The 65,644-nt window shown below is 52.4% G+C and overlaps 3 protein-coding genes and 1 non-coding gene across 33 annotated transcripts; all 4 read right to left on the bottom strand.

The window, feature by feature from the left end:
- Positions 1–5,837: 5,837 nt before the first annotated feature.
- On the bottom strand, positions 5,838–17,395 carry IFFO1 (intermediate filament family orphan 1). Of its 3 annotated transcripts, XM_074593031.1 has the most exons (10): positions 16,056–17,395; positions 10,645–10,705; positions 10,460–10,555; positions 10,070–10,210; positions 9,556–9,618; positions 8,965–9,149; positions 8,370–8,490; positions 7,566–7,658; positions 7,239–7,369; positions 5,840–6,613 (listed from the first exon to the last, which is right to left on the bottom strand). In XM_074593031.1, exons 1-10 carry the CDS (start codon positions 17,267–17,269, stop codon positions 6,511–6,513), a joined length of 2,208 nt encoding a protein of 735 aa, XP_074449132.1. In that variant the 5' UTR covers positions 17,270–17,395; the 3' UTR covers positions 5,840–6,510. The 3 variants fall into 3 exon arrangements, with proteins under 3 accessions (XP_074449117.1, XP_074449124.1, XP_074449132.1); XM_074593016.1 differs by lacking the exon at positions 9,556–9,618 and having other exon boundaries at positions 5,838–6,613; positions 16,056–17,394; XM_074593023.1 differs by lacking the exon at positions 9,556–9,618 and having other exon boundaries at positions 5,838–6,613; positions 8,965–9,125; positions 16,056–17,393.
- An 8,501-nt stretch (positions 17,396–25,896) lies between these two features.
- NOP2 (NOP2 nucleolar protein) lies at positions 25,897–31,653 on the bottom strand. Its single transcript, XM_074592728.1, has 16 exons — positions 31,424–31,653; positions 31,287–31,332; positions 31,121–31,206; positions 30,209–30,474; positions 29,864–29,907; positions 29,526–29,701; positions 28,541–28,740; positions 28,349–28,438; positions 28,181–28,268; positions 27,944–28,084; positions 27,657–27,796; positions 27,288–27,377; positions 26,872–26,994; positions 26,693–26,790; positions 26,465–26,595; positions 25,897–26,354 (listed from the first exon to the last, which is right to left on the bottom strand). Exons 1-16 carry the CDS (start codon positions 31,527–31,529, stop codon positions 26,101–26,103), a joined length of 2,079 nt encoding a protein of 692 aa, XP_074448829.1. The 5' UTR covers positions 31,530–31,653; the 3' UTR covers positions 25,897–26,100.
- Positions 31,654–32,031: 378 nt separating this feature from the next.
- Positions 32,032–54,087, bottom strand: CHD4 (chromodomain helicase DNA binding protein 4). Of its 28 annotated transcripts, none has more exons than XM_074592492.1 (40): positions 53,966–54,087; positions 52,752–52,918; positions 50,597–50,724; positions 50,212–50,403; positions 49,690–49,808; positions 49,007–49,248; positions 48,793–48,920; positions 48,526–48,661; positions 47,913–48,094; positions 47,539–47,778; positions 46,354–46,557; positions 46,043–46,248; positions 45,680–45,811; positions 45,279–45,375; positions 44,699–44,890; positions 44,411–44,611; positions 43,295–43,432; positions 41,093–41,214; positions 40,822–40,995; positions 40,360–40,501; positions 39,751–39,882; positions 39,510–39,627; positions 39,175–39,299; positions 38,645–38,882; positions 38,303–38,475; positions 37,964–38,144; positions 37,777–37,887; positions 37,518–37,624; positions 37,297–37,430; positions 36,655–36,799; positions 36,300–36,465; positions 35,802–35,908; positions 35,435–35,570; positions 35,098–35,175; positions 34,848–34,985; positions 34,644–34,752; positions 34,183–34,315; positions 33,038–33,233; positions 32,738–32,929; positions 32,032–32,626 (listed from the first exon to the last, which is right to left on the bottom strand). In XM_074592492.1, the coding sequence occupies exons 2-40, from the start codon at positions 52,846–52,848 to the stop codon at positions 32,565–32,567; spliced, it is 5,853 nt and encodes a 1,950-aa protein (XP_074448593.1). In that variant the 5' UTR covers positions 52,849–52,918; positions 53,966–54,087; the 3' UTR covers positions 32,032–32,564. The 28 variants fall into 28 exon arrangements, with proteins under 28 accessions (XP_074448593.1, XP_074448610.1, XP_074448694.1 ...); XM_074592509.1 differs by having other exon boundaries at positions 35,802–35,911; positions 37,518–37,603; XM_074592593.1 differs by having other exon boundaries at positions 37,518–37,603; positions 37,777–37,863.
- On the bottom strand, positions 36,133–36,272 carry LOC141738153 (small Cajal body-specific RNA 11). Its single transcript, XR_012585330.1, has one exon.
- Positions 54,088–65,644: the final 11,557 nt, after the last annotated feature.

Genomic DNA, 65,644 nt, shown 5'->3' with positions numbered 1-65,644 from the left:
TTGTTGGGTGGGTTTTTTTTGGTTTTTTTTTTGTTTGTTTGTTTGTTTTTCCCCAGCATCACTTACTCCGTCTCCCCAAGCAGCCTCAGGCTTTGCCCGGTGGCTTGTTCACGGCTACGGCCCCCCGTGCACCCCTCCACATTAGCGCGCTCTAGGTCATCTGTGCCTGGAAATGTAGAAGTGTTTATTCTGAGAAGATCCTGTCAAGGATCCTCCTTAATTGTTAATGGCCCGAAAAGTGCTTCATCATTCCACTCTGACCACGTTCTGCTCTTTCCAAATACAGAACAGACATAGCTGGTGAGTACTTCTCTTTTTTTTGCCTCGTTTTGATTTATTTTTTCAACTTCAGCCAAGAAAAAAAGGTTTCTATTACTGCTAGGATTGATTTTTCTTTAAATATAACTAGAACAACTTGTTAGTGTCCTTAGACATCCAGCTATTGTTATTTTTTTTCCTTGCAGTGATATGAGTAGCTGAAGACCTTTTTTATACAGCTGGATTATTTTGTTGCCCCTCTATTCCTTTTCCTCCGCCCACAGCTGCTATAGTTGTTACAAGGTTTATTTTTATTAATTAAGGTCAGGCTTTATTTTCATTTCTATTAGTTATTCTTATTTTTAAGTACTATTGTCACACGGCCACTCATTCAAGGAAGTAGTTTACTGAAAGCTATCTTCTCATGTGTACTAAATCACAGCTTTTTGGATAACTGGAAAACTCTCTTCTTTCCAAAGATCTCCCACTCAATCATACTTTCTTAATACTTCCCCTAAACAATTTCACCGTAAGAAAAAGCTACGTAAACCATGCAGTTCTCTGTTACGGCATTTTTGTCCTGGGTGATGTCTTGATTTGTTTCTTAGTTGATCCCTTGGCAACCATCAATCCTAACACAGTCTTCATCTGTCCTAAGGACATCTAAAAATCATTGCCTTACTTGGGCATGCCATCACTTGTAAGTTGATGAGAAACTCTCCACGGCACGGCATATTCTTCGGTATCCCCAGACAAAGTCTCCGATGACGACATCATTTTCCTTTTCACACAAAGCAGAGAGGTACTTACGAAATAAATCACCGCTGCGAAATAAATCCCCGTTTTTTTGGGGATTCAGGAGCATGTAAAAGGCCCTTCAAAGCATCGATGAAACTGTGTGTCAGAGCAGGTTGTTTGGCTCTAGAGTCAATGTGATTTTTAGCACAGCTTGCAACTCCAATTCACAATCGCTCGTGCCTATTCCACCTTTACCCAACAGGCTAGACTGCTGAGCTAGCAGTTCTACGATGTGTCCGTGAACATTAAAAATATCAATTACCCACATTGCTTCCTACCCTGAGAATTTCTATTTCCTCTTGCACCTTACTTAGATACAGTCTGCTGTCGAAGCTGAAAATGCTGTGTATTCCCATCTGCTGTGATACTAGTTCAGCTTCATCATGACGCCTTTTGGTGGCCACTTGAGCTCCCTTTCCATAGCGTTACCTTAGTACCTTCCCAGCCCTCACAGCTGCTCTCCAAGCTATGAAATCTATACTCCCCTAGGGAAGAGGACCTACAGCATCCTCTCCTTGTTCCCGTCCCAAGAGAAAGCGGCCCAAGCATTTAGAAAATTCACATCTAAAACACCTCTCACAATCTCATACATCCACTGGAAGATTTTCAATGGTGACTGGTCTTTCCTAAAGCTGTTTGTAGCCCATCCTGTTCTCCATGCTGTCTTACTATCGCTCCCAGCATTAATTACCACGCGTAGGGGCTTGCAAGATGTTTTCAGGAATCTGTCTAAGCATCGTCCAGGTTCATCTCCAAGGAGACAGCACACTCCACTGTGTCAATTCTTACCTCTCCCCTCAAAAGGGGGTTTCTTGCCCGTAAGTATTTGACATGCTTGTAAGTTCTGGGACACTCTGTGCCATAGGTATCTGAGACAGCATAAACATATAAAGAGTATGGCCTTCTCGAGAACATATGAAGCTTAGGAAAGCCAGTCTCCTAGCTTAAATCTAGTAACGAGAACAACTTTCTATGCAGCTTTGATCTCTCCTATCTCTTGGCTAAGAAACAACATAAACAGAATAATAAAGAGGATACCAGGGAATCAAAAGTTGCTCCAGCGAAGGCTGTCAGCATCACATTTAGGTCCATCTAAGGAATCCTGAAATGGGGAAAATCTAGCTCACACAAAACAGAGTCACACATGGCAGGTGACAAAGCATCTTCAGCGTAAGGGTGCTGGGTGGAAAATATGTGACTTTAACTGAACAGACAGACAAGTCAGACTCTTTCAGTTCTGATATGATCTAAAATAGCTGGGATCCAGATATGAGTGAAGGGAGGGAGCGGGTTTGCTTAATGCAGGGAAGATGATCTGGGCTACTTAGTGGTTAGGCTGACTCAACCCTCTCTAGAGCCAGTAAGAACATCCCACATCCACGTGGTGAGGTGCAAGGAGGCCAATGCTCTCTGCCCTCTCTGTGGGAAAAGCTGGTAGTCTTCATCAAGAAAATCAGTAGGCCTGGTCTCAGCTATCTTGCTAGACAGGGTCTCTGAGGATCAGAGCTCACTTTTCAGATGAGTCCTAGGGAACATCACCATGGAAGGGGCAGGGGAGGCCGCTCTGCATGTCACAGTATCAGAAAAACATGCAGGAGGGAGCCAGGGTTCACTTTTGCAAAATACCTGTCACCGTCTGTCGAAGTCACTTGCCAAGAGGCTGATCACAACCACAGGGGAGCACAGAGAACTGTGTCACTCACACCAGCTCAAAGGCTGATCGTGTCCCTCAGCGCCTCATGGAGGCAGGATGCTGACAAGTGGATCTTCCCCAGCCAGGGAACATCTCTTGCCTCAAGGGAGGATTTTTGTGCCTCTGCTGATACAAAAGTTGTGCCTGTCTTTACCTAGACACAACAGCCCAAATGTTGGGGAGTGAGAAGCCAGAGGAATCACTAGCATGCTCTCAGACTGCCCAAGTAAGTCTCCACCAACAGGGGCTCCTGTAGGGTGGGGAAGCTGAACCAGCCTGCCTAAATATCCAATGGGAAGACCTCACTGCCAATCCAGAGAGGCATGATCCTAAAAGGATGGTCTTGGACAGATGTTCACAGAGGTGACCAGAGAGCAGCCACATCTGAAGAGTCACGAGATAGATACTGACAGAGGGACTGCCCAGATGCATCCTGCCATGGGACCCCAGTCAGTAAGACACATCTGCGCTTGGACTGTACTTGGGCAATAAACATTCCCATTAATGCACGGACGCCGAGTGAGACAGGACGTGCCAAGGTATGCTCTAGTGCACTAAGGACCACACCAAGCTCAGCTGCAACATGCTCACAGGTAAGCACGGTCAGATGGAAAGAGTAACTGACCTGTTCCTCCAAAGTTCATTTCATCAACTCATCAGCTGGGTCGAGAATAGGAAAAGGCCCCCTCCATCCATGACCAAGCTGCCCCTGCGACCAAGACTTCGAGAAAGTTTAGGCCAAAGATTTTTCAATAGGCTGGAATCTGAAGGTAAATGAGATACACGAGTATTCCCTGTGAGATGAATACAGACCAGCGTGTGATCAAAAGATCAAGCAGCCAAGACCCGGGTCTTTGCTAGACAATTTCTTCTGATAGCGCTTCCTGAGCAGGCGCTGCCTATTGTCCTGGAAAAGGAATGAGGTTAGGGAAGCGAGAAGCAACACAGCACTGAACAGTTCCTAGACATCACAGTTCCCAGCAGGGTTCATGGTGGAGAAAAGCAGGCTAGATAGATACTCCCCAAAGAACGGAGAGGAGCCCACAGAGGAGGGTCAAATAAATGTAAGGTCCACATCTCCACATATCCAGCATCAAAGATGTGGGGTCACCACTGATGGACAAGGAGATGCAGCAGAGATGGCCCAGCTAACACTGGAAGGCTTGGGCTGTGGTTCCCACACTGAGAAATTGCTGAGGCAAAGGATTAGTGGTGTGTGTCCTGCCAGTGAGATCTCATGGGCTCTTACACTGGTCAGGGAACAGAGCCTACTGCTGGTGATACAATTCACCAGAGGACAGCATCTTGCACACGTGGCAAGGGGGGATCTCAGTTTCACTGCAGATGAAGTTCTGACAAGCAGTGTGGGACCAGGGTCCCCACGTGTCCCCTGGCACACGGGTGTCCGGCAGCACCAGCTGCTCCTCTGGGCAACGACTGCTTGAGGCAGAGATGTCGGTCCTTCTGTGCTTCATGCTTGAAATTTCTCAGCGTACGTGCTCTACGGTCCTCTGGGTTTCTTAAACAGTACCAAAAGGCCAAGATACGAAAGTCATGAATTACGTGTGGGGGAAACCAGACTTAGCCAGCCACTCACAGAGCTCTCTCCAACAGAGAAAGGACGGAAAATGCCGCGAAAAAAAATGTACAGGAAAGGGGATTTACATCAACCAAAAGAGCCTCCGGGCAGGATAGAAAGCGATCCCTGAGCTACAGCGTGTGAGGCAACATCACTAGAAAGAAAAAGCCTGGATTAAAGCCTCTCCTCTGGCTTTGGCTCCTCTAGGAAGAAAAATAAATAGGGAATAAAAATAAATAGGGCAGAGGGAAAGAAATAGAAAGAGTCGTGCAAGGCGGTGCGGAGGCGAGCCCCATGGCGAAGGCCTGGTCTCGGGGCAGGCGCTGAGGCCCACACCTGCTGCCCGGCTGCGCGGCCCCTCGCTGCCAGGGCTGGGGAGGGGGGGAGACGGCACCTCCACTGCTCCCCGTCACCCCGCTCCTCCGGCGAAACGCTCTCCCGGCTTCCCCCTGAGAGGCGAAGATGGCACTCGCCCAGTCATAGCCTGGCCACAGCAGACCGCTGTCTGACGAACCGCCATTTCCCCGTGCCGGCAGCAAATGCCCCGGCGGTGCCCCGGCCGGGAGGTTTCCCCGGCTGCGAACTTCTCCTGCCGTTCGCAAGGCCTCGCCTCCCCCGCCCCCGGCTTAGCCGGCGCTGAAACCCCAAGACATGTCTTAACCCGTCTCGCAGGCGGCGGCAGAGGACCTCACCCTGCCCCAGACGCCGACCCTCGGATGCGCCCATGCCTGCAGCCTGAGTGCGCGGCATTGTGAGCCACCCATGCCAAGCCTACGGAGAGAAGCTGTGGCACCCCCTGGCCCCCCGTTGTATCTACCTTACCTAATCTTAAGAGATGATGCAAAAAACTCTACTGCCATCTACTTTCTCCTCCCTTCAGGAAGGGTTCTTCTCTGGAGCTTCACCTGCCTTGGCTGTGCAGCCTGGGTCCACTGCCCTGCAAAACACTGTCTCTCAGCTGGCTGCTCGCCCCCTCCTGCCACCCTGCTCGGACCCCGTCACCAGAGGAGCACGTCCAGCGGCCACCCAGGCAAATGCCACGAGAAGATAGATGGTGGGACAGGAGAACCCCTGCTGCGCTTACGCCAAGGTTGGACGTGGGACTGGGGGCTGGCAAGAAGACACTCTGGGATGCCCTGGTAAAAAGCTGACACAGCAGAGGAGGCCAGGCTCTGGAAGAGGAAAATCCACAAGACGCGAGCCACGTTCGTCTTTGTTTTCCCCACAGGAGACGAGACCTTTCCAACGCCTTGGCCTCAGCATTGGTGATGCTCCAAGGTTAAGAACAAGGCAGCCCACACAGCACCGGTGCTACACACGGCCTGTCGAGGGCCAGTGGCTCCCAGAACAGGGATCTCATCACCATCCCATCTGGCACATCCAAGGGATAGGAGTGTCCTACAGGAGGTCCCCACTGATGTGGGCTTGGGGGTCTGGCAGAGGACACCCCCCCGCCTCAAGCCATGCGGCGCCTGCGGCAGCAGAGGGAGAGCCCACACCCGGCAAAGCTGTAGAAAAGGAAACTGTCCCATTTAATGTCGCCTTGCCCCCGTAACACAGAGGTGAGCGCGCCGCCAACGCGCGGCAAAGCAAAGTGCACGGTGAGCGGGACTCGGCCCCCACCCCAGAGGAGGCCAGGGGGGGCTCAGGGTGCCCAGCACGGCATAAGGACCAGCTGGGCACCTGGCCAGCAGCAAGGACAGAGAGAGAGCCCCGGGCTCGGTCCAGTTGGCACCAGTGTCAGGTCCAGTTTGCAGGGAGGTACGTCTCTCATTTGGCTCCATGCGGCGCAGGGAGGGCAAGGGGCAGGTCAAGCGTACCAGGACGGAGGGTGGAAGAGGTGGGTCTGGGTGCCCCAGGGACAGGTCCTGGAGAACGCCACCATGGCAGGTTTGGAGCCCCTCTGCCCCAACCACGGTTTAACCAAAGCAGGGGAAGGGAATAGAGAAGGGGCTGGAGGCTGAGTGGCCCGGGTGAGGGCCCTCGGGTCTATCTAGCTATTCCCATTTGCAAGATATCCGGTGGTGGTGGCGGTGCGCGATCTGCCAAGCACCCCAAAACGGGAGTGAGCCTGGGCGACAGATGTTTACCAGCGGCTCCACGTCCCTGACAGTCTCTGCCAGGAGCGGCTCAGGCACCCCCGTGCCAGGAAGGGGGTCCAAGGGAGCGGGGCCTCCCCTCATTATCTGATGGAAGCATCGCTGGGGGGGTCGCGGTCGGACTCCTCGCTCTCCTCATTCGGGGCTGACTCACTGTTGGAGGCCGGGGTGAAGGCAGGAGACTTTCTGCGGAGAAGAGTAAAGGGCAGCAGTCACAGCACCATCAAGGAGGAGGGAAAGGATGCAATTCAGCGTGGGCACGGGACAGCAGAGCAAGGAGGAGAGAAGCTGATGTGCCCCTTTTGCTCTCTGGGAGCATGTGTGGGTCCACAGGAATCCCTGGGTACTGGGAAGGATATCCCAGAGGACACCAGCTGAGAGGTCCAGAGCATGAAGCAAGGCTGGGGGAGATGCCATATACGCCTGCCCAGAGTGGGACCCTGCCAAAGCACGTGAGGCTAGGGGTCAGTGAAAGCCCACCACAAAGGTCCCCAGCTGCAGCCACCCTGGCTCTACACACCTGTAGGGACCTATACAGTGTCCCTGCACAACGGCAGCACCTCTCTCCATCGGGGGTGTCTAGCTTCACCTGTCAAAAATGACTCCTGTGTCCAGCCCACCTTCTGCAGAGGTGGTACCACAACCTGTGTGGAGGCTGGTCACCAGGAGTCCAGCAGCCTCTGGGAACTGCCCTCTCTCCATACCACACCAGGGCAGGGCAGGAGCATTACCCTGTGCTTCAGCTCCCACTCACCACCACCCTGGCTCCAGTCCAGAGCAAGGGTATCCCGCTTCTCCTGCTCAAGCTTACCTGTCCCCAGACTGGGTGATGAGCCGCCGGCAAGTCTCCATCTGCACGTCCAAGCCTCGCTTCATGCTGCACATTTCCATGTACTCGTGCAGGTGCCGGTTCATGTCATTCTTGGCTGTGGCCAGCTCCAGCTGCACAAGGGAAACCGTGCAGAGATGAGCCCAAGGCACGGTGTGGTACTAGGCAGGGGGCACAGCCAGACCCGAGGCTGCTGCCCCCCATTATGAACTACCTGCTCCAGCATGGTGTATCCCTCCCCTGGGGACCCACTCCCCATTTCACCCCCTTCCATGCCATGTCCTCCCCACTTTCTCCTCCTCCTCGCACCTCTATTTGGTCGATGGTTTCCTGGTACTCCTTCTCACGGCTCTTGAACAGCGACTCTGTGTCCTTGATCACCTTCTCCAGGCTGTCATCCTGCTGTTGGGGAGAGGAGATGGCATGTTTAGAAGCAGGGAGATGTCTGACGTGGGGAACCAAAGGCAAGAGAGACAGAAATCAGAGAAAGGACCGCCAACGCTGGGAGAAGAGGAAGAAACTTAAGCAGTGTAGTCTGAGCGATAAATAAGGCACGAGTCAGTCCTTCCAACACAGGGTAGAGAAGACCCAGGACTCGCTCCACTGGGCAGTGAGCACATCAGCCCAGAACAAGCCCAGCAATGCACAGCAGCTTTGGAGAGTGCAGACTGTCCCCAGGGGACTGCTGAGAAGACATGGGATGGCAGGGGCTTTGGCCAGACATTGAGGCCTCCGTTTGGGCAGTGTTGCTGCACAGCAGGCAGGTGGGCTGGAGAGCCCGAGCAAGGGACCACCAGAGCCCAGGCCAGCCAGAGGAGGTCTTCTCTTCTGGGAGGGCTGCAGCTGGAAAAGGCACCTCTCCGCATGTGTGCAGGCTGTGCCCTCATCGTGCCTTTCAGGCTAGAGGACCTTGGTCTGTCTTAACAAGGAGATCTTTGCAAGGATGTAGTAACATATTTACATAGGTGTGGCTGGAGGGAAGCATCTGTACAGGCCTGCAAGGGATGGAGGGGCTGAAGTTTGGTCTTTGAGGAAGCACCTTCCCAGGCTCAGGCAGGACTGAGTATCCCAACCCAGGGCTGGATCCCCAGGGGGACCTGACACCACCTTTACCTCCCCCTGCGCCTCTGCGGCTGCAATGGCGTATCCGGAGAAGTCCTCCCAGAGGAGCAGCGTTTCTTCTGTCTCCTCCCACGTGAGGCTGTCACAGTCATCCTCAAAGTCATATTCCCTCCTGGGGGCAAGGGAACAGCATGTCAGCACCCAGCAGGAAACCCGGCAGGCTGTGCCAGTGCCGAAAGCCTTGCCCTACTCCGCAGCAGGGCTGCCGCTTTTGGAGGTCTGGTCAGGGTGAGCTCAAGTTGCCTAAACCCCGCAGTTGGCGGGGAAGGGGCTAGCTTTACAGTGAGGAGCCCCGGCAAATTCAGACAGTGGCTCCCAAAAAGCGGGAGGTGGGGCAAGAGGAGGGGAGCTGGAGCAGCTCCCACCTATGGCACAGTGGGCTCAGATCTCCCAGTGGGGCAGTCTCCACCGTTCTGCAGAGCACGGGGTGTAAGCGCCCTGTGGCAGCAGGTCCCATCTCGCCCTCCCCCCCGGGAAGGGGAGCCGCAGCCCGCCCCTGCCCTCCCCATCCCGGGCACTGTCAGGAAGCCTGGTGCCGGAGCCTTGCTTGACGCCGGCGGCAGAGGTGCGGAGCAGCCGCACTCACAGCTGGTTCAGCATCCTCTGCATTTCCTCATTGATACTCATGGCCGTGGTCTCGTCCTCCTCTTCCTCTTCAGGTTTTCGGGAGGCATCGCTCTCCGACAGAGAGGTGTCTTCGTCGCTGACCTGCTTCCGCTCCCGCTTCCGCCCCACCGAGGCTGGGACCTTAACGGGAGACAAGTGCAGAGACTACAGAAACGAGGCCGGGTCCGAGGTCGGGAGCAGGTAGTTGGGAGGAGATGGAGGGGGAAAAGGAATGGTGGAGGGACAGAAAGGTGGGGAAAGAGAGAAAGAGAGAAAGAAAGGAAGAAAGGAAGGAAGAAAAGCGAGAGAGAAAGAGAGAGATGGGCTCGTTATGATCAGGTTAAAGATGGTGCAATGGATAAAACATGGTTTTAGCATTTTCTAAAATGAAAACTAAGCAACTAAAGATGGAATCTGTGAATCTGATGAGAAAAAACAATGTGGCTTTACTGCAGAAAAAACTCAAATCGCCCACCACCCCAGTCCAGAGACAGGGAAACACAACGACAGAAACAGGAAAAAAGAGACAGAGTCTGAAAAAGGTGAAATATGTCAATATTTACACTCCGACCTTATTTATAGAAATTTTAAAATTTGTACTCTTTCTCAACTGAATGGAACTAACCAGTTGCTTCTGTGGGGACAAAGAGAGCGAGACAGAAAGGCAGCGACATCCAGAAACAGAAGAGAGACAGAGAGAGAGAAGACAGACAGAGAGAAGATGACGGAGAGGGGAAGGGGAAGGAGAGAGATGGAGTTAGAGACAGACACTCAAGCAACTTGTCTCCCTCCTGCAGCTGCTTCCCTACCACTGTGGGGTCCCCAGGCCCAACACAACAGGTCAGTGAGAGGTTGAGGGGACTCTCGACACCCAAAGCAACATCTGGAGCTTTCCACCTCCTCTCCGTGCCCTTTTGCCTGGTCCTCTCGAGAGAGACAGAGAGCAAGGGACCGCAAGGAGTGAGGCTGAGGGTGACCAAGCGTCTCCCCTAGCAGGGGGCTGGTGGTGTCTCTTCTACCTCCTTCGGGAACTCTCCTCCCCAGAGCTAGCAGCTGAGCCTGGGGCAGCAGCAGGCGCTTCTCACCTGAAACATCTTGATCATGTCCTCGCAGTTCCGCTGCTGCGCCACGTCGCACAGCTTAGCAGTGATGTCGATGCGTCGGCAGATGTCCATGTCCACCTTCATGGCCTTCTCCTGGATCTTGGTGTCCAGCTCCGTGATGTTCTGAACCCATGGCGCCACAGAAGGGGGACAAAGGAGGAGGATTAGGCAAGGCAAACCACAATCAGAGCACCCACGTTCCCCCCTGCGCTGCAGGACTGCATCTGCATCCCCACTTTGCTCACTGCACCCTGGACCAACCCTGCCAGACCACATCTGTGCTGGACAGGCCCTGCAAAGGACCTGCTTCTCTCCACAGCCCCACGCTCAGTAGGACACTGCTGATGGGTTGGGGAGGGGTTAAGGACTCACATTGCTCATCAGTCCCTTGAAGACAACAAGCTCTGCCTTAAGCTGCTCCACCTTCATGGCCAGCTCCTCCTGGCAGGCTTCAGCCTCCTGGGCTTCCTGCCCCAGGGAAGAGGAAGATAGGCAAATCAGTGTCAGCGCAGGGCAGCTGGGGTGCAGGGGAAGCAGGGGGGGACAGAGATGCTCACCTCCTGCAGCTCAGTCACTCGGTCCTGAAGCTGGACACGCACCGTGTACTCCTCTTCCCATCTAGGGAGACAAATGCGCTGGTCAGATCCCACTGGCCTCGCCTCGTTGGCTGCCGGAGAGGAGGGAATGGCAGCTGCTCACCCCAAAGCTATCCAAGAGGGGGTGATGACGGCACTGGGGCGGGAAGGAGAACGTGCTCAGGAATGCATCGCCGCTTGTTTCCAGCCGACGACAGCTGCCAAAGGCTTGTCAGCTCCCCCCCAGTCACGAACCCTGCCCCACCACGCTCCCCGCAGCCCTCGCCATGGGCTGGCTGACGGCTGCCTGCTCCATGACGGGGGGAGCTGGGGACACCAACCACAAGCTCCATGCAGCAGCTGTGCTGCATGCCCTGCCGCACCAGGGCTGGTCCACAGCCTGATGCAGCCCACCAGCCTCCCCATCCACCCCCAACCCCCTTGGCCCTGGGTCAGATTAGGTTCATCTCTGTCCTGATTTGAAGCTCCAACGCTCAATAATGGGCTTGCAGATATTGCAGAGTTGCCCCTGTCTACACCATAACCACGCTACGTGCTGACCATGTCAGGGCATGAGTGGCCATGATGTGCATCAACATGGGACCAGACTCTTCTCAGTGGTGCCCACTGACAGGACAAGGGGCAATGGGCACAAAGTGGAACACAGGAAATTCCATCTCAACATGAGGAAAAACTTTGTTACTTTGAGGGTGGCAGAGCCCTGGAACAGGCTGCCCAGGGAGGGTATGGAGTCTCCTTCTCTGGAGATATTCAAAACCCGCCTGGATGCATTCCCGTCCTGCCTGCTCTAGGTGAACCAGCTTTGGCAGGGGGGTCTCCTAGATTATCTCCAAAGGTCCCTTCCAACCCCTACCATTCTGTGATTCTTCTGCCTGTACCAATGAGAGGGCTGCCCTGCGCCAGGCCACGCTACCCAGGCAGGGGCAAAAGTTTCCTTGGCTGTAGTGCTGTGTAACACATTGGATTAAAAAACATTGTTTTGTCCCACAAAGAAGCAGGATGGATTGTCGCGATTTATGCCAGGTTGGACGGTGGGTACTGTATTAGGCTCTGCAGCTTTGCAAAAGGCTGATCTGCAAGGTGCCCAGCCTTTCTATACAAAGACACGTCGCCTAGCAATTATTATATTATATTTCACCGCCATGAGATCATCATCTCGGGCCACGCTGCGGTGTTGGCCCAGCTCACGGTCTGCTGGGAGGCCACCAGGCTGTAGTGCTCTTTGCTAAATGACTATCCCATATTGCAGATGGGTTGGCACCCAGTGCGGTGCGGCATGGGGCAGGGCTGCTGCATTCCTACCCGGCTCCTGGCTCTTCTGGGAGAGCCAGATTTCTCTGAGAAAGCGGTATTTCTCTGGGAAAGCAATCAGAGCTGGGCCCGGCCTGTTGCTGTGGTCTCCGGTTTCTATTTAATGCTTGCAAGCACCAACGCAGGCACTATGACCCTGCACGAGGACGTGAAAAAAGCTCTCCTCTTGCTTACTCACACCAAGCTTGAAAAATAAATCCCAAAGTCTCAGAGACCAGAAAGCACATGAAAAGCCTTGTTATCGCAGGGTATCAAGACAATCTGACGGCGTAGGAGAGTCCTGGCTTATGAATTTCTAGGCTCTTACGGCTGGCAATGCTTCTCCTTACTCAAAACAAGAAAATGTGCAGTCCTCCTGCTGGTGTTGGCTCCATCCCGCATCTACAGAAGGGGAGTCAAAGGGGGTTCCCATCCCTTTTGGGGGAAGAGGGAAACGAAGAGAGAGGGAAGGAGAAAGTTAAAAGGTAGAATTGCCCTTATATGGGAACCGCTCAAACAAGGCCTCCCTCCCTGGGGAAAAAAAACGCCATAAGAAAAAATTTCCAGCATCTTTCTCAGCATGGTGTGTCCTCTCTTTTTCGGTCCCCGCCTCCCTCTGGGTCTCTACATAGCCCGGACTTACTGGGGAAGTAAAGCATAGCTGCAAATCCTTGGAAGAATTCATCTCACGCCGATGCTATGGAAGACGAGGACAGATCAGACAAACGCCGATTTAAAGGCAGGAGGCCCCAGTGATTCACCCCGCGAGCGATGCATCTGCACGCCCATCCGTTACAAACCTCTCTCCCCCTCGCCTCCTGCCTGGCTCCCTCTTCCCTGCTCCCTCCTGCAATGCACCACTCCTAATAATAACCTGCCTGCAGCACTGCAACCCGCTGCCAGGTCGCTGCCGGCTGGAAGCAAGGCTGCCCCACGCAACCCCATGCACGCCAAGGGGAGAAGCGCTTCCTTCCTGCACACACACACACTCCCCCCCCCGAAGGCTGAAATACAGGAGAAGGCAGAGAGCAAGAGCAGGACGGTGCCAGCAGCAGAGAGACCCGGCCATCTCCTTGCAGCCCTCCCAAAGCTGGGGAGGTGACAAGATGCGCTGCTGTCCCTACGGCACCCCCCTTCCCCCCGGTGTGTCCCCTCAAGAAGTTCACTAAGCGAAATAAACACACACACCCCCCCATATTTAAAAATCCTGTTTACTGCAAAAGGCACTGGGGTGCCTTACCCTGCCAGGCACCCCTTGGGCTGCTTGGGGTTTGAAGCTGCACGTTTCCCCTCTCTTGCCACGTTTGAGCTTCACCTTAATGGCGAATGCCCTGCAGCCTGCTGCGCGGCCTTGGAGGGCAATTACAACAACAAAAGAACTTCTTGCGGCCTTTCAATATATAAAGGAGGCTTATAAGAAAGATGGATAGAGACTTTTTACCAGGGCCTGTAGAGACAGGACAAGTGGCAATGGTTTTAAACTGAAAAAGGGTAGATTTAGATTGCACATCAGAAAGAACTTTTTTTATGATGAGGGTGGTGAGATACCATCCCTAGAGGTATTTAAGAAACGTCTAGATTTGGCACTTCAGGGCATGCTCTAGTGACAGAGATTGTAGTTTTTCTTTTTTGTGTGTGTGTGTATGGTTGGACTTGATGATCTCAAAGGTCCTTTCCAACCATGAAGATTCTATGGTTCCATACTGGGACAGGTTGCCTAGAGAAGTTGTGGATGCCCCATCATCGGAAGTGTTCAAGGTCAGAGCTTTGAGCAACCTGATCTAGTGGAACCCCATGGCAGGGGGTTGGACTACATGATCCTCAAATGTCCCTTCCAGCCCAAACCATCCTGTGACTCTAACGCACTGTGCCATAACACTACTCACCCCACACCTCCATCGTGTCTTTGCAGCAGCCAAGATAAAAACTACTTGGACATACGGATGTAGCAGACAGCACGAACCTGATGAGATTCTCAGATCCTCAGCGCCTGGCGGCTCTGTGTGATACTCACAGGCACCCTTTGCCCCTCTCAGCCTCAGTCTGCTCCTCCCAAGTACAGCTCCTGTGAGACTCTCTTACTGCTGCATCTCTTCTCATCCCTCCCTATTGCCCCTGCAGCCCTCCTAGACCCCCGACTTGAATTTCAGGCCCTGCATATCCAGAGAGAAGCTCCTCCTGCTGCACTGCTCTGAGTGCCGTGGTGGCAACGATGCCCTGAAGAAAGCACAAGCTCAAAGCGCTCAAGCCATGGGTCAGAGAACTGGGAAGTCCTGTGTTAACGCAGTCTCTTCCCTCTGCCCCCAGGCAGGTGGCAAAGGGATGACACTGGCCACACTGTCCCCATGGTAGATCAGAGCCCACCATGGCAGGAAGGTCTCTGCTCCCAGGGGGTGTCAGTCTCAGCCCTCAGCACTGGGGAAGGGTGTGGAAACGGGATCCTCCCGTCCCATTCCCCTGTTTGGGACCTGGCTGCACCCGTCAGAAAGTTCCCGGTGCTGGAAAGGGTCTGGGGGTGGGGTCTGCTTTCCCCCAGCTCCTGGTAACACAGTCCAAAAATAGATCCCACCAACAACATTGGCCCGCAGCAGCCCGTGGTGCCCCCCTGCCTGCCCCTGGCGTCCCTGCTCCCTCCGTCTCCCCCCTGCAGCCTTCCCCAAAGCCTGCTCGCCAGAGCGGGACAACCCTGAAAAGCTCTCCTTTCTCCCAAAGTTTCAGCAGCACCGACAAACCCAACTTGGTCCCTTCTGGCTGACCCACTTCAAGCGGGGGAGGCTCGAGCCCCCCCCGTGCCAAAAAGGTGGCTCCAGCTCCCCGCTATCTGAGCTGAAAACACAAGGCAAGGAGAACTGCCCATCCCTGGAGAAGGAGCCCAACACCCCTGGCTTAATAATAAAAGGTTTTAGGTACGAGCAGCAACCAGTGGGAAAGAAGAGATGACAACTCTCTCTTCCCGCATATCAGGCTCGGTGCCTTCAGAGCATCCGACAGGCAAATCTGCTCAGCCGAAGCCTTATAAAGCCAAAACCATTAAGGTGTCATCTTGGATCCCCAGCCTTGATCTTGACACCAGAGCCCACAGCTGCATAGCACAGGCCAGCGGCATGGCTCCCGTGGGCAGCATGCCCCATTTCGCTCCTTTGGGTACATAATTGTTTACTTTCTCAAGTGCTTCTAAAGCATCACAAAGTGACTTTTCTTCCGCAAAAAAAAAAAATTTAAATCAGTCACTCGGGTGGTGTTAGTGATGGTCTCGCTCTGCCCCGCGCCCCGACCCAGTGACGCCAGCCCCCGCCGCCTGATCTCATCCTACGTGCGGATCCGGCAGCGGCCTCGGAAACTGGCTTGAAACAAAAGTGCCTCCGGCGCAAGGCGAGAGCAGCGGCCGCCCCACACGGGAAAGAAGAAGTGGCCAAGAGATTAGCTTTGCATTCTGCTTCGCCCTTCTCCCAGGCACATGCCAAGCTGCAGCTATTTTGGGTGGGGAGGAAAGCCCCCGAGGAGTGGGGTGCTCCCGCACACCTCCCTGCTGCTGAGGCGCTGGCTGGGAGAGCACTGGAGAAGGAAAGGGCTCGGAGGGAGCCAGACGCCCCGCTGAGGGGCTTCTCGGCACCTTCTTACATATCCAGAGAGTCCTCCTCCTTCCAGCAGCCTTTCCCAACCCAAACCCACTCACTGATGCACCTTCACCTTCCGCACCTACTTTCTGTCCGCTCCTCCTTCCCGAGTGTTTCCAGATGCCCTCCCTCTTTAAAACGCCAGATCCTGGAGTCACGTTATTTCTTCCCTGCTTGGAAAAGCTATCTAGCTATCACGCTGGGTTGGTAAGATGGAAAAAAGGCGCAGGGAGCATCCTGAGAGAGTTCAGGCACCAGGAGGCAAGCGAGGAGACCCAGGCAGTAGACCAACGCTTTCAGGGCTCCACGTTTTTGCCTCAGAACCTCACCTCACGCTGCCTGGACCCAGCGCTCCCAGGAAGCCAGGCCAGGGCTGCCTCTTCCCCCCGGCATCGGAGCCCCGCAGCCTCCCCGGCGATGGCTGTGGTCCATCGGGGGACCCTCGCTCCCGCCGCCCCTTCTCACCTGCGCTTGTACTCGTCCCGCTCCCTCTTCACCTTGGCCAGCACGTTGTAGAGGGCCCGGATCTCCGGGGTGATGGTGTCGATCTGGACCCCTACCCCGTCCGGGTGGACCCAGGAGACCCCCGGTCCTTGCACCAGGGTGGTCTCCGGCCCCGGGCCCAACCGCCGGGCTTGCGAGAAGGACCAGATGGTGCCGGGCATGAAGCGGGAGGCGGCCGGGAAGGGAGGAGGCGGCTGGGGGGGGGCGCCGGGACGGCAGCCGGGGGAACCCAGCGCCCGGGCCGGCCCCAGCCCCAAGCCCAAGCCCAGCCCCAAGCCCAGGGTGCGGATGGGGCCGACGAAGCCGGTCTGCACCGCCTGGTCGCGGCGCGGGGGTCCGCGGCCCCGGCCCCCCCCTCCTTCCTCCAGCGCCTGCTGCAGCTGCTTCTCCAGCTGCCGGTTGCGCCGCTCCAGCTCATGGACCTTGGCCAGGAAGCAGCGGAACCGCAGGTTCAGCGTCTTCAGGACGCTGATGTTGGAGCCCAGGTCGTTGCGGAGGGCCATGGCGGCGGGGGGCGCCGGGAAAGGGCCGGCGGTCGGCGGGGCGGCCAGGTCCCCCCCCAGGGGCTCGGCGGGGCGCGGGGCGGGCGGCGGCGGCGGGTCGGGGCCCGGCAGCCCCTGCTGCTCCTGCGGCAGGAGGAAGAGGTTGGGGCCGAAGAGCGGGTTCATGGCGACGGCGGCGGCGGCGGCGGGACGGGGAGCAGGGGGGAGCCCAGGCCGCCGGCGCCAATCAGGGGCCCGGCGGGGGCGGGATGCGCCGGTGGTGGCGGGGCTGGGGGGGGGGGTGAGGGGGTGGGCTGCGCCCGGGCGGCCCCGGCGGCGGGGGTGCGGCTTCCGCTGCGGCGGGGATGCGGCGGCAGCGGCGGGGAGGGAGAGGCGCTGCCCCCGCCCGGCCCCGCGCCCCGCCGGCCGGCCCCGAGCAGAGGAGGGGACAAGGCGGAAACCTCCCTTCCCTCTCCCGTCCCCCCGCCCCTCCCTCCGGGGGGTGGGGGCTCGACTTCCCCGAGCTCCGCTCCGGCGGGTTTCGGGGCTCCCCCGGGCAAAGGGATGGGGTACGGGCCGTCCAGCGGGACTCCGGCGGGCAGGGGCCGCCCGCCGCCCCGGCAAGGCCCGGGGAGGGGCTCCCCTCTCCCGGCATCGCAAGCTAAAGCCCCGCCGGCCACCGATTCCCGTCATCTCATCAACCCAGCACAGCCTTTAGCGCCTTTTTTTTTTTTTTTTTTTTTTTTTCTGCACAGCCTTTAGCGCTTTCCCCGGCGCTGCCCCCTTTAAAAAACGGCGTAACTTCCCCTCCGCACCCCCCGAAGCCCTTATCCGCCCTTGAGCCCCCCCTCTCCGAAGGCAGCCGTGCCCCTGCTCCATCGGCAGCCCGCCCACGGCGAGCTGCCACCAGACAATGGCGAGCCAGAGGGTAGGGGAGGAGGTTGTGCGGAGGCAGCCGAGCCTCTCAAATGTCGTGCTTGGCTTGCGACTCCTTCATCGTTCACAAAGCACCCTCGAGTCTTGTTTCCTGGCCCCTATTTTAGCCTTCCTTAGGTCTTTTCCTGCAGCCCGACCCCAACCCCAAACCCAGGGCAACGCTGCCAAAAAGCACTGGCGTTGGTCCCTTGCCCCCGTTTATCCCGTGGGATGAGACTGCGCACAAATCGATCGATACATAAACATTTATGGGTGGGGGCACCTGTGCTACCTTGCTGTCTGCGTGCTCATGGCCCGTTCCCCCAGGACTTCCACTTGCACAAACCAGCCTCCCAGATCTCAGCTGAGCCGTTCGCGAGGGCTGAGCGTGCAACAGGGTTGAATTAAAGGAGATGCCCAGCACCACACTACATTGAACTCTGTCTGGGACAGGAGATGGGCAGGCTCCAGGTGGGTGGTGTGCTGCAGCCCTTCCCTTGGGATCTGGGGTATGGCTCAGTCCACACTTCAAGAAACTTCCCCGACCCGCTGAGGATGGCTAGTTTCGCTAGTCTTCACTGGGAGTCTGCCCATCGCATTTTCCCTGCTGCTTCTCCTCCAGGCTCACAGGGCTCCTCCATCCCTCTTACTCTTCTGCCTTCCTTGCCTGGGAGCAGACCTAATCAAATTTGTTCCCCTCTGTTGTCTTGCTGTGTCTAGCGGCAGTTTTTTCCCGTGATCTACCTGTCTCCCCTGTCCTGCCCACGACTCGGCTCCCCACAGCAGCCCCCATTTGCATTTATAACACCTCCTCTCCCATCAGCAAGCCGGCTGCATTCTCCCCGGCACACCCATGACTGCTAGAAGTCATAACTGGATTTCAGACCCTTCCATATGTGCGTAGGGTGGGAAATTAAGTGAGCTTCCGTTCTGTCACTTCCTTTATAGCATTTTCTCTCTTTTTAAGCGGCTGTTCCCTTGCTCTGCCTCTGACCGGAGAGGCTGAGCCACAGCAAGCAGTGATTTTGTCAAGGGAGAGGAAGGTAGGAAGGCTTTCCTCAAGCGTGCAGGAGATCCCTGTCTTCCAAAAACCCTTGGCTGCAACAGCAGGAGCGGCTGGTCAGGAGCCACGCACCCAGCAGCAATACTACCAAATAAACAGGCAGGGAAAAGGCAAGGACAGAGGGACGAGAGGGATGGGATCCCGGTCAAGAAGCTTGTTTTGAAGCAGCAGCCGTAGCTCCTGCTTGGAGACCTCCCAGCACGTGCCCTGGAAACCACCACTGACTCCGAGATCTCAGCTGAGCCTGCTGCCACGTCCCTTCAATGCCGCAGCCTGCCTGCGCACACGGCATCCCATGTTTTCTGCCAGCATCCTCCCCCCCTCGCATACCCCTGATTTTTCCCCCCCTGTACCTGCCAGCCTGTTCCCAATCCCCTCGTGTCGCACCCAGGTGAGCAGCGTCTGGCCGTGGGGAGATCCGCTGCTGCCTGCAGCCAGCGGGGAACGCAGGCACGAGCAACGCCGCAAACCCAGGAGCCAGCGCTTTCCCAAGCTCTGCTTCTGTCCTGCTGGGGAAACCTGGCAAGCGGAGCTGATTAATGAAACGCCAGCAGAGGAAGGCATCGCCATCCATCAGGAAAAGCGTTTTCACCAGGAGGCCAGCGCAGCACTGGAGCAGGTGGCGGGATCTTCCAGCCACGGTGGTTGTCAGGGCTCAGCTACGCAAAGCCACAGCGATGTCACCTAGTGCCAGGACAGTCCTGCTTACAGCAGGGGTCCAGGCTACAGACCTCCAGCGCCTCTTCCCACCAACATGCCTGCCCTCTTCTAGAGAGGACAGGGCAGCGTGGAGCCTCCTTTTTTTCCTAGCTTCCCTTGCTTGGGATACTTGCTGGGATAAAGGATTCCTCCTGACACAGAAGATGGCTGGGACAAAGGGACAACATCTTCTAGTTACTCCTGAGCCTAGGGACAATCCTTGCTGCCCAGGGACCACAACGCTCCTCCTCTAGGCCCTTGGCTTCAACCTCACCCCAGCACAACAGCTCCTCCTCCTCATCTTCCCTTCTTGGGTTCAGCAAAACCCCTGGCACTCCTCCAGACCCTCCGATAGCTCCTGCCATGAGTTTATCAGCTCAGGCTCAGCAGTGGCTCTGCCGGGAGCCCTGACAGGATGAGCTGCTCACTGCACCTCACCGCAGCTTGTAAAATTGTACCTGTAGCCAACGTAAAAACAGACGCTTATTCACAAGCACGCTGATATTTATTTTACTTCCACAGATTTTTTTTTAAGACCGAGAAAGAAGCGCCGCGTTTTCTGACGCCGCGCAAAACACACGGCGCAGATTTCTGTAGCTGGAGTCAGGTACTCGTGTGGGACTGCGTCTCTAGGTGCTGAGAGCACGGTAAAAATAGATTGAGCCTCTGCCATTACCCTTCATAGGCAAATCAAAGGAGATTCCCCAGGTGGCTATCCACCTATTAAAATCACGTGCCTTGCCTCTCGTTTGAATTTACCTAGCTTTAACATCCATTGCCAGTTTGAGACGCTCCCCCCTCTCCCAGATTACAGAACCTCTACCTAGCTAACGCATCCTCCTTGCAAAGGTGCTTTGTAGGTGGAACCTCTTCAAATTAGCTCCGCAGCTGTCCTCGAGGCTCTGTTTTTAAGGCGTAGGTCACTCAGCGTGTGTGTGTGTGTGTACCCCGCCTCCCCGCCCTCCTTCCCTCCGAGTACCCCAGCGCTACCTTCTGCCTTGCACCACCCTGCTGGAACATTTCAGCGTGAACTCCCTCAGTCTTCCAACTTCCAGGATGCTTCACTAAAATTGACCTGCTAAAAAACGACTAAAAACCGACCCCTAAAATTGCTTCTGTCCACGACCAGAGGCAGGTGCTGCAATGAACGCACAACTTTTTGGGCACCTTGCTGCCTAGGGAAAACGGCAGCCTAGAGTTAGCTGCCTAGATTTGGGTGCAAATGGGGAGAAATTGGCACAGCGGAGCTGCTGCCGACAGAAGCTGGGCGATCGCCACCCTAACCAACACACAGATATGTCCCTTTCTAACAGAGAAGGAGAGAATGGATTTTCTTTTAAAAAAACCCAAACACCAGTCCAGGAGGAGAGTTTCGTAGCCAGGTCTTGCATGAGAAGGCAGTTCTAGGTACTATAGCCAAGAGCCGGGGACCTGACTGACCTTACTCCTCTCCGCAGTTCCTCATCAGGCAGGTAGGACTTGCAGACATCCTCTTCGGGGGCTCTGCGCATCCTCGTTATCAGGGATGGACAGCCTAGAGGAGCAAAACCTACCGGCGCAAACTCGGTCATTTGTGGATTCAGTCCCTACGAAAGTGTACGTGTCTAGGGGGTTATGCGCAGCAGAGCGCACGCACTCGAGGATCTAAATTTTATATCCAGGTCCCCGAAACGTGCAGTGCAGGATTTCGGTCCCTTCCTCTGGATGCGGCCTGACACGAGACAAGGCAACCGCAGGCTGCCTGCCCAGCACGGAACAGACATGACAGCGAATGACATCACTGGAATTAGTGGCCGACCCGTATTGCTGCTGGCGTCTCTTCCCTTTCCATTACACGCTATTGTCCCCAGAAGTCCTCGGTTTCCTCCCGCCGCCGCGACAAGGGTGCAGCAGCGCAGCACCTCGCCTCTCCCTCCCGCTTTGCAGAGGTGAGCTGGCAGCGCCCCAGAGCCCGGCAGGCCGGAGCTGCCAGCTCCACGTCCGCATTGTGCCCGGATAAGGTGTTATGGTTTGAGAAACCCACAAGAATTTATTCTATCGCCCCGCTGAGCCCTCCCCACCTGGGAAGGGGAAATTGGGAAAACACAAGGAAACCCAAGGGTTGAAGCAGAAGCAGATTTAATAGAACAAGGCCAGGTAATGAACATTAATAACACTAAAGAGCCAATATTGATCCTAATACCAATATAAGATATACAAGGATTACACTCAGCCAATTCTATCAGCGGGAAGCTGTGCACTCCCAGCCAAGGACAGCAAATGTCGGACACTGCCGAGCACTGTGGCTTTTGGAGGAAGGGAAGGGCGCAGGGGTCCGGCAGCGGGGCAAGGAGTTCTCAGGACAGCTGCCATCAAGGAAGAAAACTTTGCAGGAAATTTTCTGATTTCTATTGAATGTCACATTCATGGTATGATACAATCCTGTTGGCCAGCCTGGGTCAAGTGCCCGCGTCTCACTCCTCCTCATCCCTGCACCCAGCAAGGCTCGAAAACACCGAGACCTTGAATCCCACATACCTGGCTATAAAGTAAATATTTTCACAAATTCAGACACTAGAGTCTTCTAAAAGTGCGGTTTCCCCAAACATTAGAAGATAAATTATTTCTGTTTTGCTCAAATCGGGACATTAGGCTTCTCTGATAGACTCATTCCTCTCCGTTTGGGGAGAAGGGTTTGAAGAATCCCCACCAAATTCAAGATCTTACAACAGAACCTCACCTCTTCCAGGCACCAGGTTTGTTGTGCACCCTTCTGGCCTTGTTTAGCCTAAATAACTTTACAGCACGTGGCAACTCTCTTGCAGAACTGCTTAGACATTATTTTTTTTTCCTCCGAGTCATTAAATGCTGCCCCAGTAACATTTGTGCACAGCCCAGTGCAACAGATACCATGACACATTATGCTGACTTCTCTGAAACAGCTTTTAATTTAGGATGGCGTTTTCACTCCTCAGATCTGCTTTCAACCCCTGTTTTGCCTCAATTCTTGCTTTGTTCTGCCCCCGCTCTTCCAGATCTGTTACCAGCAGCTTTCAGATATTCAAATAAACTGATGGAAGGTACTGAAAGATGACCCAGTAGTCACATTTTCCAAAAATCTCAGCTTTCAGGTAACAAAAGATTCCCAGAGCAAGAAGGCAGCTGCAAACATAAGTCTAGCGTGACCAGCAGCCCTGTACCAGAACGCAGAGGGAAGCCACCAACCTTTGTCCTCAGCTGCCGCATCCCCACTGCTGCCTCCGAAGCTCAATGGCTACTTTTCAACATTACCTCTCTGAGCAGTGACAACCGCAGTGGCTGAAATAAAGAGCAGAAGGGCAACGAACCATCAAAGGGAGCTGAAAGTTTCCTCTGGCTCTCCCCAGCTATAACGAAAGGTTCGCAGGCAAGCAAAGCCAGAGGAACAATGTTCGGTAAGAGAGAGAAGTTTTATTGACGTGGCTAAAGCAGCGCCTATTCCCACCTTTCAGAGGGGGACGTAATTTGGAGGTCCACCAGACACCGGATGGTTACATTGGGATCCCAACCAAGAACTTTCTATCCCTGCCGCTGGGGTTATCAAGACAAACTGATTATCAAGCCAAGATTATACGCCAACGTAGGAGCTTCAACAGGCATCATCAGCAAAGTGGGACAGGTCAGCATCGCTCCCAAAGGAATAGGCTCATGGCTTGCCGGAGGTAGAAGCCCTTCCAGATACAAGTCACCCTAGAGCTGGAAGGTTACCATATGCCTCCAGTTTTGAGATTTATCCTAAAAATCCTGCGTTCCATCACTCCTGAGGAAATCTGCTAGAACTGGAAAAGAAATAAGGCTGGAGGAGCAGCACCAGGGCTCAGCCTACCTGCAAGCTGGTGTTGCCACAAGCGAGGCGAGCCTTGTACAGCCAGGGCCCACAGCTGCGGGAGACAAGGTGCTTGGCAGAGCTCAAGACTCACCTCGGGAGCACTAAGGGGCGGATGCAGCAGTGGGACACCACCTCCCAGGGACCCAAAGCCACTAAGCTGGGTCAGACCCATGGTCCATCCAAGCCCAGGAATGTGTTTCCAGTGCAGGATGAGGACAGAGGGATCTGTGACCAAGGCAAGGGAGCAGCGATCCCTCCTCTCAGCGCTCTCCCAGCCGCTGGCAGTTCATGGCTTGTGGATCTTCTCAGCCAGTTGTGTTTACCAGCCCTTCCAAAAAACATCTGTCCCTTGTGCATAGAGCTGGGTTTTCAACCCGTGTGAGCCCCTAGCATCTACCGTACCCTGCAGAAAGGAGTTCCACAGCTACCTACACCTTTGGGGCATTGGATGGGCCCTGGGGTTGGGGGTTTTTCGGTTTTATTGGAAAAGAGCAAGCAGTTGTTCCCTGTTCATCTTCTCCATGCCTCTAACAATTTTACACACCGTTACATCACTTCTTTCCCCACGGTGTCTTTTCCAAGCTTAAAGAGGCCTACACTCTAGTTGTTCCTCTCATAGAAACCATCCTGTAACTTTGGCTGTAACTGTCCTCCCTGAGCGTTTCCCAGTTTTACAACCCTTATTCAGATGGAGGACACTAGAAACGCAGTATTGAGGAAGTGCATGCGCTGTCATTTTATACAGGGAAATAATAATATTCTCCATTTTGCTGTCTAATAATTCCTTTCCTAATAAGCACCTAGCATTTACTTAATCTTTCTGAAAGACGGCGGAAAAGTTCTGTCAGGTCCTGTGTGTCAGGCAATCCAGAGATCTTACCACACAAGCCTGGAGTCAGACGGATGCATTCAGAGGCTCCTCCCTGCCCTAATTCACTGGGAAGTGTGGGGAAAAAGTAATTTTCAAGTATTGGGATATTTAATGGCTATTCAATAGAAAAAGACGAAGTCACACACACACCCCCCAAAAAAAAACCCAACCACCCCAGAGTTATAATAAATTAAACACACAAATGCCTAAGCCTTAAAAAGCAGAAGATAACAGAGGCTGTTAACGAAGACCAGGACTCCCAAGACACTGACAGATTGAACCATTACAGAAACCACTGAGCGCAACCTTGAAGAGCTTCAGCCAGAAACTTCACAACTGATAAGAAAGCAGAATCATGGTGGTCTTTATGGGAAAGATCAAATTTATTACGGGATGTCTGAGAAGAGTTGTGGGGCTGCGTCAAGTTTATCCCGCAGTGTTTTAAGGAAGGTTATGGGAGCAAAATGGGATGCTCATGGGAAGGACTGAAGGCGGGGAAAGGGAGACATCAAGCTAGATCAGGCAGAAACGAGCATGTAGGAAAGTGGAGAGGAGGAATAAATGAAAGGGGCCAGGCACAGAGAGACGGGCTGCTGGGCAGTGTGCTTGGCTGGCTGAGCCCCGCAGCTGATTAATACCCAGCCGGGACAGATGGTGGTAAACTAATCCTAGCCCTTTCCTCTGCGTACATGCGCATTTGTGATCCACAAGCAAACTGCAAGCAGGACTAGCCCCTAAGTAGGATAAGAGGTCTGAGAGCCAAGTACCGGACAGACCGCAAGTATGAGGACCAGCTACCAGAGATCCATGAAAGCGTATGCACACGATCCGGTGGCACGCTCTAGGTTTGATGGGCCACCGAGTCAGACAAGCATCAGGACTTTTTTGCTGTTCGTGTTTTGCAAGCGCTGTTTTGAGTCTTCCCGGGCACGCACCACAGCACTTTTCTCCGGTTTCTGCTCATCGGTCTGCGCCTGGTTGCATCTATAGTACGCGCGCAGGAATCTCCGCAGCACAGTATGTCTGTAGGAGTTTCTGGAGGTCACGCGCAGCCCTTGCTCACTTGCTGAACTGGGTAACGTGGGAAAGCAGCAGCCTCACACGCAGCAGACCAGGACAGAAAGGATGCCCTAGATCCTACAATCCACTGCATTCAGCTGTCCTTAACACCAAGCACCAGAAGAGCACATCAGGTTCTCCCACGAACCCAAAGCTTGGTGAGGAAAACAAATCACAGCAAAGCCTCACGTGAGCTGAGCTAGCAAGACAATTACAGGTACTGGAGTTACGCCTCGGGTCTGTCACACACCCAACTCCACATGCACCGGGGTGGAACAGAAGGTGGAGAGCACACTTGGTAGAAAGCTTATTAATGACTTGTCTCTAGAACAAAGATTTATTCACCAGAGAGCAGAACCAAAGAAGAGAATATCAACTCATGCTGACAAGGAAAAGGGACCTGGGCTGGCGTTTAAATAGCAACAGCCCACACCAGTGCTTGTTATGTCTCATGGAGAGGCAACCACGTCTACGTGAACAAAAAGGCAAAAAGAACGAATGCGATTGCATAAGCTCCAGGACCAGCAGCACTCCCTGCTGCAGCCTGGGAGGCCAAGAACAAGGGTGAAACGGGGACAACCGCAACAGTGACCTGGATTGGCGCACAGTGACAACAGGGAACTAGGGACCAGCGCAGGACTGCTGGCCTAGGAGCTCCAGCCCTGCCCTGAGGAAGCACTCTGCTGGCAGGCACCACGCAACACAACCTTCATCTGGGCGGACACTATTTCAGCTCCCGCTGCTTCTTCACAACCATCCACGCTGCAGGGAGTAAGAACAGACACCAGAAATGCCAGAGTGTCGGACGGGTGTGGAAGGGGTTTCTGTTGCGGAGGAGTAAGGAGTAAGAGGACAAAGACTTGTGCAAGAGTATAAAACTTTTAATGGGTCGGTGCATCAGTCCTTGATGCAGAGGGAAAGGAGCAAACGGGGCTACAGCTGTCCCAGGCGCTCAGTGCTGCAGTTTATCCGCACAGAGCAGGAAAGACAAGGTGGTACGTGCGTAGCTGCAGCAGCCCCCGGCCTTTGCTCTCCAAGGAGGGGACCAACACCTGGAAAAGCAGTTCCGCTCACTGTCCATTCAGTTTCACCCTATGCTTCTTCCTGGCAGGGCCTTGAGAACGCATCATTTTGGGAGAAGGACGGCCAGCCTTCAAGGGTCTCCTCTGTGCCTGCAAGGAATGTCTCTTCTTCGAAGCGGGCTGTGGCGGCTTCTGCTCTTTGTCAGCTTTTGATCCCTCAAGTTTCTTCTTTTTCGGTTGAGGCTCCGTGATGGTACCAGGGTCAGTGGATGGAGTTGCTGCTTCCACAGCAGGCTCTTCATCTGAAAGGAGAGAGAAAGGTGCTGTAAGAAGAACCCGCGCGGCTTCTGCAGGGGAAGCAGCCTGTGAGAGGAGACCCAGGCAGCTCAGCAGAGTTCCAGTACTAGGTTACCTTTCTGGGCCTGGGGGATGGCATTAGAGAATTTCTTGAACTTGGCAATAAAGAACCCATCCATATTATGCGTGTGGGGATAAAAACGCCGCGTAGACTTCAGGGAGGGGTGGAAGCGACGGTCCTTGAACCTGGAGGAGGAAGTGGGGTGAGAAGTGATAGAACGCTTCTGCTCAAACCTGGCCACAAAGAAACAGTCACCTGTGCAGCTTGTGACCTGGCACGCACCTGGTGAAGCCTTCCTTGCCAAAGTCCAGGCCCGTGGCCACCAAACGAACGTTGCGTTTCTTCAGCGCGTAATCCACAACCCACTCATTCTCCTCCACCTGCCAGAGACTAAGCGTTAGCAGCCAAAGCTCAGCAGTCCCCTGAGTAGATGACCACAGCAGAGTGTAGAAGGGACTTACCATGATGGAGCAAGTGCAGTAGACAATGTAGCCCCCTGTCTCTGAGGCAGCATTGACTGAATCTATAGCGCTAAGAATCAGCTCCTTCTGCAGGTGAGCACAGCGCAGGATGTCTTTCTCATCCTGAAAGAGAAAGATAGGTTAGGATGCCAGAGGAAAAGGGAAGCACCTCAGGCCTCTATTGTGGATGGAAGGGTGACAGGAGAGCAAAGCACATGTGATACAAAAAATTCTGGAGTCTTCTGCAGAACTAACATTAAAAAAACCTAGTTCTGATACAACAGCAGAATAGGAAAGAGGAGGGGAAAATCAGTATCCCTATTGCAGGTATCTCTCAAGAACAAAGTTGCCCCAAAGTCCTTCCGCTCGTGGCTCGTAAATTGAGTCCCCATCTTGTGTCCACACTGGGCACTCACCTTGTTGGTTTTGACAGCAGGATCCTTGGAAATGACACCTGTTCCACTACAAGGAGCATCAAGCAAGACACGGTCGAACCCTCCAAGCACCTGCAGGCAGATATACACTTGGAATTAACACTCGCAGGTGGGGACTCAGAACAAGACCAAGACTAGAAGGGGAACCAGAAGACTGGGAAAGCAGGAAAGATCCCTCATTCTTCCCTGCCCATCTTCCTGTCTCCGCATCAAATAACAAGCACACCTCCCCAGCAGCTTTGTTCATCCTCCTGTGACAAGTATCTTTGGAGAACACAGCTTTACCAATGGAACCGCACAGCAGCTCTAGGTAAGTATGGTAAGGACACCCCAAAGCAGGCAGGAACATACCTTGGGGAACTGGCGTCCATCGCAGTTACTCACTACAGCATTGGTGACTCCCAGCCGATGCAAGTTCCCTACCACGCTACGTAGCCGCTCGGCATTGCTATCATTGGCCAAGATCATACCCGTGTTCTTCATAAGCTGAGCTGCCGGAGGGCAAAACACATCAGCCAGGGGATGAAAACCTCCTATGCTTTTGCCCGGAGCAACAGCCACCCCCTTCCTTTCCCTGAGTTCAGTCCCCCTCTGTTCCCCCTTTCTGTTTAGGCCAGCCCAAGCATTCAGGGTGGTACCTATGTAGCTGGTCTTGCCTCCTGGGGCACAGCACATATCCAGGATGCGTTCGTTCTCCTGCGGGGCCAGGGCCATGACAGGGAGGAGACTGGAGGCTCCTTGCAGCATGTAGTGCCCGGCCAGATACTCAGGGGTGGCACCTGGACAGGGAAGGCAGAACAAAAGGAGGTGACACGTGAAAGAAAAGGAGCCAAGAACAGGTCAGCTCAGCCCTACGACAGGAAGGGTGATCTCACCGATGGGCACAGAGGAGTCGTAAATAACAAGTCCCGTTTTCGACCACTTCCCCAAGGGGTCGAGATTCACCCCACGGTTGATTAGAGCCTGCAAGACAAGGACGCAGGACTGAGACACTGCCCCGCGTGACGGGCAACGCAGCAGACAACCACAGGGTTCCTGCTCACCTGCGCCAGGTCCCGTCGCCGCGTCTTGAGTGTGTTGGTGCGAATGGTGACAGGGCGGGGAACCTCATTGGCCTCCAGGAAGTTTATCAGCTGGATGAAAGAAGGGACAGAGAATAGAGGTAAACACAAAGACCCGGGGAGGCAGCCAAATCCTCATCAATCAGCACAGATACGGGCAGGGCAGGATCCTACCTCAGGGAGTGGGAAGATGTCCATGAGCTTCATGAGCAAGAAGTCACTGTAGGAATAGTAGGCAGCCATGTCCCGCCGCAACACCGCGAGGTACTCCTGTCGCGTGTGTCCTTCCTCCCGCTTCACTGCAAAGTCCTGCAGCACCTCCATGTTGCCCTTGATGCGCTGGTGAATGATGTGCAGGTCAGGTGGCTCAGCAGGTAGAAAGACCATTAAGGAATCACAAACAGCCAAGAAACGTGCACGCAGGCTCTTTATAAGCACAATCGGTCGTGCAGGACTCCTGCATCACAACAGCACCCGCACCAGAAAGGCCTTGTTGGAATACGCTTTCATCGGAGCTCAGCAAAGGGGGAATTCAAAGGGTGGAAGCGGATGAAAAAGTTCACAAGGCGGGAACTACAAGGTATTTAGAAGAATTTGCTTAGTTACTTCAGATGAACAGAAAAAAACTAGGAAAAAGAAGAAAACAAAAAAGTCTTTTAATAGCGAAAACATTACCTGTAGCAGAAAGGAGGCTAGAAGTTCCCCAAGGGCAACTAAGGGGTAGGGTACAGGTGAGAATGAGACGAGGCATATCCTGGGGGGCAGGACAGTAAAATCACCAAAGCCCAGGAGCAAGCACTTTAGATGCTAGAATTGCTGTCATCAAAGGCTCTAGGAATGGGTTAGACAAACACCTGCCAGGTGGTACAGAGGAATGATCTACGTGATAAGATATCCATGTGCATTTAGAACTAGAAAGGAAACTGGGGCAGGCTCCAAGCTCCATACAGGGCGTAACAGATTTCTTGACTGCACTGTACCGAAGCGCAGCGTTGTATACCATCTATTAGGGCAGCTCATCTAAAAATACCTTGTCACGCACAAAACACTCTTGCTAAGCAATACTCGTGATAAAGTCCGAATGAAGCTGTTCAGTTGTATCCAGGCCCCATGCTGCTGCACGCAAATAGCTTGTGGATGTCACGGCTAAAAAGGATATCCTCTCTCTCAATCTGTTCATTAGTCGGCAGCTTAAATTGTTCGTCTATATCCAGGTTGAGCTGCAGATCCGTGCTCTCTTCCTCCTTCTGTCCCATTTTCTGCCTGCTTGCCTCCTCTACCGCCTCCTCTGCCTCCTCCTCCTCCTCTTCACTGTCATCTTCACTGAGGCCTCCCCTAAGGACAAAGAACAGGACGGATGTTTTACACAAGAACAGTATCACACAGGCACTTCACAACTACCATTTCTTAGATGGCAGAGAGGACAGAAGAACAAACAAAGTCTCCTCATTGAACCAGAAAAGCCTCTGCAGACTGGTGATGCTCTCACAATCTCACCTGTCAGACTTCTGCTTCAGGGCGGCTTTTTCAATAGGCAGCAACTAAACAGAAACAAAAGATTAATGAATCGGTATCTCCGGGTGACCCCCTACTTTCCCACCATCTGTGAAGCTTTTCTGCTCTGTTTAAAAAGGACAACAAACAAAAGCACTAAATGTTACGCTGGGACCAGTTGTTAAACTTGAAATTGTTTTTGTGAAGAGAAGAAAAAGGGGAAAGCTCTCTACCACCACACCATCCACCCCCCAGTAATGTCACCCTTTTTTCCCCAGAGGCCTGATAGGTCCTTTCAGCCAACAAAGTCAAGTATTTCTTCTATAACTAAGGGCAAAAAGCTCCTACCTCTTCTTCCTCTGATGATGAGGCACCATAATCATCCACCATCTCATCGCTGCTCCCATCCTCCTCCTCTTCCATCTCCCAGCTGCCCTCTTCCACCTCACCATCGCTGGATAACTCCATGTTGTTTCCTTTAGACAGGATTTTCTTGGCTTTGGCCGGAGCCAGCCATTTTGAATTGCCATCACTGAACCCAGACCGGCCACGAGGGGTTTGTCCTGCTGCCTTTACGGCCCGTTTCTCCTTCTGTGGGGATGCTTGCTCTTTAACTGCAGGCAGAAGAAGCGGTTAAAAGTTAGGCATTATTCTCAAAAGTGGCTGCCCTAGTTTTTTAGTTGTTAGTTATTATACAAAAGAGGCCTTCATCCTAGTCCTGAGCGGCCAGTCCAAGAGAAGGGACTGCTTGGTCCCTGTGTTTTTTCTCAATCGTAAAAAAGGGCATGTTCTCACCTCTCCCCCAGCGAAACTTTAAAGAGATCTAACTACGATTACCAAAGAAAAACACAGCCACAGAATTCTTATGGTATTTGCTCTGATGCATTATAGCATCCCCCTTCCCAAATCTTTGCCTGTCCTTCCTTCTTCCTACTGTGACAGCTTCCTAGGCCACGCAGGCTGTAACGCAGCGAGCTTAGAAGCCTCAGCGACCCAACCTGCCTGCGATAACCTCGCTGCGAACGGAGGGGTAAGTCAGAAGTGGCTTTAACACATGCAAGAGAGACCTTTCACTCGTTTGTCCTTCAGACAGCGCTGCCGCCTGGCACTGCAGGGACCAGAAAGCAAGAAAAATTCGTTTAAAATAACAAAATTCCACCTGTCCCATGCCATATAAAAAGAGGCCGGGGGGTAGCGGGACGCCTCGGGGGGCTGCAGGGCAGGGGGGGCTGCCTGCCCCCCACCTCGCCCGGCACTTACCTGCCGGCTCCCGCCCTCCTCCTCCGCCGCCGAGCGGCCTCTTCCCCGCCGGGGCGCTGCCCGCTCCCAGTCGCCTCTTCGCAGCCCTGGATGGAGAAGGGAAGCGGCGGTCAGCCCCAGCCCGCCCGCCACCGCCACCCCCCCGCCCCGCTCGGGCCGCCCTTACCTCTTCCTCCCGTGACTGGAGAGCTTCTTCTTGCCGGTCTCCGGCTCTGAGGAGAGACACGCAGCGGTCAGGGCAGCCCGCACCGGCGCCGCCGGGCCGGGCCGGGCCAGGCCGGAGCGGGCCCGGGCCAGACTTACCTGGCGGTAGGAAGCGGGCCAGCTCCACCTCGGCCCCCCGCTGCTTGCGAGCCTTGCGGCCGGGGCCGCGCTTCTCCTTCCTGGTGGGGTCCAACTTGCGCCCCATGGCTCCGCGTTACCCACCGCCGCCGCACGTGTAGGCCGCACCGTGCCGCCCCGGCGCATGCGCACGGCCTCGGCTCCGCCCCCCCGCTCCTCGCCCATTGGCTGGGGCCGCCGCTCCTGCTCTCCGAGTGGCTCGGCCGGCACTACGTCAGGCCGCCGAGGCCGCCGTGCCCGCCGCAGGGAGGAGGAGGCGGGGCCGGGCGGAGAGCTCCCGGGGGTCAGGGCGGGGGGCGCCGGGGGCTCGGAGACGGGAGCGTGGGTGAGGCTGAAGGGGGTAAAGAGCGAGGCGGGCAGCAGGGAAAGGGGTTAGCGTGGGAGGAGGAAGCAAAAATGGAGTCCCAAAATGGGTCCCAAACCCCTGCTTTTATACGTGCCGAAAACCTGTTTTTCTACAGAAAAATGGCATCGCTTAGGAATAGTACATGGAGAGGGAAGCGGTCACACAGCAGGGGAATTCAATATACTTACCCCCACCCCTCTTCTGCCAAACAGAGGCAACAAACTAAAATACAAGGAAACTTTATTTTTCAGTTTTACCAAGGTTTTGCTCTGTTTTTTTTTGATTTTTGTTTGTTTGTTTTTGTCTTCAAGCTGCTTATTAGTGGACAAGTCCGGTCAGTTTTTTTTGTATTAAAAAGGATCTTGATGGAGGTAGCTTTGTCTCTGTCCTGGCTTTTGCTTGGTCTCACCTGCACACTCGTCTCAGTAAACAAACTCAAAAATAAAATTAAAAACAAAACAACAAAAAAAGAAACAAAACTGAAATTCCAGGCGGAGGCAGCGAGCAATGCAGCCAGGTTCTCCGTGTAACAGACATGGCGCTGCGGCCTCCAGTCACTATGTACAGAGTCCATCATACATCCCCCTCTCTCCTAAGCACACTCCTCGCTCCGACGGGCTGGCTGCAGGGGAAGGAGATCCTTCTCCTCCCAGAGAGGAGCGCAGCAGCTTCCACGGAGGGAAACAGCACCCGGTCAGGAATGTCAGGCAGAGGGGTAGAGTGTGGAAGGGGTGGGGTAAGGGGTGTAGGGGGGGGTCACTTCAGCTTCGCCGAAAGGTCAACGGCACTGGGCCAGGGGCTCACTGCTGCTGGGCCACCTGTGGGGGGCAAGAGAAGATGATCTGAGACTCAACAGTTGGCCCACAGACCCCAGGCTTCCCCCAGGGAGCCCCCACTCTCCCCCTGCCGAGGTATCCCCGCGTACTGACCAGAGAGGGTACGTACTTGTTGAGGAGGGGGGGGCGGAGGGGGCTCGCTGCTGCGGTTGGCCAGCCGGCTGAGGATGTTGCGCTCGGACATCTGGAGGCGCACAGCCACAGGGGGGATACGGGCGATGGTGGCAGGCAAACGGGTCACATCTGCCTTCATGTCACTCAAAAGCTCCTCCAGCTGCTTCAGAACTGGAAGAGAAAGGGACACCTGTTCAGAGGGGAAAAGGGGCACCCTACAGGGAAAAGAGAAGAGGGGACAGCCATGCTAAACACCTATTCCCCGCCCTTGTTTAACACCTTTGTGCAGCACAGCATTGGCTGGTTTGTTCCCGGCCATCGATTCCTTGGATAGGTGCTGGTGGCTCTCAGCCAGGCATTCCACCTCTGCGAAACGTGTGTTCAGAGCCATAGACGGATGAGATGGGTCTTCTGACATGTTCAGGTAGGCAGCTCGCCGCAGCTGCTCCTCGATCACCAGCGCTTGCTCCAGGAGCTGCAAGAAGGAGCAGTAATGAGAAGTTTCAGCAGTTGCCTGAAAATCAGGTTGTTTGCAGCCCCAGGCTCTGCTGATGCAGTTCTCCACTATCAGCTATTGAGCAGCTGAACCTTCCTTCACCAGCCTCTGTTTATATTGAGTAAAGCCTAAAGAGAGCCTTTAGGGCTCCATTAAGCTAGGCCAGGTATACAAGAAAACCAGGCTACATCTAGTTTAATAGAAGACTACCATAAATCCTCTAGGATTCTCATTCCTCCTGAGATTCTTATTTTAAAGACCAAGTTGTCTGCTATTTCATTCTTTATGGAGCAAAGGGGGTGGAGCTTTCTCTTTGAGCCCAAGTCAGAAGTATCCCATGCTACTTATAGGAAGAGTCTAAAAAAGACTGTTGAGCATGTCAGGGACATTTAGAGAAATCAGTTTGGATCCTGTTACTGCAGAACTGATCAGCCGGACTACACTGAATTTTGCCCCAAGACTCAGAACTACATAGTCTTTATTTGGGTTGTCTTAAATCACTCCCAGATCTAAGCTACGGTCAACTCCCAAATAGGTTGAGGCACAGGCTGAAGGCAAACCCTTTCACCAATCCATACAGCGTTTCCAAGTTCTGCTTGGGCACATGGAGTGGGTTGCAGCACACCAAGCAGAAGCTGTGACGGAAACAGCCACTTGAGCCTTAAGCCTCCTGCATACCAGTTGTTCAATAAACATTTGGAGAGAGAGCACTGAACCAAGCTCCCCAGTACTATTTCTAGCGTAAAGGAAGATCCTATCATGGAGATACTGCATGATTCTGAGATATATTGTTAATCCCCCCCCCCGCCCCCCGAATGCAAGGCGGAAGCCTTCACTTTCTTAGCAGAAACTCAGAGCAGCAAACTCTTTTTTCTCTAGAGTTCCATCTGTCTGAAAGGCACTTACCACACTGAAGATAAATCCTTACCTTAAACCTCCTTGCCAAGAACTTATTCTTTATTTCCAGGAAGTTACCCCTGTTCATCTCACCCTTGAAGGGTTCATTGAGGATGGCGTAACGTGGATCATTCTGAATATCCTGCCAACGGGCATAGCCATGACTGAGATGGGATGAGCTCAGGCAAACAAAGGCAGTGAGAACAAGGGAATACACAGCTCAGGCAGAAGATACTGTTCTCAAGAGGGGGTGGGGAAAGGGGGTGCAGAGAGGGGAGGAACAGGAGCCAAGGAAAAGGAATGAGAACTATGTCCTGCTAAGTCTTAACTATGCTGGCAGGAAACTCCTCCTCCCACCATCACTTTCGCTCTTGTGAAAGAAGATAAAGCACTCTCTCCCTTAACGTGCTTCAGTCAGACCCAGAACGGTCACCTTCACCATGATAAGTTTATGTACAAGGGGAGAGAACTGGTCCGTCAGGGTAAGGATACTTGATAATCCCAGCAAGGAGCCAGTAGTCATGACGCCGATGCCAGATCTCATAGGTCTTCTTTGTGACAGTTGCAGCCCGCTCTTCATTCTGCCACAGGGAGTGTAGTTCTGGAAAGGCAAGAGACACCAGAACAGTTGCAAGTTATTTCACAAACGCAAGAGGGGCACACAAACAAGTTCAAGCATATAAAGACTTCTCATACCAGTGAAGCCACCATCTGCTATGTTGAACATGAAGCGCTGCTTCACCGCCTTCTTGTGCCGTTCATCTACTGACTCTTTCAGCATCTCTCCATTCTGCAGCATCACCACATCTCTCTTATCATCATCCTTTTTCTCATCTGTACACACAGGAAATGAGAAAGAACATGGCAGACACCACAGCAAGTTGGACCCACAGGGAATCCTTGCAGGAGGGAGGTTAAGGAAGAGAATGGAGTCATCATGACTCACCTTTCTCATCCAGAGTGATTATAGGAGGTTCAGGGGGATTCTCAACAGGAGCTCTGTCTTCCACTTTCTCCACATCAGCTGCAGGAGAGAAGGAGAACATGAGACGTAGGGGAACATGGCAAGTCCAAGGTTTTGTTCTTCAGCCTGTGAAACCTAATACTGATCCCCAACTCCCTGTTCGAAGCCCTGGAATAGCCCCACTGATTATCTGTATTTACACCTGTTTCTTTAGGATGAAGTGCTGAAGAAAGGAAGATGCAGCTCTAGGAAAACAGTATTTGAAGGGGAGGGGGGGCTTATTGCTGTTCAAGGTATTAAACAACCTCCCTAGAGATACCTTTGCTTTCTACTTCCATTGGCTCATCTGGTCTTTCCTTCACCTCCGGTTCCTCTACTTTTTTTTCATCTGCTTCTGTGGGGTTCACCGGGGATTTTGCTTCCTGTGGCGGTGTCTCCCCAGGCTGGGCACACTGCTGAGGACAGAAAGCAATAAGAAGCAAGGTAAAGCAGTGCATGGAAAGCAAAGACAGTCATAGCAGTTTGGAAAGCAGAGATGCACAAAACTGTCAGGCCAATTCTAAGGACCTGAGAATTATCTTTAAATATCATTCCAAGAACTCGCCTCCATCTCAGCAGCTGAATGACACAGAAAAGGGGGCAGAAGACATTTGCAATTTCATGAGGCAAACAAGCAACTCACTCACCTCCATAGGGACCTCTGTTTCAGTAGCAGAGGCACTGAGCTCTTTCTCTGGTTCGGATGACTCTCCTTGCTCCTTAGCACCAGCTCCTTCTTCTACTTTTACCCCTTCTTCTGTGTGTTCCCCACCCCAGAGCAGCACAGCAGACAAAAACAGAAGAGAAGCCATCAGTAAGATCTTCCCCTCACTGTTACCAAGCACACATCTCCTTTGCTCCAGAGATTAGGCCCATCACAATGGGACCAACATCACTCAAGATGAGCCCCCTTTCCTGCCCACTACAAACGCTGGGCTTTTCTTACTGATGTCAGCTCATCTGAGGAAAGACACCGGTAGTGTCCTCTCTTGCCTTTAAGGGCTTACACATGTCTTTGGCAGCCCTCCTAACGCGAGAGGCAAGTTGATCTGCGTCCACCCCCAGACCCCACCACCACAGCTCCGGTGAGGGGAACAGCTAGGATGAGGTCAGGACGCAGGACTGTACAAGAAGGGAGCTCTCACCAGGTGGAGGGACAGGGGCAGGTGTATTTGGCTGCGTATCCCCTGGTGTCGAGGGAGTTGGAGTTTTGGGAGAAGGTGAACTTGGCTGTGAAAGTTTCTTGTTCTCCTCTATCTCTGCCAGTTCTGGCATACTCCAACGGCCATTTACATGCTCGAATTCCTGCACCTGCATGAGAGGGAGAGAAAGACATATAATTGGAGGAGTCATACAAAGCTTGTTGTCAACCAGAGGAGGAAGACCACTCAGCATACAACAAAAATAGGTGTGAAAAGAGAGGTAAATCACTAGCTCAGGACCCCAGTGACTAGAAGTTGTATGGAGAGCAAAGGCTACATTGCTCTGCTAGGCACCTACCTTTTTGCGTATAAGTGACATGACACCAATGCGAGTAAGGACATGCTGTCGAGAAAGACCCTCCCGTGGGACCCCATCTGCAAAGGTCTCTGCACCATCAGCTCCAGGTTCACATAAATGGCGCATGAACAGCGAGACATAGGCCCTGGAGCAGTTAAGAGAAAAGCGATTAGACTATAAACTGGGTTAGCTGGAGACATGCATGATCAGACCCCTTCCAACACATAACGGAAAAATCACCCTGAGACTCCTAACCCATAGTAACACAAGTTTTCGGGTTCCAGACTCCCTCAAGGGAGGATTTCCTGAGAGAATTAGTGCATACATGAAGGACACACAGCTGACTCAGTATTGAGCCAGAAACAACCATAAGGCCAGAAAGGACTCAGTATTCATTACGTGCTTGCCTGGCCACGCTACTCCTCTAAAAGCCTTCGCTTTTGGCAACTGATGAGTCAAGTCCAAGGAAGAGAACTAGAAATAAGCCTCTCCCAGCTTATACTTTATTTCCCCTACAAAGAATCAACTAATACATTAAGAAAATGTAGTCTCTAAGGAAAGGCCAGAAAAGGCCCAATTCCCATTCTTCCCCAGAGTGAAAAGACATTGCCAGTCTTCCACTCCTGCCTAATGCAGACTCACTTGAACTCTTTCTCTGACTTGCCACGGAGGTCCCGAACAAGCCACTGAGTGGTGAAGGCATCCTGAGGTGGCATTCCATAGCGCATGATCGCATTGAGAAAGGCTTTCCGCTGCCGGGCATTGAAACCCAATACCTAGAATGGAGGAAGAGACCGACAAGATATGGCAAGAGCCATACAGAAGCAGCTAGGATGCAAACACCTACCCTGTTAACTACTTACCTCAATGTTCCCTCCCACACGGGCAAGTAAGGGAGGCAGAGGCTTATCCTTATCATTTCTCAGGCCTTTGCGGCTAGGCCGACGAGCTGCTGAAGAGAGAAATGCAGCTAAGGAGAAGAGACAATGCACAGCATATTGTTGTGTGAATATTTCCCTTGCAGAACAGCACCACAAAGTGTAGAAGTCACCCAAATAGAGTCCCAGCTGTTCCCACGCTCAGAAAAAGTGACCCAGGAACTCTGGCTTCACCATAACTTACCTTCAGACCTCTCATCAAAGTCTTCGTCTCCTTCTTCAGAAGCAACAGAATAGTCTGACTGATTATCTGACTGGTCATCCTGCCAGTCTGAAAGAAAAACAGCACGTGAGCCTGAGACGCTACTCCGTTACTTCCCAGCAACATATACTTACACCCATTTCTCCCTCAGATTCCTGTGGATTTGTACCTCTATCCTCCTGCGAGCCATCATTGTAGTTAACTTGCTTGCGAATACGTTTGCCCTTGCCAAGATTCCTGGCCAGATCCTCCTGTTGCTGTTCATAATGGTGACGCAGCAGTTTCTCCCAGTAATCGGGATCCACTGACTCCTCCTGCTTAATGATCTCACGTTCAACCTCCTCTTCCTCCTGCCACAGAGAGGTAACAAGTTTAGAGCCCTACACTCCAAATCCCAACCTGTCTGAGCAGATAAGTGCCTGCTTGCCCTTAAAAGCATCAGAGCTCAATTCAGTTGATCCTACATTGCTCAGCAGAAGATACTAGCTGACATCCACCTCATACTCACCCCCATCTCCTCTTCACGAACCACATACTGGGCCACCTTGAAGGAGCTGAGATACTCATTCATGCCCTGAAGTTCTGTATCTTCTGTTTCATCCTGGTTCCGATCCAACAGGCGCTCAATTGCTTTGTCATCATAGTGGATGACACTGCTGTCCTCACCTTCTTTGTTATCCCCTGAGGGAAGAGCACGGGCACAGTTGCTGTGTGGATCTCAAGGGACTAGGAAAGGGAATGTCACCCTAGACTTTCCTGTAGAGCTATAATGAGCACTGTGCCTACAGTCACTCTCTAATTAAGGAGCCAGACCTCCCCACCTCCTTCAGTTCTACTCCCAGGCACTCACCCCCCTCAGTAGCCTCATCCTTGAAGAGCTCTTCAGTGCCAAATTTGAGAATGTCATCAAGTTCCTGTTTGGACATGGAGCCTGTCTTGGAGCCCAACCCTGGTCTCACTACCAGATGAGTTAGCATCATTTTCTTCTTGGCCACCTGAGTGATACGCTCCTCCACTGAGGCCCTTGTCACAAAGCGGTATATCATCACTTTCTTGTTCTGTCCAATTCTGTGTGCACGACTGAAGGCCTAGAAAAGAGATGTGCTCAGAACAGTCTAGAGCTACACAAGTAGTAGGCTGATACACCCCGCCTACCTCCACAAGTTTCACAGTTGCCTTCATATTGGCTCTTAATATTAGTGAAGGCTGGGCCCTAGAAGAACCCTCCACTATTTCACTTCCCATCTCTACCCATCCTCACTGCTCTAATTTTGCGTATTTCTAGAGGGAAAGTCAAACATTCCTTCACTCCTCCTGATTATTTAGTTTCCCCTCTTTCCTCAGGATTACTCCGTAGTGAGAGGTCTCATTCCGACTCACCTGGATATCATTGTGGGGGTTCCAGTCTGAATCGTAGATAATCACAGTATCTGCTGTGGCCAAGTTGATACCAAGACCCCCAGCTCGAGTTGAAAGCAGAAAGCAGAACTGCTGAGCACCAGGAGCTTAGATAAAAGGAGAGAACAAAAGTAATCAAGGGAGAGTACATTACTCAAAGACTTGTATCTGACTCACATCACCTGAGGGAGGAACACCACTAATTTAAGATTCCAGGAGAGCCATAGAAGACTTGGGCCACAACAACCCCATGCTGACCACTAAGCAAGTACAAGACAGCAGTTTTCATTTTGCAAAGAAAGTAGGAGACTCCATACCATTGAAGCGGTCAATAGCCTCCTGACGCATGTTCCCTGTGATTCCTCCATCAATCCGCTCATATTTGTACCCTTCGTGTTCCAAAAAGTCTTCTAGAAGGTCCAACATTTTAGTCATCTGCATATCAGAAAAACATCAAAGAGTGAGGGACAAGGGGATACCAGATCAACAGGCTCCTTTTTCAGAAAAAAAAAAAAACCAAACAAAAACCTCCCAGCCTTAAGGTTTTTCCCCATATACCTGAGAGAATATGAGCACCCTGTGACCTCCTTCCTTAAGGTTCTTTAACATCTTCTGGAGCAGCAGCAGCTTTCCAGAGGCTCGAATAAGAGCACTACCATCGTACATGCCATTTGGCATTTTTGGAGCTTCCTGAGAAGAGAAAAGAAAGGGAGTAAGGGGTGGAGTAGAGGACGAAAACAGCTTGAAGGGATGTACTTGGTCTTTAGTCCCTAGCTGTCTTCATCAGATGCTGACTCACGTCCGATCATTTAGCTTGGCACAACCACAACGTGTAGCACTAGTTATATGAAACATCAGTGCTACCCTGTGCCTATTCTCTTGCAATTTGACTCCTAAGATGCCCTCCTCTTTCTTATTGACTTAGCCCCTACTCTCACTGTCTCCACCACCTTGCATGAGTCATAACTCCCTACCTGCCATGCAAAGATACTGGAAAAGAAAACGCCTTCCAGCGTGTTGGGTCTACATAAAGACAGGATGCAAAAAAACAGAAAAAAGCAGAAAGAAAGGAAGGGGAACCCCTAGGTGCCCCACTAGAGAGCTAACTAGCTCCCTGATAACAGCCATCAGGGAATTTGCTTATACAAAATAAGTGACTGGACATACCATAGCAGCCACAGGAAAGAGGTAGGGGTGGTTACAGCACTTCTTCAGATCCATAACAACATTGAGCAAGGAGACTTGGTTACCACCACCCCGTGCATTTAGTGCCTCAAAGTTTCTTGTCAAAATGTATTTATAGTATTTCCTGAAAAGAAAGAAAACCAAACAACTCAGACACCCATCATGAGAACGATTAATGTACTCTCTTGCTAAACTCTGCAGAGCTCCTGGCATTACCAGCCAGCTACCTAGGCTTTGCCAGTGGCATTCACTATCTCTTTATCCCTTACATCAGGGCACAGGATTAGTCCTCCCTCTGCTACAGTGGCAGCAGTAAATCTTTCTCCTATCCACTGCGTGGAAAGCCCTAAAGCAAGGATGAGGCCATTTCAGCATACTCTTTGGAAGACCAGAACAGAGCAACAGTAGTTCAACAGCAGGTGCTCTCTTCATCCTCACACTTACTTCTGCATGGGGCTCAACTCCACTCTGACAATGAGTTCAGTCTTAGATGGCATGTTCTTGAAAACATCAGCTTTGAGACGCCTCAGCATGTGTGGGCCCAGCATGTCATGCAGCTTCTTGATCTGATCTTCCTTGGCAATATCTGCAAACTCTTCTAGGAAGCCCTCCAAGTTACTGCAGAGAAACAGACACTCAGCAAAAGCCACAAAGAGGGGAAAAAAAAAAAAAAGAGTGACAAGGCAGGCAGGCTGACTTGCACTGCAACACATACTGGAATCTCTCTGGCGTCAGGAAGTTCAGCAGGTGGAACAGTTCTTCCAGGTTGTTCTGCAGGGGAGTTCCTGTAAGCAGCAGCTTGTGCTGGAGGGAGTAACCGTTCAGCACGCGGAAGAACTGGGAAGCAGAGAGCAGGGAAGAAATGGTGAGGAAAAACACCCTAACAAACCAAACTAAAACACATAAACATATAAAAGGCTTATTAAGTCACAGGCCTAAAAAAATAATTTCTCCTAGAAAAAGAGTTGACACCAAGCTAGCGTGCAATTTAGATCACATCAGCTGTTTGGACAAGAGCTCCAAGTAGTTCACATTCCAGTCAGGGTCACTAGACTGATCTCATTACATCATTGTTCTGCATAGCTAAAACACGACTGCAGCAAATCGTACAAGCCATCAGGTGCTGGTAGGTTTCCTTTGCTCTTTTAAGTTACAAGCTCTTTCAGACCACCAATCATTTCCAGACTGCTATACTATGTACTTTTTCGTGCTAAATTAGTGTTCCACGCCCTTACAACTACTCTGCCTTGAGAATTCTGGAAATAGCGAAGTCACTCTTCCTATTCATGTCAATCTTGGCAATGTTCCAGAGCTCTGAACAAGCAGAGGAGAAAAAGAGTAAGGGTTTGCCAATGCGTCTTTAAGGTAATTTGTGCTGGTTTTCACAACAATGAAGTAATTCCAGACAGAGGTAGCGAGCAGTTAAAGTACTGAACTGAAAAGCATAAGCGTACCATGTTCACCAGCACAAATTGCCAATAAAGCAGTAATTTATTTATGAGCTTGGCCATTTCTTTGCTTATTTTACACTTAGCATGATACAAGGTCAAACTTAATGAAAGCAGCTTGTACTAGATGGCAAACAAAAAAAAAAAAACAAAACACACACACAAAGAGAAACCCACAGCCACTTATGCTTCGGTTATCACACCAGGAGGATCCTTATAGCGGCCTCCACAGGGATTTATCTTTCTACATAGTTATAGTCAAAAAAACCCATCCACATTTAATTCCAAAATGAGAGTTACTGACTATATCTGCAAGACTTTGGTAGATAACCACAATCTGTCAAGAAGCATCTGACCTGTCTTGCAGCCAAACACCTGAAGCTGTCCTTATGGGGCACGAAACTGCTCTAGGAAAAGGCAGATTTAATGGTCTTGTTGGATAACCAATTGTAATTATTGGTCATAGTGTAACCTTGAGCCTTTACATCCTCTTTCAATTAATGAATATTAATAGCAAGCATTCATTACTACTTCCAATAATTTCAATGCTAAGCATAGAATGGCATCCAGTCTTAATGCCTACAATAAAAAAAGATCTGGAAGTGACTGCAAGCACAGCTGTGATGTCTCGGAAAGATGCCTCATGCCAAGATCCAAAAAGCTAAAGCCATTTAAAAAAAAAAAAAAAGAGAAGAGAAATGAAGAGGCAATTCTGTCTTACACAGTCTCCAAGAACCTATAAGACCAGATTTGCAATAACAATTGTTTTTAGCATACTGAGGAGTAGAACCCAGCTGAAGACAGACAAATCAATACCAGAGAATTAAGGCACAAGGGCTTAGGGAGGGGCTGGATTAAAGAAAGTACAGTCAAGTCTACTGAATTCAAACAAGCTTAGTTAAGGTGCAGCCTCATATAAAAGCTGCTATATGGCTTTCAGCATCTACACAGGCATTTTTGAGCATCTCTGCCCACCTCTCCCATTTCTGTAACATCCAACTAGTTCTGCTACAAAACTAGACAAATGCAGAGAGCAAGCCTACTCTGGAAGCCGAATAATTGTGCTCACGCAGCTTGTTTTATGCTCAGTATGATAAACCTTTCCAGAATAGAAGTGGTGCAGATATATGATCTGCTTTCAGAGAGGACAGTTCGCATTTGATAGCAACAATGACACACAGGTTTTTCTGTTTACCAGTGTATACCAATTGCCTGTTCGCCCAGAAAGAAAGCTGTTTTAACCAGCGATATGTACAAAAGTGAAGTTGTTGCCAAAGATAATTGAACTCCAAATGAAAGCTGTTGTGTTTTTTTTAAAATAACACATCAAATTAAACAACACATCAAATTTACTATCAAACGATAGAGTTCTTATGTTCTTAGGAGCAGCTATCTAATCTTCTGAACACTCTGCTCATATCCCCCTGCAATATATGCCATGCCTATAAACCACCTCTGCTTCTCTGTACCTTCGACTGATTGTTCTTCAGTCTGTGAGCTTCATCCACAATCAGACAGGCCCAGTCAATAGAGCCTAGTATGGCCATATCAATTGTGATCAGTTCATATGAGGTGAGAAGCACATGGAACTTCACAGCAGCCTCCTTCTGCAAAGGAAAAGGACGAACATGGTAACGGGATAGGGGAATGCCCCAGGACAAAGTAGTTTCAGTGTTTCTCCATCAAGTTATTCTGATGAGCCTGGTCAAACAGCACATCAAAAACTTTTCACACCCACAGTTTCCTGTCACAAGATTCAAAATGCTACCCAAACCATTCTAGCCTTTCAATCCCCCATTACTGTCTCAACACGTGTAAGTCTCCTCCACCGCCTCAGTACCTGCTGCTTCTGGACAGCTGCCGAATACTGCAACAGGGAAGTTTAACAAATACACAGCAAAAAGAGGTATGTTAGGGAAATGAGATTTGGAGAGGAGTGGCTCATCAAAAAGCTAAGACTTAAGAAGAGAAGTAGTTTATCATGGAACTTTAAATTACTGTTAGTGCTTAATACAGTTCAATTGCAAGGCAAGCAAAGGATTCCTATCTATCTCTGCCACTGTAAAAGCTTTAGCTCCCATGTTGCTTTTACTAGGAAGATTAAGGTTCTACAAAAACTAGCCGCCTAGACCAGACTCTTCCTGTCTGGGCACAGAATGCAATTTCTCAGATGTCTAGGCATGGCCTCACTGTCAGCCAGTTCCTCAAATTAAAAAGTTCATACTTTTCTTTGTATGTCAGCCTTTTTCATACAATGGCAATTCTGACATTGACTTAGATTTGTAGACATGATGCACAACTTCACAGATTAAGTAGAAGAGACAAAGGGACTTGCCTATGGTCAGTATTACCTTTGTCAACTCTTTTTCCAGTACTGAATTAGTTCAGACTAGTAGGAGTGTTTAAACAGTCTAGAGCAGGAGTCTAAACGCCCACTAGTCATCAATTTGCAGTTATTTCCCCTTAGAAACCACAAGTATAATCAGTTCCCAGGGACATCACAGTATCTGAATCTCAGCTGCTGAAAGCCAGTCTAGTGTATCTCCTCTTTCCGTTCAGGCTTGCATTACAGCAGAGTTCCGTACCTTCATTCTGGATGCTTTTTTGCCTCCACGTATGGCATTATCCTCAAAAGTGAACTCATTCTCACGGATGATGGCCCGGCTGTCTTTGTCCCCAACATAGGTCACTACATACATATCTGGGGCCCACATCTCAAATTCTCGTTCCCAGTTGATGATTGTGGACAGTGGGGCACTCACCAAGAAGGGACCCTTTGAGTGGCCCTATGAATAGAGTCGGTAAGAGCATTAGATGAATGCAACCACTAACACAGGCAGAATCTCCCTGGGTAGTGATCTCCCAGCTCTCACCTCTTTGTATAAGGAATATAGGAACACAGCTGTCTGCACAGTCTTTCCCAGCCCCATTTCATCAGCCAAGATTGTATCTGTGCCTTGGGCCCAAGAGAATCGCAGCCAGTTCAGTCCTTCCAGTTGGTAGGGATGCAAGGTACCCCCTGTTACATCAAGGTACTCTGGTTGCCGGTCATACTTCACTGTTGGCTACAGTGGAAAGAAGGAAGAGTTGAGATCCTTTACCTTATCTAGACAGTTACCAAGACTCCTTTCCCGGTCACTCATATATTCCTTAGTGCAGATAAGACTTCACAGATGATGACTAGACTAGCACCAGACAAAATTCCCACATCACCAAAGGTATCAATCAAAAAGCTTTTTTTTTTTTTGCAAAAGCCTTTCATCAAAAGCCAGCCAGTGTCTCACCCAATGAAGGTGCACCTTTGTCTGAATGCTCTATAACCCATTCATTCTTTGGGCCAGGAAGGAACTCTAAACCATGTGCTCTTCATTCCTCTGTTTCCTATTTACCTGCCTCCCTCCCCAAAATAAGCAGCTACATCAGATGGCCCCTAAGCAATAAACAGTAACTTACATCCACCGTGGGAGTCTCAGGGGGCCTTTCCAGTTTCCGCATCTTCACTTTCTTTAACTTCTTACCAGGCCTGCCCTCTTCACCTCTCATCAGCTCCCTGTGCAGAGACAGTCCCAAGAACATGCAAGTTTAACAGCTTTTGTAACAGATAGAGGGAAAACTATTGCAAAGAATAGAAGGGTGATCACCCAGCTCAAATAGGCTCAAGAGAACAGGGCTGGAACCATCATGAACTGGTGGAGAGGCACAAGGTCCCTGCCCAAAGGAATAAGGAGTCAGTAACAAGAAGATGCTCCTTGGCAATCTCCATATATTAATGGAACCAGTGCTAGGGATTGACACACTCCAGTATTTTCTCAAAGGAAAGGAAAAAGAATACAACCTCTAGATACTTCTCTTACCTGTGATTCCAGTAGGCTTGCTTGTACAGGTCATAATCTTGGATATCCACATCTTCGCTTTCCCAGGATGCCTGGTCATAGGGTAGGTCTCTCCATTTTATCAAATAGTGGACATTACCCTTCTTATCCACACTGTGGAAGAAACCAGTAAGTCTTAAGCACAATGAAATGACAGTATTCACCCAATCCATTCAAATGGAAGAGAAGGAAAGGATCCCTTAATGAAACAACAGAAAAGTGTTTGACACCAACAAAAGAACTCCCACCATTTCCCCCACTCACACTGCAGTTTAGCTCATCCACTCTCCCTTAGCCCTGCTTAAGACTTTTAAGGTTGAAAATCCTCTTTGCTACTTCCCCTACCTATGATTAAGGATCCTGTGGATCATCATCCACTCAGGCTTGATCCCATATCGATAGAAGCGCTCCTCCATCTCAGCATATTTGGGGTCCTTATTTTTCCTTTTTCGGCTTTTCTCCTCTTCCCCTCCAAAGTCCCCTGAGGGTGGCTCATCCATATCATTTTTGCGTTGATAGTTACGAAACATGACCTGGCAGTGGAGCTCCAGCTGGATCGGGACAGAAGCAGTTAGTAGACGTTTTCCCCCCTAGTGATCAAAACTACCTCCCCCCCAACTATCCATGACATGACATGGTTAGAATCCCCCACTCACCTGCAACTCTGACACCCAAGAGCAGTGCCAGTAGGACATGCCCTGCCATTTGACAAAGAACTGCCTTTCAGGCCGACCCTCCAGAGGCTTAGGGGGAGGAGCATTAGGGTCTGCATCAGGTGGACGTGGTGGTGGGGGGCCAACTGGGGGCTGACCCCATTTCCAGATCAAGATCTTCTGCACCTTTCCTTTCAAAGCTGGGCACTGAAAAGTTAAACAGAGCTTGTTACATCAGAGGCTATGTACTCTAACACACAAGCACTGAGGAGTAGAAACGTACAGAGTGACAGTCCTCTTCCTTAGTTATAGCTTTACTACAGAGACGGAATTTGCTTTTGAACTTGGAAGTTTTCATCATCTTATCTCCAGCATTTCTTTTGAGGTTTCTCCAGCCTGTCTTTTTTTTTTTCTAGGACTGGCAAACCACAAACTGAATTCAGTATCTCAATTTAGTTGTCTCCCCAGGGCCACACCAATTCAGAAATTCTACTTGAAATACAGGAATTGCTAGGCTTGATAAGCCCAGTAGTCTATCCAACCGCAACTCCAACAAAAGCGTGTACAGAAAATATTTTGCTGTACAACTGTCAGCCCAGCATAGGGATACATCCTGAAGCAGCTTTTTTGTTCATCATCTTAGAAGTCCTTACCGCCTAATGAAAGCGCCTAACACCATTTATAATACTTCAAAAACTTCCTGCACAAGCGTGACATTTCTCCCAACCATCTACTAAGAAAGGGCTTAGCATTACCAAGCTTGCAGGGCAAAAAATCTGTTTGGCTCAGCACCAGCTTAAAATTTTTTTTTTTTTTTTTTTTTTTTTTTTTTTTTCTTAAGTACTGGGCTTGCTTGTACTCATTCTCCTGCTTCTACATACATACAGAATCCAAGAGAATTGAGCCTTAGTATCCTGGACCCAAAACTGCTCAACTACTCGGCACATGGGCAAACTTCACAAGTCTCAATGGCTATAACCCTGTCCTTCCTGCTGTCTGGAGAAAGCAGCCCATCAACAGGGCGCAATCCAGCCACAGAAAGCCAGTCCTTGATGTTTTATTACAAAAGCGTGAGAGGACATAAGAGTCTTTGGAGGACTAAGCATTTCTGGGAAAATATGATGATCCAAACAAATTAGATTGATCCTCTATTGTAGCAATAGGAGAATGGTACTAGTAGAAACTCACAGTGCAGCGAGGACACAGCCACTCTCCGTTGGGAATCTCTGGCAATGGGGGATTCAGACAGTGGATGTGATACGATGAAGGACAGGCATCACAGCACAGCAGCTCTCCTCCATCCTTGCAGACTCTGCAGAACTCCATGTGGTGGTCATCCTCTTCCTCAGCATCCCCCACAACATCCTCCAGGATTTCCTCACCTTCAGAGTTATCCTCCTTTGCTTCCCACTGAATGCCCTCCTTTTCCTATAGGAGAGGGAAATCAGAAAACCAAAGTCACACATTTATGATTATTTTATTACCGCAGAAGAGCAGCCCCAAGTCACTTGACGTCCCCCCTCCATGGGCTCTTGCACAGTTTGGGGGAATCCAGTACTCACACAGTGTGGGCAGCTCCATTTGCCCTCTGGAGCTTTCTCCATGTCTGGGTCCAGGCAAACCATGTGGTAGGCACGAGGGCAGGTATCACACAGTATAATTTCTCCTCCCTGCTGGCACACCTCACAGTAGTCCTGGTGATCAGTCTCATAGCCATCCACAGCCACTGTGGAGTCCTCCTCACCTGCAGAGGATGGTGAGGAGTTACAGCAGTACAAGCCACAGGTACAGGCTTCCTACAGCAAGGGAGGGTACTCTCCCAACAGCCTACATAGTAATATAAAGATCCAGAACTCTTGCTGTATCTATGTGAGTAAACATGGCAGGGAGCAAGAGTTGGAACAGGAGTAAAACAAGACCCCTTTGCGCCTCCTTCCACCCACGAAATTAAACGTGTAGTTGAGGCCAGGAAAACTCAATTATTCCCTTATCAAGGTGAGAAAGAACTCCTGAAAAATCTTTTCCTTATTAAAAATAATAACAGGTTCTTCCTTCACAAAAAATTCTCCTCCCTTGAGTATGCTGTTAAATATCCAAATTCTGCACAAACATTTCTCTAGTCTTTCTACACACTTAGCTGCGCTTCTGTCTCCAACTGACAGCAAGCATCAATACCTTTCTTTTTCTTTTTCCCAGCTTTGAGTTTTTTGCGACTGCGGCTACTACGGCTTGTAGATCCGTCTGAAACAGAGTAGCTGTTGATGCTAGCATCATCGAAGTCTGACTCGACATCCAGATCATCGTCTTCACTCTGAGGTAGGTAAGAAAAAAAGCTATGCTAGTCAGGCACGCATGCGGGGGGCAGCAATCAGACATGCATCCCAGCATTTCTAGCACATCATCACCTCCTCCCCAGAAGGTCAAGGAATGCGCATCACTTACTGATGATCTTTTACGCTTGGAACCAAATCCTCCCAGTTTGATTTTCAAAGGCGCCACCTTCTTTGTTTTAGGTTTCTTGATATCAGGAATACGAGGACTGGCCTTTGGCTTCCGCCGGGCATTGGGTCCTGGGAACAGAGGAGCCTACAGGTCAGAAGGACTATCGCTTTGACACCACTAACCCTCTACCATCCTGCCAGATTCTTCTTCTCACCTTTGCCCTCCTTTGTCTTGGCTTTCCTGAGTGGCACATCTACAGGGGGCTGTGGCAGGACAGCATCCACATTTGTCACCATACTCTCCACTACTGCAACAGCTGCAGCTGCAGCAGCTGCCACAGATGCACCTGAACTTCCCTTGAAGGGGTTGTTTGTGCTAAACTCCCTCCATTTGGCTCCCAGCACCATCATCATCTTCGACACTGCTATTTTAGGGTTCTTGGCTGCAATAAGTGGCCTGCGTACAGTTAAGGAAGAAAGAGTTACCAAACCACCCTGAAATCTAGATCATTATTCCTCCCCGCCTGCCACCCCCATCAGCACCTCTATCTCAAGCCACATTCCTTTCTAATCTTTGATCTCAACAGCCAATGAATCTTTCCACTCCCATCCTTCACTCTGTGTGGAGGATGCAAATGCTCAGAGGCTTGGAAAGTGAAATGGAATTTAGTATACTAGGGAAGAAAGAGGACTGGGAGTGAGGATTTTCATCATCTCGATCACTGAAAACAAAAGAAGATGCGGATCAATTATTTTACTGTTGCTTCATTTTTTGCTCTAGTAGGACACTAGTGCCTCTAATGTGCCTTGAGGTTCCAAAACCAAAGAACCTAGTCCTTGTCCCATCTCTTTTTTTTTTGTTCTCCAGAGTCCTTTCAAGTGCAAGCTTGCAGTTCACCTGACAAACTGGCTGAATGCTTTGTAGTTGGTGAGAGTGCGGTAATCCTCCTCTGTGAAGATATGATCAATATCCTCCATGCCCCAATCTTCCAGGAGCTGAGCAGATGACTTCGGCTCCTATGCAAAGAAAATTGCAGCAACTCTAAGAAAAAGATCTGTTTCTGCCCTGGGAAAGAGTAGAACTTCCACACACCTACAGATGACCCAATAGGTCAGTACTGGGGAATATTTTCTCCCCCTGTCCACTTATCACTGCCATAGGACACAGCCTCAATAGAACATCAGTGGAGATGGGAAAAGTCTTTGGATTCAATACACATTCTAGGCGTGTTTAAGGCCGAAGAGGGGAAGGAGCGCAAGGTGGAAAAATGGTCAAGTGAAACAGTTCTAGTGAAGGAAGAGGAGACCAAACAGGCCCAAGTCCATGTGCCATCACAAATGGAGAGCACAATGATCCCCAAAATCTGATACATGGGAATGAGGAGCAAGCAAGCAGTCAGTCAGCAGGGTAGCCTCTCACCTTTGAGTCATCATCTTCTTCCTCTTCTTCCTCCTCCTCCTTGCGCTTGGCTTTGTTTTTCTTTTCCTTCTTGGGCCCTAATTTCTTCTTTTTCTTCTTCCCAGGAGTGTAGTCGCTGCCCTCACTGTCAGAGCGCAGAACCTCCTCCTCTTCTTCCACAAACTCATTCCCCTCACCAGAGCTGTCCCCAAGCTGGGGAGGGAGGGAGAGAGAAGATCAGGCAGCTGTGAGAAAATACCCTTGGATAAGCACTGAACACCACACTCTCCCCAAGCTCTAGAGGGTTCATACAAAGGATTGCTGCCATAGGCCAACAACAACAGTAGGCACCCTCACCCCATGTACCTATGTTCTAGAGTGTGACTTTAGGCATCCTTTTCCTTACCTCCTTCTTCTGACGCTTGCTGAGCTTGGGCACTTTGGGTTCCTTTAGTTTCTTGGGCTTCTTCTTCTTCTTGATTTTGGGTGTGTCAGCCTCTGACAGAAGCTCTTCCTCTGGCTCTTCTTCAGGCTCTGGAGGGGGAACAGGTGACACGTCTCATTCAAACCCCATCTGCACACTACAGCAGTAGCCCACTTCTCACAGAGATCACTCAACTTGTCTATTTCTTGCTACATACTTACAAACATAGAAGTGTTTATAACTGCTTACTCTGTTACTGTTCACAACAGATACTAGGTAATCATATCATAAGTCACCACTGCATATGGTTTTCACCCTCCCCCCAACACCACCTATTTCCACAGTATTCCTCCTCCAAGCAGAGTTGCACTCAGATCTCGGGGACCAGAGATCTGCCATAACCAAATGAGAAGTGGAAAGCACACAGAATAAATGGCCACATCTCAAGGAGACAAAACAGTGAATATATTGGAGAACATGACTAGGATACTGACTAGGGTCCATGGCTCTCCAGGACAGAAACCCACAACTATCCAGTCTCTTCAGCAGTACGGAGCATCATACAGCCACATACAAAATACAGGCCAGTAAGCCACCACTTGTCCTCCTCCATAGGAAAGTTGTTACTCAGCAACTCCATTTGACACAACCTCCCGCCAACCCCTTCCCCTCTGAGCCAACAGCTAGCAAGCTCTATGCCCAGGCAGAGGAATGAACGCCAGCTCCCCACCATCACAGGCTCCCATCTGTGTCCCTGCTTCCCTGCCTGCCCCCCGCCCAAGCAGTAGGGGTGGCCAGGCAGCCCTTCCCTTTGTGGCAAGCTGCGGGAGCAGCCTGGCCACCCGCCCTCCCCCGCTGCCCCGCCCACCGCACACAGCCGGAGTCACTCCTTCTCCCTCCAAGGGAAAATGGCCTCCTGACCACAGGAGCTGGGCAGGATGGAGGAAGCCACAGGTCAGAGGAGCTACAGCAGCCAGGGGTGAAACAGCAGAGGTTGATCTCTCAGAACCTGGGGTCCCGTGGTTGGCCACTGCCATATTCCCAATCGATGGATGTATCTTTGCTCCCACAATCCTGCAATACCAGGTCCTCCAGGGAAACCCACCTCTTCTTACCCCCAAGTTCTCATTTAGAGCCTCTAGTGTCCCATCCTTTCCAACATATTACCTAAATCTCTACAGTTTGCAGGGATTTTAACAGCTTTTCCTTCACCAAGATTTTCCTTACGAGGCTTACTGACAGTTCCCTTCTGCCTAAGATTTCAGAGGTGCCAGAAAATCCCAGAGTCAAGGCTTAAGAAAAAACACCAAAAAAAAAACCAACCAGAAAGCCCACAGGACCATTTTCCCTTTCTAGTTGCAACATTCCTCCTATATGACACTACAAGACTACAGCATGAGTTAGTAGGAAAACTCAGACTTGTCTTACAGTCCAGCACATCAGGATATGCATTATTCCTTTTCACAAGGAAGCAGAGAATCCAGATGTAGGTCCACAGAGCAAGTCATCAACAACAGCAGCCGCAACAAAAAACCCAAAATAGAAGAGCACCCAGCACTCTAACTCAAGTCGCATCAAGACGATGAGGATGCAAACACAAGGGAAAAGGTAAGGTACAAAGACTACAAGGAAAGCAAAGGTGAGCAAGCAGCACAGAGCGAGAACCAAAAGAAACCTCAGTAATTGGGTGTGGTGATTAAGGAAAGTGGGTCACACAACAGCCCAGGGCAGTTTGCTGCGGACGTCAACTGGTCTGAGTTCCCAGATGAAAGAAAGCCAGGTACCCTGCCTTTTCACACACTACCCCCCTTCCTCCTCCCCATTCACAAAATATGAAACTCGCAGGCATTTTGGTACCCTGTCAGAATCGGATGCTCTGCCTCCATGCCTTACACCTCCTCAAAGTACAGTCCCCAACAACCTGCAATGGCTTGGAAGAAAGTCAGCTTCACCTGACACAAAGCCATGAGCCTCACGCTTTGAAGTAATCCTAGGACTCAGGTATCAAAATCAAAAACATACGCATGACTCGTAGTAAAAAAAAAAGTAGTTCCCGAGCACAGCATGTATTTCACATATTCAGCTTGAGACCAGCATTACGCCCATTTCACACACATGCCCTGCAGGCTTTCCGTACCTGGATGCTGGGGGATAGCATTGTTCAACAGGATCTCCATCTCATCATCATCGCTACCCCCTGAGCACGGTGACGGAGATCCAATGCCCGATGCCATGTCCTCCAAACTGGGGGAGGCCTGGGCTTACACAAGGTGTCGGTCTTCTTGCCAGCCAAGCCAGTACTTACTTCATTGGAAAGAAAAAAGAGAAAGTTATAGCAGACCTGTACTCCGTCTTCCCAAGCAATAGTGCTACCAAGAGGATCTGAGAGAAAGCTTAGACAGCAACTTTACTGGATTTGGAGCCTACGGATAATAGAAAAACTGGCAGCAAGTATCAGCTTAAGAGTTGCGATGAAGCAGGCTCTGAAGACACTAGATATTAAACTGAGTCAGCAACTCATCCCTGGCGAGGAAGCCAAAACAGCTGTCCTATAGGAAAATTCTCCCGTCCTCTGCAGCCAGGTGCCCTCGGCTATTTCTACCTCGGGCTGGGAGAAGGAGGCAAGGCAGCAGGGCTTCCAGAAGAGACCGTGGACCAGCCGGGACGCTGTCAGCGAGCCGCGGTACGGTGCCCGGTACGGCGGACAGCGGCGGCACCGGTAGTCCCCGAACTCGCCCGCCCAAACTTAGCGGGCCGGCCCCCGGGCTGACACCGCCGCTGCCGGAGAAGCAGGCCAGCGTCGCCCTCCTCCGGCTCCGCCGCCGGCCCCACACAAAAGGCAGAGCAGGCTCGGCGGCGCCGACAGCCCCGCTCCGCTGCCCGCCGCACCCGCGCCCCCGCCCGGAGCGGGGCTGCGCGCCGAAGGGCGGGGGCGGCGGGAGGGGGGCGGGGGGTGTGAGGAGAAGAGGGGGAGGGGGGTTGGGGGGGGAGCGTCTCGGCGGGGCACGCTCTCCCGGGCGGGGGCGCGGGGCGGAGCCGGGGCAGTCCGGCTCGCATGCGGCGAGGGGCCGCCTCTCCCCAGGGACGGCCGCCGGGGCGGGGGCCGGGCGGTAGGCGCAGGCCGGGGCTGCGGGGACCGGCAGGGCGGCCGCTCTCCGGGGCGGGTGAGGGGGAAGGCGGGGGAAACGTCCTGGTGCCGCCCGGGGCAGAGGGACGGCGCAGCCCCAGAGGGAAGGGGAGCGGCTGCCGGGGGCCGATGGGGCGCCCGGCGGAGAGGGGCGCCCGGCCGTAGGGATGCCCCAAGAGGCGACGGAAGGCCCTGCCCGCCCTCGTCCCCTCCCGGCTCCTCACCCGGCTCCAGACCCCGGTTCCTCTCTCACCGCCGCCACCGACTGCTGCTGCTGCTGAAGGGAAAATGGCTCCGGCCCCGGCACCGCCTCTTAAAGGGGAAAAAACCCGGCCAGGCCCCGCCCCGCTCCCGCTTCCATCCCATAATATGCCCCGGGACCCTGGCAACAGGCTCCGCCTCCGTCTCCTCGGCAACCACCCCCCCCACTCCGAGACATCCCATAATACTCGCCCTCCCCTCAGAACTTCCCACTCACTGCCCGGCCCGGCATCCCATAATAATAACCCCTCCCGCCGGGAACATCCCATAATATGCTTCCCCCCCCCCCCTCAGAGAAACATCCCATAATACTCCCCAGGCTCGCACCCCTTCGCTCCGGCATCCCATAATACTCCCCCCCCCGCCCGGGACCCCGCGCCGGGGCAAGGGCGCCCCCCGGCCTGCCATCCCATAATAAGCACGTCCCTCCTGCGGGGGGGGGGGGGGCACACTGTAGTAAACCCCCCCCAACATCCCATAATAGTCACACCCCGGGCGCACATCCCATAATAGTCACACACACACACACACCCCCCCCGCCCAGGCAGGCATCCCATAATAGTCGCCAGGAGCCACCGTCCAGCCAGGCATCCCATAATACTCGCGGCCGCCCGCCCCGCAGCCCGCGGTGCTCCGACGAGCTGCCACCGCCCCCCGGCCCGGCCCCGCCCGCCCCACCTGCCCACCGCCCCGGGGCCCGGCCCGGACCCCGGCCCGGACCCCGGCCCTCTGCGCCACCGCCGTGAAGGTCCCGGGGCACGGGGCCAGCCACGCAGCCCGCAGCGCTCTGGCATCGCCTGGCCCCTGCGCGCCGCCCGCTGACACAGGCCCCAGGCAGCCCGCGGAGGGCACCTCCCTCCCCCGGGCAGGAGGCGCCGGGACCCCGCCGCCAGGCCCCGATCTTGGGGCTGAGCACCCCGCTCGCTCCCCTTCCCTGGTCCCGCGCCCTGAGAGGGATGTGTGGCCTCGGTGGCACGTTTTCGCCTTGATGCAGGCAGCGGGCTGGGGCCCGTCATATCCCATCCCGCACGCTCCCGGGCCCTTCCGAGGCCGGCCATCCATCCCCAGCCCATGACACCCCACAGTGTGGTCACCGCCACCACCAGCCTGTGCGTGGGGAGGCCACAGTGACTCACACTGCCTCGCCGCCTGCCACGCAAGGGCCTCTCCTGACTGCTGGTACCCACAGAGCGATGGGCACCCCAGGGGTGTAACAGCATCTCTGTGTGTTCTGTCCCTCCCTCTCGCCCCGCTCCTTGCTGCGGCCCTCCGCCAGGAAACTTGTCATCGCTCTGCACGGACGTCAACAGTCCACAAGTATAAATACACCCCAGTTATGCACGTGCAACCGCATCATTAATTTCCCATTGAACAAAATCACACCCCATAACACCCCGCCTATCCCCCGTTCAGCATCTTTGTAACACCCATGAATGTCAACGAAGAGGCACAGTCCTTGCCCATGTCTCCCGCTAAACACGCAGACTGTGCTCGTTCCTCCTCAAACGCAGGCCGACGCTGTCCCGCGCCTGGCAGAGCACGTGTACCTTTCGACCTGCCACCGTCAAACACCCCGAACACGAGTGGAGGATTCACCGTTACGGACTGCAACAGGTCGTTGCAGATCCCGTAACACGATCTTTGCTTTGTTCCGCCAAACCATGCCAAAAATACGTCAGGGCAGGCGAATATTCCATGACACCATCCCATCGCCTCTGCCGCATGCCGGAGCGTCTCGGAATATCGGCAAACTCTCCCCTACCTGTGCGCGCAGCCCCCGATCCACCTCGTCGCTCCAGCACTGCTCTGCTGAGATACCATCAAGCTCTGCCATCTCCTCCTCCACGTGGGGCCACTCCACCACGCGAGCCGCCCCTCCCGCGGCACGTCCTGCCCGCCTTGCCAGCCAAGACCAGACCCTACATCCCAAACCGGTGTTGCATTATTCACCCTCTTGCACCTGTAAGAAATCCCCCTGACCCTCTGGCCAGCCGCGGCCCGCACACGCACGCCGTCCCTGCCCATGTACCTTCGCCAAAATGACGCTGACACTGCCATTTATCTCCGCCCCGTGGAGGAAGAAGCGGTAGGGAAGAGCCAGGCCGCTATTCCACAGATGCTATCCATTCTCCGCACGGATCGAGCGTAACGGAATACCCGGCGCTACAGAAGCGTACAGTGGGTAACGCCACTGCCACACTCGTGCAGATCCCCCACAGGGCTTCTCGTTCCCTCTTCTGCGCGCTGACAGCCGTAATCCCCTTTGAGAGGAGCCAGAGGGGTGGCCACACCAAACTCCCCTCCAGAGCCCCCCATCCCAACCAGCAACCGCCGGACACTGCCTGTACCTCCTTTTTCGATGGTTCAGCAGCATGGTGAGAGGTACGACGTCAGCGAAGGACCCGCAAAGGGAGTCAGTGACTGGGGGTGTCTCTACAGGAGCACCCTGAAGCTCTTGCTGGGCAGGGAGATGATCTGGAGAGGGCTGTTGGCTACCGGTTAGGCAACATGTACTCCAGAGCTTTGGTCACTTCCAAGCTTCCTAACGGGCCACCGCTTTCTCTGTATGACACCTGAGCATGTTTTTATCCTGAATGCCCCCAAGGTTCCCCCACCTCACCTCCAGCTCCTTTTTCCTTGTAACTTGAAGTTTCTCGGCCAGTGGAAGCCTTAATTTTCACCCTAAAAAAAATATCCATGCAGGCTATAAGCGATTGTGGTTAGGGTGTTTTTGGTCTTTGTGAGGGCCAAGTAGGTGAAACGGATTCAAAAAAATGAGACTTCTAAATGTTTTCCTTCGATGATAACACCGTGAGATAGATTTCCAGCTGTTTGGCTCTTTTAAGCCTGGGAGTTGCCCTGCCTTGCTGTGGCTTGATTGCTTACCTGGTTTAACTGAACCTCCTGAGTCTGTAGCACTTGGCTTGGAAACAATTACCGCGCTATCTATGTAATGTAATCTTCCCTACCTGCTGATCAGTGGGTGTCAAGCCCCGAGCGACCCCACAGCGCGCTTCCATCAGGGAAAACACCTGCAACATCCCCTCGCTTTGGGGCTGCCGCCCCTGTTAGGGGAATCCAAACTAACCAGAGGAGCCTCCGCACACACCCACCCAGCTCTGCTTCCAAGGACAACTGGGTGAAGCCGGCTCTATAACCCCACAGCTACATCCTCGTATGGCCTCTATTTCGATGATTTCTGTAGTTTCCCGCATGGTCTGAGTCACCCGTGGTTCAGGTCCCAGCCTGGGGACCCAGGAGAGTGTCCTGCCCTGCTTTCCTCCACCCCGCGGGCAGCCACCCCTGCCCAGGCTTTTATCGGCCCCACGGCCCTTTCTCGGTTTCACTTTCAACAGAGGCATGTTTCTCCAAGGTAACAAGAAGAGCAAAGTGTTACATTGTTTCACCCTGGTGCTGATTTGGTGTTTTCACTCCGGCCAGAAACCTCCGTCCAGGGTTATTTCGGTGCTGCCTGGTGTGAGAGGCAGGAATGGGGGCTGGGAGGGGAAGGGTCAGCATTTTGGAAAGAAGGGAGACTTCCCAGGCCAGCGTGAACCGTTCGTATGTAGGACACAGATAACAGACTATAAGCGTGATGCTGGTGCTGCAGACAATGTGATCTTAAGAGGTCAGTTTATGGTCTCTCAGGTTATTTTTTGCTACCTCCTTTGGTGTCCAATAACAAAGCAGAGGTGTTAATGAGTTTAGATGCTGGGTGTTGTGATGCTGCCACTGTATTGCTTCGTTTGGATTCTGGGATATAGACATACTTCTGTTTTCTTCTCCGTTTTTGCTGTTCCTCTGACTGAGGGTTGCTCTAGCCTGACTGTAATATCTCTTTTGTCAGGTTACATACAACTAGTAACATGAAAAATATCTTTCAGTATCTGTGTAAAACTGGTATCACCCGATGTATCCATGAATGTGATGCTGTTCCTCAAGGGCTGCAGATGCATTTCACCTCTTCCTTTAACCTCGTTTTGACCGTTTGTAGCTCATGTGAACAGACTTACCCCTTGTGTTTTCTATTCAGCAGCCCTGTAGGTTGTCCCGGTCATACTGATGCTTGCCATGGCTCTGAGCTGAGGTCTTACAGCTTCTGCCAAGTAACTTTGAAGATCTCGCGATTTCTGGGAAGTCTTGCCTTTTATTTTTCTTTGGTAAGGCAGAGAATTTTACCCTAAACCATTTTGAGAGGGGAAGGGTATCAAACTCCCAGATAAGTAACTTTTACTTTGAAATTAGCAAGAAAGTGGTCTAAACTTTCACTCAAGGTTCGGTTATTGTCCCAGAGTCTGTGCCTCTTCACCACCACCCCTATTTTAAACTACCTTGTGAGAATCCTGCATCCACAACACCAGCAAAAGCAATTGTCCTGAACTCTGCAAGTCTTCCCCAACACTACAAAGCTCTTTCTTCTGCCCGAGATAGTCTTCTCCACTTCCAGATTTCTGCAAAGTCTCCACAGCTAGCTAAGGATATCTAAATGATCCATTTTCACTGTTGCTTTCTTCATTGTGCCCCCCAACCCCATTCTATTTTGTTTGTTTGTTTGTTTTTTTCACCGGGAAGCATGAGCTTATTTGTTTAGCATAATGGAAAGTATCTTTGCTTTGATGTCAGACACGGAAGAAAATGACACAAGACATAGTCTCCTTGTCTTGTGGAGAACAGACAAGAGCCCCTCCTGTCATGTCCAAGAAGCTGCTCCTGCTGCAAACAAATGCCACTGGAAGAAGAGGCAGAAAGAGCATTTGGGAGTATAAAACCAGAATAAGATCAAGATCCACTGAACAGACGATGTGTGCTTCTTTTTTTGAGAACAACATGCTAGTGTCGATGGAGGATCCAGTCTCTCTAACAGCCACCTAGGTGAGGACTGCCCATATGCCAGCATGACTCTGCATCTACTTCCCGTTAGGAGAGTGACAGTTCAGACTCCACTCGGCATGAGCCTCTGCTCCTGTTTTGCCAGGAGAAGGAGGGGGCAGGGTGAACGCAGCCGGAGCCACACCACGTCAGCCAGACGTGCAGGGTGCATGAGGCAGGGCCAGTGGCAGAGAAGTGAGGCGGCGGGGGGGGGGGAGAGATAGAAGAGATTGGGGACTGCTCAGCCCCCCTGTAAATCTGAACTGCCGATCTCTATCTCTCTATGGTTTGCTAGTTTGCTTGCTTTAAAGAAAACATCACAGACATACTTGGTACTGACACCTATAGCTAAGGTTACTTGATATTTTCCATCACAAGTCTGTTTTCAGTTACTCAGAACTTTGCCAGCCATCAGACATTCAGATTCGAATTTTCCATGTTTATCTTCACCTTTTTTTTTTTCCTGAAGATGGAGGCACTTAGTAAGATGTAAGAAACAAATTGTTATCTTGCAATTGTAAAAATTTGACTTTGCAACATTACCAGTCTTTTAACCTAGAATTTTGTATATAATGAATAATGAAAGCTGGAAGCAACACCCAAAAGTTAAGGATGCTTATTATCATTTTTAGGTTCCCATCTCCCTAAAGAGCCTTAGATAGAGCTGCCCTGCTCCCTCCCTTCTTCATGAAACAAACAGTTGTATTTGGTCAGAGAAGAAGAAAGTGGTCTCAAAGGGACTGCAGTAGCGACCTATTGGTTTGAGCTGCCTGAATTGCAATTCTGTGACAGCTACTTTTGCGCCCTGTATTAAAGCTGGTGCGTGCTGGCAAAAAATCGCCAAGACTGAGCCCCGTCTCCTCTTGAGCTCAGAAACACTGAAAAAAATCAGGCTGGGATGGAATTCTCCTTCATCTCCTACCTCCAGCTGGATGTGGGAGAGGAGTTTCCAGCGCTGCACCCAGCAACAACCGCGCTACAGGGAACATTGCAAATTAGCCTGGAGGTTGTACACCCCATTCGGTGGGGTAAGCGGAGCAGGGCCGACAGACTCGGCTTTGCCTGAGAGGAGATGGACACCGGAGACTCAGATCTCAATGCGATACCAACCAGGTCCCCTTCAGCTCAAAACCAGCCAGCGGTTTGCAAACCTGCCAGAGCCACCAGAGCCGGGAGGAGGTTTTCCCATGTCCCGTAGCAGGCAATAACGCCAGCCAGGTGACTCTGGGGCTGCGTCCTCGGTGCAGAAACCAACCATCACACACCAGGTCCGGCTCCGAGATGAACTTCTCGGGGACGGGTCTTGCTTTGTGCCACGTTTCTTGAAGTTGCCAGCTCCTAGGGACTTACGCAGCAAGTTCTTTCTTAAAAAAAGGTACATTTGGGACCAATGTTTAAGGGCCGTTCTTATCACAAGTCACTGGGACGCTCTGGAGCTCCGGTTTGAAGGGCTGCGTGGGGAAGAAAAAATCCCATTCCTCAACTAGGAAGGCAACACAATTTCGCCCCGAGAGCAAGCAGAAGCCCGCAGACTGCTGGAGGCGGCAGCGCCCCACAGCAGCCTCACCACCCCCGGGGACCCGGCCGAGGCTTCCTACCAGACCCACGCCAAGTCGGCAGCCGTGGCCCCCACCGCCTGTGTCTGATGTGTAGCCCCCCCATCCCCCCCCATTCCCGTCCCTCAGCCCCGAGGGGCGACGGGCCGCAGGGCTCCCGGCCAGCCCCCACCCCGCCCCGCCGCGCCGGCCGCATCCCATAATAGTTCACAAAGGCGACTCCATCCCATAATAGCCACCCACGGGAAACGCTCCATAGCAACCACCCCACTCCCCACACCGTGGAGCAGACATCCCATAATACCCTGGCGGCTTTATTGGTTATGACTGCCGAGAGGCTGGGGGGGAGGGAGGAGACGGGGCGAGGGGGCCCCGGGGCGGGCGGCACCGGGGCACCGGCAGGAGGCGGCGGGCGAGCGGCGGAGGTGTGTGTGGGGGGATGATGGTGTTTTCCCACCGGGACAGGCCTGCAGCTCCCCCCCGCCCCGGGCTGCACCGGCATCCCATAATAGCACACCCCACATCCCCCCCCCCCCCCCCCCCCGCGCTGCATCCCATAATATTTCCCGCCGTAGGTACAGCGGCATCCCATAATAAGTCGCCCGGTCACACGCGCTGGGGAAATGGTGCCATCCCATAATACTCCCCTCGCCCCCCTCACGCCGGCTGCGGCGGGGCCCTGCCATCCCATAATAACCGCCCCCCCCCCCGCCTGACGGGGGCATCCTCATCCCATAATACTCCCCCAGCGGCGGGCGGGGGGAGGGAGGGCCGGGCATCCCATAATACTCCCCTGCCACCCACCTGCCCCCCTCCGGTCGCGGGAGGCCTCGCCATCCCATAATAGTCGCGGCTCGCCCTCCCCCGCCGCAGAAGGCCTCGCCATCCCATAATACTCGCCGCTCGCCCTCCCTTCCCCCCCCCTTCCCCGGGCCTCGCCATCCCATAATAGCCGCGGCTGAGGCCTGACCCCGTGGGCCGGACCCTGCCGGCCCCGCTCGCCGCCGGCGGTCGCCGCTCGCCCGCCTGCCCGCCCGCCCGCCCGCCCGCTCGCCCGGCTGGGCTCCCCGCCGGCTACCCCCCCCGCCGCCTCCTCTCGCCACAGCCACCCGGCCGCTTCGCCACGGCCCCGTCGCCCGGCTCTGGGCTGGCTTCACCCTCGCATGGCAGGCGGGTAGCCCAGAGCCTCGGCCGGGGTGCCACCAACCTGTGCCGGGCCCCTCGCCGCGGTGCCCTCCCTACCAACGCACCCACCCAGCCCTCAGCCACCCCGGCCCAGGCGCTGCTTGATGGCCACCCCAGAGTCAGCAGGAAAGCACAAAGATGGAGGAAGCACCACATCGTGCCACTCAGCAGCGGGGCAGCCCGGTATGGATGGAGCCCGCGCTGCCATGGGGCCCGGGCCGTGATGGCATGGCCTTCCTGACGGCCGAGACCTGACCTAGTTTGCCGGGTGCCATGCCACCGTCCGCGAGGCCTCCTGCTCCTTGCCCGTGGCCACCATGTGCCCCCTTTCAGTCGGCTCGCAGAAAGCTTTGCTATCCGCTCACTTCTGTGGTATCGCGCGTCTGCTGTGGAAGATAACTCCTCTTCTTGCCCTCCGCTCAGATGAGCGTGTTTTACTTCTGGACGCAGTTTTTACCATTGTCTTTGGGTTTTGCTTTCAGCCCCATCACTGCCTTTGTGCCCCTGTTGTATTTAATGTTTATTAGGGGTGGTGGGTTAGAGCTGCTCGGTGGTTTTACTGGACGTATTCGCTACCCATCCTTACATGTACGGCTCAGCGCCTGCAACATTTACTTCTTGTTAAAGCCAGCAAAAGTTTCCCAATATCTAAGGGAGGGCTAGAAGGTATAAACCCCAAAAGCTGCAGTAACAACATCTGAAAGGTTTGTATGCAGAAAAGAACCAAAAAACCTGCATTTTCCCACACCCTGAGTGGAGGCTCCAAAATGACAGACTTTGTGGATTAAAAGTATCTAGGCGGGCTGGGAAACAGTACTAGGCGATGGCAAGGTAGCGAGGTGTTTCCTTGATACTAAGTAGGGTGGGACACAGCGAAGATGCCTGTGTCCGTTCTGTCAGATCCCCGCAAGAACGCGCATGGGGATGAGGTTTCGGAGCAGCATCAGCAAGTTTGGACATCGTGGCGAGGAAAGGCGGGAAGGATTCCGTTTTCCCAGCGAGAAACCCGCTGCTGCAGGGGGAAAGAGGGCTCTCCATTGGGCCTCATCCCGGTGAACCGGGAGAAGGGATCTGCCGGCAGCACGCCCACGGCCGCGCTCCCACCGGCAGCCCCAGCCGCCCTCACTGGCAGCACTGTCGAGGTGTGGTCCCTTTGTCTGGTGGCTTTCCGACAGCGGACACAGGAGCCCCCTTTGCAAACTCCGTGTTTTACAGGGAGTCCCCCTGTGGCAGATCTGGTAACAGGGAAAGCGTCTGCAGGGGAGCGAGAGGCGGCGGAGGATGCAGCCTGCAAAGTGCCACGCGTTTTTTTCTTCTGCCTGTCATACATTTTGTTCGCAGATGATCTTCTGGCATCGGTTAGAAAAAAGCAAGCAGGCGAACGCACGCAGCACTCCACAGTCTTGGAGAAGGAGCTCCGGACTTGGAGTCTGGAAGCACTGAGCCCTTTTGACAATCATTCCCGCTCCCTGTTTTTCACATTTCCGTGCGCTTGGGCACCCACTAAGTAGGTCTCCATGCTGCATCCTCGGGAAGATAGCTTCTTTTACACAGAGTAACTGAAGGGCCGGGCGAGGTCATGTCAGGCTGAGCTAATACGGAGCTTTAGTTTGCAACGTATGGTCCGTACTACACCATCTGCGTGTGATGTGTTTAGATCAACGTTACATCTGTGTAGTAAAAAATCTGGAACACCTAATGGAGAGGAGGAACTTAAACTGCTCCAAGCCTGGCTTTAATTGGATAGATCTGTGGTTCAGGCACATGCTCACTTATCAGAAATCCATCTGAGTTTGGGTGCTCCTGTCCCCTGGGTGTCCACTACTGACCTACTGCTCCTCTCTCGGCTCTGGCGACAGAGCAGAGGGTGTGCATGCTCGGTGCCTGCTCCAGCTTGAAGTCCAGCATTTCACGGCACGACACCTGCAGGAGGAGGTCTGAGCTAAGGAACCTGGTCCGACCCCAGCGGCCGTGCTTGGATCCCACCAGGGCATCCCACTTTTCAGGGCCTGCCTGCCCTGCCAGCAGCCGTTTTCCTCCTCTCCTCCGTGCGCCCTCCTTCCTCTCTTCCCATACTCCTCAGCCCCCACAGCAGGTCCTGTGCCGTGCAGCCTTCCCCCTCTTCCACCTTTCACGGAGAGAGAGGGGACCTGCTACAGCCGGGCTGCTGCCCCAGGGAGCAGGAGACATATTTCTGCAGGGGCAATAGCTGCCGCTCAGCGCCTGCGTGCTGCAAGTGGGCACAGGAGGGGCATTAGCGTCCCGGGCAACGAGCCACGCCAGCCCGCAGGCTCTCAGTTTGATTGCACTAAGTGAACAGGTGCCTCATCGTTTAAGAACTCACCAAATTTAATTACGCCACTTCGAAATGTTCCATCTTAGGTGAGGCTCGAACATGGCCACATTAGCCATTTTTAGAGGTGTAACGAGACTGTTTTAAAGTGGATTGATTTACACTGGTGACGCTGCTAACAGAACAACCATATTATGAAAAACTCCAGGTTTCAGGTTTGCCCTTCTCTCTTTCCAAAGAAATATTGCAGGCTTTGTATGTGAAGTAGCTGTTTCCAGCCATCAGGCCTCATTTCTCCATCTGCCTCGCAATCCAGACAAAGCTTCTGAGAAGGCACGATCTATGGCAAAGCAAGGGCCCTATTCCTGCTTTCTTCTGAAGTTCTTAGGGACAGCGATGTGACTGATCCCAAAGTGGCAAGTTCAAACTCCAGAATTTTGCAAGGCGAAAGTTACCAGCAGAGCTAGAATTAGACTGTCTGGGCATTCCCGCTGTAAACCGTTCAGTTGCTTATAACTTTTATGATTGAAGCAGAAATTTTCCATTCTGGCTGCCTGCCTACATCTGATTCTTTTATATATATATTTTTTTCTTTTAAAATATGGCTTCAGCCTGAACATTTAATCTACTCAGGGGAAAAAAAAAAAAAAAACAGGGAAAACCATCTTGGTTTAGACCATTAAAGTGTATGTTAAAAAGAACAGCCCTTTACTATGAACAACTCCAGGCCAACTGCTTCGGAGGAGGAAGCTGAAGCCTACAAAGGAGTGCTGTCCTTGCACCAGAGCTACACTACTCACTAGCCCCAGAAAAATCCACACGGAATTTTGCTTCAATGATAAGCCAGTTTATACAGGCTCTGGTAGGGACACTTTAGACTTTTCACCGGGCAGTTCTTCAAAGATCCGCCGTCACTGACCACTCGCTGTCTCACAAAGGTGGGCTAAGCATGTTGTAGGGTCACGGGGGAAAGCCACCCCTCTTCTGCCACCACTGCCCCACCTTGAGCTGCCAGAGCAAGCACCCAGTCGCTGCTGACTGCTCTGGGCCAGACAGGGCGAAGGAGGAGCAGGTGAATTCAAGGAGGACAGCGAGTCCCTCGGGGAAGGGAAGCACGGAGAACAGATGAGGGCAAGGAGCCTGATGATACTAGAAGTGGTATGGGGGTTAATACAGAAGGAGTTATTGGAAAAGGAAGGGGTGGAAAAGGGAGAAAAGAACATTGGCTGGCCGAACAATGCGACTAGATTGAAAATCAGAGTACATGGTGTTAAAAGTGTAAAAAGACTGATAGCTGTAGTGGAAGCAGGGCCTAGAGAGAGGGAAGACTAGGACAAGTTGAACAAGCAAGTGAGTCTGGGGAGCTGTGGAGAAAGCAGGAGTAAGGAGCCAGTGAAATGAGGAGAAAAGGGGAACTAAAGGTGGTGGGAAGGGTGTAACAACACTGGACCTGGAGACAGGAAAGAACAAGCGGTGCCAGGCTCATTAAGGAGCCAGAGGGCAGGAAGATCACTCAGTTAACCAGGTAAAGAGATTTGAGGAGGAAGGGTGGGCAAGGAGCGGGCCAGGCAAGCACCAGTGTCTGTCCTGTTCTAGGGGCACAAGCAAACCCTCAGGTTCCTGCATCTCATTGTTCCTGAGTCATGATTCAGGAGTGCTGAGGCTGGCAGCACTGCTACTGTGAAGTGCTAAAGGTGAGAAGGAAAAGGAAGAAAGAATAAGATGGAGGGGATTCTACA

The sequence above is a fragment of the Larus michahellis genome, chromosome 1, assembly GCF_964199755.1.
Source record: "Larus michahellis chromosome 1, bLarMic1.1, whole genome shotgun sequence".
Lineage (NCBI taxonomy): Eukaryota > Metazoa > Chordata > Aves > Charadriiformes > Laridae > Larus > Larus michahellis.
This window is presented reverse-complemented; position numbering and strand designations above follow the sequence as displayed.

What these genes read in the sequence shown, in the direction of transcription:
- NOP2 (XM_074592728.1), bottom strand. Translation starts at nt 31,529, where the DNA reads ATGGGGCGCAAGTTGGACCCCACCAGGAAGGAGAAGCGCGGCCCCGGC. An exon ending in CGACTCCTCTGTGCCCATCG is followed by an intron (nt 28,085 to 28,180) that starts GTGAGATCACCC and finishes TTCCCTGTCCAG; the next exon opens with GTGCCACCCCTGAGTATCTG. An exon ending in CTGCTGTCAAAACCAACAAG is followed by an intron (nt 26,995 to 27,287) that starts GTGAGTGCCCAG and finishes TTTCTCTTTCAG; the next exon opens with GATGAGAAAGACATCCTGCG.
- CHD4 (XM_074592473.1), bottom strand. Translation starts at nt 52,848, where the DNA reads ATGGCATCGGGCATTGGATCTCCGTCACCGTGCTCAGGGGGTAGCGAT. An exon ending in CACAGGATCCTTAATCATAG is followed by an intron (nt 45,812 to 46,042) that starts GTAGGGGAAGTA and finishes TTTCTTCCACAG; the next exon opens with TGTGGATAAGAAGGGTAATG. An exon ending in AATCACTCTGGATGAGAAAG is followed by an intron (nt 34,986 to 35,097) that starts GTGAGTCATGAT and finishes CTGTGTGTACAG; the next exon opens with ATGAGAAAAAGGATGATGAT.
- IFFO1 (XM_074593031.1), bottom strand. Translation starts at nt 17,269, where the DNA reads ATGACGGGAATCGGTGGCCGGCGGGGCTTTAGCTTGCGATGCCGGGAG. An exon ending in CAGAGGATGCTGAACCAGCT is followed by an intron (nt 8,491 to 8,964) that starts GTGAGTGCGGCT and finishes CCTTGCCCCCAG; the next exon opens with GAGGGAATATGACTTTGAGG. An exon ending in AAACCATCGACCAAATAGAG is followed by an intron (nt 7,370 to 7,565) that starts GTGCGAGGAGGA and finishes TCCCTTGTGCAG; the next exon opens with CTGGAGCTGGCCACAGCCAA.